The 72,089-nt window shown below is 45.7% G+C and overlaps 1 protein-coding gene and 1 long non-coding RNA gene across 5 annotated transcripts; both read left to right on the forward strand.

The window, feature by feature from the left end:
- The first annotated feature begins 51,945 nt into the window (after nt 1-51,945).
- On the forward strand, nt 51,946-54,252 carry LOC109779612 (uncharacterized). Of its 4 annotated transcripts, XR_005759164.3 has the most exons (5): nt 51,946-51,995; nt 52,148-53,056; nt 53,165-53,324; nt 53,544-53,614; nt 53,984-54,252. It is a non-coding gene; the product is annotated as an uncharacterized lncRNA (long non-coding RNA). The 4 variants fall into 4 exon arrangements; XR_012187050.1 differs by having other exon boundaries at nt 53,544-54,252; XR_012187051.1 differs by lacking the exons at nt 51,946-51,995; nt 52,148-53,056 and having other exon boundaries at nt 53,063-53,324.
- A 16,194-nt stretch (nt 54,253-70,446) lies between these two features.
- LOC120967319 (uncharacterized) lies at nt 70,447-71,193 on the forward strand. The gene is made up of 2 exons (XM_040393909.3): nt 70,447-70,838; nt 70,977-71,193. Exons 1-2 carry the CDS (start codon nt 70,559-70,561, stop codon nt 71,000-71,002), a joined length of 306 nt encoding a protein of 101 aa, XP_040249843.1. The 5' UTR covers nt 70,447-70,558; the 3' UTR covers nt 71,003-71,193.
- Nucleotides 71,194-72,089: the final 896 nt, after the last annotated feature.

Below are 72,089 nucleotides of genomic sequence, written 5' to 3' on the forward strand. Positions count from 1 at the left end.
GTCCACTTTGTGGGACTTGGAGTATTGGAAAGATTTGGATCTGCGGCATAATCTTGATGCGATGCACATTGAGAAAAATATATGTGACAGCATTATCGGCACACTTCTTAATATTGAAGGCAAGACGAAAGGTACCTTAAAATCTAGGACTGATTTGACACACCTGGGTATCAGAAAGGATTTGCAAGTGCAAGATGAAGGTAAACCACGGGATATGGCACCAGCTGTGTACATCTTGGACAAGGTAAAAAGAAAAGAATTCTGCAAGGTCCTGTCACGTGTGAGATTCCCACATGGATTTGCTTCCAACCCTGAAAGGAGAGTCAGTGCAGATGGAGACAAGGTACAAGGGTTGAAAACTCATGACTGCCACGTCCTACTTCAAAGGGTTTTACCTGTTATCCTTAGAGGATTGGGCCGCCCTGACTTATACAGAGCAGTTGCAGAGTTGGGACAATTCTTCAGGGAACTCTACAGTAGAAATATCAGGATAGATGCTTTGGAGCGTCTTAGAGACAAGGTACCAACTGTCCTATGCGACCTTGAGAAGATATATCCTCCAGCCTTCTTTGATGTGATGGTGCATTTGGCTGTTCATCTACCTGATGTGGCACTACTTAGAGGTCCAGTACAGTATGGTTGGATGTACCCTATTGAAAGGCGGCTAGGCACTTTCAAGGGCTATGTTAGGAACAGAGCTAGACCCGAGGGTTCCGTTGCAGAGGCCTACATTGCTATAGAAGCATTGACATTCTGCTCAAAATACATTGAAACAGCTGATCAGCTTAGCAAAGACGTGGATGAAGACAATCCTGGGCTCAATGTTTTCGATTATTCTGTTCGATTTACAAGGAAGAGTCGACAAGAGGACAAACCTAAAGATTTGGACAAAATGGTTTGGTATGTGTTGAATAACTATCCTGAGATACTACCTTATATCAAGTAAGTGCTAAGTATTGCAGCTTATACACCGTAATCTACTAAACTTGCAGCACATTCTTATATATTTAGATGTTTGACGCGATCACTATGTTGTGCAGCATCTACAAAAAGGAGTTACTGCCAGAAAATCCAAGAAACATTGACGAACTGGTTATGGCAGGATTTGCGAAATGGTTCAAGAGCCATGTAAGCTTTTGAATTGCACTGTCAGTTTTTTTAATATATTGAGTACATAAGAAGATCAGCTTGTCTGTTTTCTAACCATAGGTTAATAAGATGCGGGAGGATGGGCAGGCAGTTGATGATGCCCTTTACTCAATAGCAATGGGTCTTGATACTCGGGTAAGACATTATGAATCTTGTGTTGTTGGAGATGTGCGCTACAACACCCTTGCACGAGACGAAGGCAGGAAGACACAAAACAGTGCCATCATGAGCACGGATATGTATGACAAAGAGACAACTGAAATGTATGCTAACATAACAGACATTGTTCAGTTGCAGTATATCTCCAGTTTCGAGGATCATTGGTGTGTGGTTCTGTTGTGCTGTCGTTGGTATAACCTGTTTTCCAGGATCGCAAAACCCAGAGTTGATGATTATTTCAAATCCATCAATGTCAAGGCGGCGTACCAGACCAACGAGCCTTTTATTTGGCAAATCAAGCAACACAGATATTTTTCTTGGAAACACATTTGCACGTAGCGATGACTGGAGAGTACTGCAAAGGTTTGAGCAGAGGAATTCGTTTAATGAAGTTGCACAACAAGATGATGCTTACACTCCTCCTGATGTACAAGATAGCACAGATGTTCCTAATATCTTTGAGAACCATCACGTTAATGACGCCGGCGAAAAGATTGCCTGTCGTGCTGTGGACATACAAGAGTTGATCAAGAAGAAGCCAACGTTCAAGGACGTTGAGGACGAAGAAGAAGATGACACCACGGGGAATTACGATTCAGACTGATACACATGGCGAAGATGTTGACGCTGCTGCTGCGGATGATGATTACATTGCTTTTGTCGTATTTGCCTGTCAGAAGACGTTTTTTATCTACTATGTGAAATTGTGTTTGCTATGACAACTGAAACCTGATGAACATGTTGTTTAGTATTTTCCTGTGAGAACATCACTTGTTATGTATGCTGATTTGTGTTTGGTGATTGTATGATGACTAAAACATGATGACATTGTTGTTTAGTTGTACTCATATTTGGCTGTGAAACTTGAATTTGATGACATAGTTTGCTGTTGGACTGCAATTTGCTCGACGTCTTCGACTAAGAACAAATCTGGCCCGACAGGTCCTCTGCTAATTTATTTATTTATTACCAAAAGGGCCTCTGCTATTTATTTATTTATGAGCAAAAGGGGATACCCCCTGATTTCCGTTAGTAGAAATCATTAGATGTTCACAACACTACGCCCAACCTGCTACACATGTTTCATTCATTACTAGTTTCAGCAAAGTGCTCATGTCATAGCCACTGAATACATCACGAGTGCTACATACACTGCAAATAAAGAGACAATCATCCTACAGAGCACATTGATTTATCCCATTATCTTCACAAGCTCTTTCATCTACTCATTGCTGTCAAGGCCGTTCAGCAGCTGTTGCTTGGCCATGATCAGAGGAACTGCATCTTTAACCTTCTGTTCTGCATCTTCCTCTTCTGCCATTCCTTCAGTTACTTGTCCAACACCCCAACCTGCTGGTATTGGGATTCCTCGGCTAACCAAATAATTAGCATAGTTGCACTCCCCCACATCAGCAACTTCCCAGAAATACAAATCACATGAATCTTCCCTTTTTTTCCACGAATCAAATTGGAAGATCATCAACCAAACTATTAAAAAAATCAGCAACTGAAAGCAGCAGAACAACACTTAAACATATTATTACCCCATGATTCGGGCATTTGTAGAAGACTTGGCCAGGGTTGAGGATTGTGGTTGAGACGCGACGGATGACTCTGCGTGATTTGCAGCAGTGGCACCACACCAACGATAGCGGGTTGTGATGAGCAACCGGCTGTGGTGCGCGCGCCGGCGGGGGTGTGATGAGACCCACAGGCGATGGTACGGTTGGCGACTTGGCGCATATTTGGTTGTTGCCTGCTGAAGAGCAGGTGGACGAGCAGCCAGCGGACATGGTTGCTGCGGCCAGAGCTTCTGATGCTAGACAGAGTAAGTAGAGAAGAGGAGAAGCGAACGTTGGATATGTCAGTTTCATTACTTGCAGAGTAGCATAGCACCATATATAGTCATAGTCCAGGTTTGGATTCGAACCAGCTACAGGAGCATGTCTCTCTTTTTTCTAAAACTCAGCAACGTCTCTTTACTGGTACACTAGCTTGTTCTGTACGCCTTCTCAAGTCTTTGATTCCTCCACCTGACATCTGGGACCCACCGGAAGGGTCTCTGTATTTCACAAAAAAAACATGCCCCCCGCTGACAGGTTGGACCCACCAGCTATCTTCGCACGCAAGGAAGTGTCTCCTTATTACGCACAAAAAATGAATACTCACCCTGCTAGCTGGAACCCAGCATCGTGGGAGGCTGACTTGTGGGCCTACCATGTTGACGGGGATGGAGGGCTTTGTCAACTTAGTCAATATGAATGATTCTAGCTCCAGTTACCGTACGATGTTCATCCAATGGCAGTAGTGTTTCTTCAACCTCTGGTCTTCTTGCTCTAGCCGCCCAAACCAGCGCCGGTCGTGCCGCGTGCTCCTGCCTCTCATGGCCAGCTGTGATGCCACTGAGGCCTCACCGCCCCCTACTACTCCCACCGCTCGCCAGGCCATCCCTCTACTCACCCACACCCCCTGTTATTCTGCGGCGACGGCAGCCTCACACCGCAGCCGAACCAGTGAACCATCGTACTCCTCTCCGCTTGGGCATCCACTGTCGCGTCTTCCCCGGCTCCGCGTCATCCCCTTCCTAGGCCTCGCCGTCGTCCACCGCCTTGGTGCTCTCGGCGTGGCGTGGTCAATGTGGTCAACGACCGACTTCTATCGGAAGAGTACTGTGCGTGGAGAGGCTGACAGCTGGGTCCACGGCCACAGCCCAGTCTTTTTGTGATTTTCCAAATAAGTCGCTTTGTCACGCCTGTTGGGCTGCAAATATTTCAAGACGAGGAGAGCTTCATTCGGCTGGCCGAGAAAATGGCCTATCAGTAATGAGAAATGGGCTGTACATTTTTAAAACACATCAAACTGGCAATTAGTTTCAAATTTCTTTTTTCATTTTGAGATTTTAAATTGCATTAATTTTTATGCATGGACAATTTGTTGGATTTTATATTGATATACATTTATTTTTAAAATCAGTTTGAAAGTGACTCGAAATTTCGGGATTAAAAACAGTTCGGACCGCACCGAAATATGCAAAATTTCGTATAATTTTTTAACCGTGGCCACAATATGGGCTGTAATGCTAACAAAAAGAATATGGGCTCCAAATAAAACCTTAAGAATTAGCAAATGGGCTATAAATTATTAGAAATAATGGCAGATGGGATGTATGCTATTTTCCACAGATTTGAGGCATTCCTAAAAAAGGTTGATGCACAAGCAGTGACTGTTGGATGTCCATCCAACGGCCGTCGTGCTTCCTCAATCTCTGCTCTTCCTGCTCCAGCCGCTCAAAAAAGCGGCGGCAGGACTGCCTGCTCCCTCCTCCCCGCGGCCGGCTATGCTGCTGCACAGGCCTCACCGCCCCACCATACTCCCATCACTGGCCTAGCCATCCCTCTACTCACCCACACCTGCTGTTATTCTCCGGCGACGGTAGACGAACCAGTAAACCCTCGTAGAGCCGTACTCCCCTCCCCGTAAACTGCCGAGTCTTCCTTGCCTCCGTGTCGTTCCCTTCCAAGGCCTCGCCGTCGTCCACCGCCCTGGTGCTCTCGGCGCGGCGTGGTCAACGTGGTTAAGGAACGACTTCCATCGGAAGAGTACTGTACGTGGAGAGGCTGACAGCTGGGTCCACGGCAGCCGCAAGGAAGTGCCTCCTTACTACGCGGAAAATAATTATTCCTCCACCTAACAGCAGGGACCCACCGGACAGGCCACCGTATTTGGCGAAAAAACGTTTCCCCCCTGACTGCTGGGACCCACCGGACGGGCCAACGTATTTCGCGAAAAAAACGTTCCCCCCACTGTCAGCTCGGACCCACCGGAGGTGCCTCCTTATTACGCACAAAAAAATGAATACTCCCCCTGCTAGTAGGGACCCAGTATAGTGGCAGGCTGACTTGTGGGCCTACTAAGTTGACGGGGACGGAGGGCTTTGTCAACTTAGTCAATATGCACGATTCTAGCTCCAGTGACCGTACGATGTCCATCCAACGGCCGTAGTGCTTCTTCAACATCTGGTCTTGTTGCTCCAGCCGCCCAAAGCAGCGCCGGTCGTGTCGCATGCTCCTGCATCCCGTGGCCGGCTGTGCTGCCGCGGAGGCCTCACCGCCCCCTACTATTCCCACCCCTGGCCAGGCCCTGCGGCGACGGCAGCCTCACACCGCAGCCGAACCAGTGAACCCTCGTACTCCTCTCCGCGCGGGCTTCCACTGCCGCGTCTTCCCCGGCTCCGCGTCGTCCCCTTCCTAGGCCTCGCCGTCGTCCACCGCTCTGGTGCTCTCGGCGCGGCGTGGTCAAGGAACGGCTTCCATCGGACGTGGACTGTACGTGGAGAGGCTGACAGCTGGGTCCAGAGCCGCAGTAAGGAAGTGCCTCCTTATTACGCGCAAAATAATTATTCCTCCACCTGACAGCGGGGACCCACCGGACGGGCCACCGTATTTCGTGAAAAAACGTTTCCCCCTGACTGCTGGGACCCACCAGCTACATCTTCGCACGCAAGGAAGTGCGTCCAGGCAAAAAAAATGATTCGCCCCCTGACTGCTGGGACCCACCAGCTACATCTTCGCAGGCAAGGAAGTGCCTGACAGTCGGGACCCACCTGGTCGAAGCGTACGTAGCGTTGTCATTCTGGTCGCAAACGTGTACGTACATACCGGTCGATGTAGAGGCGCGCACGTGTCGTAGTAGAGGCGTGCATGTAGCATGTACACGTACGTACACCGGCGAGGGTGCAAGAGAGTAAATACGGCCACGTACGTACATACGGGCAGGGTCTCGAACGCCTACTCGCGCATACGTACGGCCAGGGCTCATGTACATGGCTGGGTCGGAACGGAGAAATAGTGTCGTCGTCGTGTTCATGGGGAGCCAACCGGCTGGGTCGAAACGGAATGCGTCGTCGTGTTCATCGGGAGGGCTTGGACGGAACAGCCGATGGAAACGAGGCGTGGCGTACAGCAGAACGGAGGAAACGGCCTTGTGTTCGACCGGCCACGTTCAAAACGGGATCCTGTTCATCGGGAGGGGTCTGGCGTACCGCAAAACGGAGGAAACGGACCTCCTATGGTCGAAACGGGGGTCCTGTTGATCGGGAGGGGTGTGGCGTACGGCAAAACGGAGGAAACAGACTTGTGTTGGAGCGCTACGGTCGAAATGGGGGTCCTGTTCATCGGGAGGGGTGTGGCGTACCGCAAAACGGGACTCCACGGGATACTGTTCATCTCCACCATCGACCCCCTCCAGCCTCCACGGGCTACTGTTCATCCACCGTCGACCACCTCCAGCCTCCACCTGCGACTGTTCATCCACGGGCTCCTGTTCATCCAGCCTCCAGCTTGCACTACTCCACCAGCTACTGTTCGACCAGCCCTCTCCACGGTCTCCTATTCAACCACCCCTCCACGGGCTACTGTTCATCCAGCCCTCCACCGTCTACTGTTCATCCTGTCCTCCACAGGGTGGTCCTGTTCACCCTGCCCTTCACGGGGTCCTGTTCATCCTGCCCCAACCGGCTCGAACGATCGGGGTCCTGTTCATCCACCCCCACCGGGAACTGTTCATCCAAACCCCCCAGCAACGCTCACTGTTCATCCAGAGGCAACACCACGGGGTCCTGTTCATCCACCCCCACCGGGAACTGTTCATCCAAACCCCCCAGCAACGCTCACTATTCATCCAGAGGCAGCATCGATCGGCTTCAGTTAGCAGCAGTAGCAAAGGAATCGCTCGATCGGGTTCAGTTAACAGCCATCGATCGATTTCTCGGGTTCAGTAATGCGTAGCCTACAGTGCAATCGCTCGGGTTCAGTTAGAGTCCAACGCCTCGCTCGGGTTCAGTTAGAGCCCAACGCCTCGCACACACGCGCGTACGTACGAGAGAAACGTGCATCGCTCGGCCCCCCGACCACCCACCGTAACCGGGGACTCCCCGATATTTTCCGCGCCCTCGCTTCTACCACGGGTTTTCCGTCATGGACGGACCGAAGAATGTCATGCAGCTGCGTCTCCGGCCCGCCCAGGACGAAAAGCCCATTTTCTGTCATGATTTTTTGTCATAGAAGTAGGACCCCACCACATCTATGATGATATCGGGTTTTGTCACAATTATCATAATAGAAGTGTCATAAGTATGACAGAAAAGATTTTCGTTCGGCCCAAAATGTCACGGATGTGTCGTTTTTTTGTAGTGAGATCTCCAAGAATATCGAGGATAACTTTGTATTGAGAATCAAAGAGAGAGCAGAAGCCATCTAGCTAATAACTATGGACCCGAAGGTCTGTGGTAAACTACTCACGCTTCATCGGAGAGGCTATGGTGTTGATGTAGAAGCCCTCCGTGATCGATTCCCCCTCTGGCATATCGCCGGAAAAGGCCCCAAGATGGGATCTCACGGGTACAGAAGGTTGCGGCGGTGGAAAAGTGGTTTCGTGGCTCCCCCTGATGTTTTTAGGGTATAAGACTATATATAGGCGGAAGAAGTACGTCGGTGGAGCTACGAGGGGCCCACGAGGGTGGGGGGTGCGCCTACCCCCCTGGGCGCGCCCTCCTGCCTCGTGGCCGTCTCGTTGCATCTCCAACTTCATCTCCAAGTCTTCTGGTTTGTTTTCAGTCCAAGAAAGATCATCGCGAAGGTTTCATTCCGTTTGGATTCCATTTGATATTCCTTTTCTGCGAAACACTAAAATAGGCAAAAAAACAGAAACTGGCACTGGGCCTCCGGTTAATAGGTTAGTCCCAAAAGTAATATTAAATAGCATATTAAAGCCCATTAAACATCCAAAACAGATAATATAATAGCATGGAACAATCAAAAATTATAGATACGTTGGAGACGTATCACTTGTTGACGTTGAGCTTGGTCGCGAGTCGTTGTACTTGGCGCTCGATGGTGTGCCTTGTATCTTCATGCATCTTCTTGAGATAGTTCACTCATGCACTCGCGTCCATATTGGTGCGCTCTTGTAGTGGAACAGGAAGAATGTCCAATGGGGACAACATGTTGAAACCGTAGACGACCTCGCAAGGGGACTTGCCGGTAGTCGAATGTCTTGCATGATTGTAGGCGTACTCGGCGATGGGTAGGCACTCCTCCCACTCCTTGATATTCCTCTTGATCAACACGCGTAGTAGAGTGGAGAGCGTTCGGTTCGTCACCTCCGTTTGGCTGGCGGTTTGTGGATGGTATGCCGTGGAGGATAGTAGCTTGATTCCGAGCTTGGCGCATAAGGTCTTCCAAAACTAACTCAAGAACTTGACGTCGCGGTCCGAGACAATCGTCTTTGGAACTCCATGAAGTCGCAAGATTTCCCTACAAAAAAGATTGGCAACATGTGAAGCATCGTCTATCTTGTTGCAAGGAATGAAATGAGCCATTTTAGAGAATCGGTCCACAACAACAAACACGAAATCCTTTCCATTTCTAGTTCGAGGCAAACCAAGCACAAAATCCATGCTAATATCTTCCCATGGGTGATACGGAATAGGAAGAGACATATAAAGACCATGGGATTGAGCTTTAGCCTTAGCTTTGCGGCATGTAGAGCACCGGTTGGTGAGGCGTGAGACATCGCGGAACATCTTGGGCCAAAAATAGTTCTTGGAGAGCGTAGCAAATGTCTTGTCGCGTCCAAAGTGTCCCATTAGTCCTCCTCCATGAGATTCTTGCAAAAGTAACAAACGAAGAGAAGACTCGATGATGCAAAGTTTGTTAGCTCTCATAAGATAATCATCTTTGATGTAATAGCGTTCCCAAGATGTATGCGTCAAACACTTGGCAGAAGGAATTACAAAAGTAGGATCATGCGCATACAAGTCTTTATGTGCTCAAAGCCAATGACATTCAATTCAAGTTTAGTAACAAGCATGCATATACGGGAAAGGGCATCCACCACAACATTTTCCTTGCCTTTGATATACTTGATGACATAAGGAAAATATTCAATTAATTCACTCCACTTAGCATGATGCTTGTTCAACTTAGTTTGACCCTTAAGGTACTTAAGCGTTTCATGATCGGTATGAAGAATAAACTCATGAGGACGGAGATAATGTTCCCATTCACGCAAAACTTACAGTAAAGCATATAGCTCTTTGTCATAGATGGGGCAATTGAGTTGCGCTCCGGAAAGTTTCTCACTAAAGTATGCTATGGGGCGCTTCTCTTGCATTAACACGCGTCCTATGTCATAACCATTAGCATCGCAATGGATCTCAAAAGGTTTGTCGAAGTTTGGTAATGCAAGCACGGGAGCGTGAGTAAGAAAATTCTTAAGCTCATTGAAAGCGGTGTCTTGGGATGTTCCCCAAACAAACGGTGCATTTTTCTTACTCAAAGCATGCAAAGGTGAAGCAATGGTGCTAAAGTCCTTCACAAATCTATGGTAGAAACCGGCTAAACCAAGAAAACTACGCACTTTTTGCAAGTTGGTTGGTTGGGGCCAAGTTTTAATAGCATTGATCTTAGATTCATCTACATGAACACCCTTAGAAGATACTAGAAAACCCAAGAAAACAAGCTTATCAACACCAAAAAAGCATTTGTCCTCATTAGCATAAAGACGCTCTTTTCTAAGAGTTTGCAACACGGTTCTAAGATGGGTGACATGATCTTTGAGAGATTTGCTAAAAACAAGGATGTCGTCAAAATAGACCACAACAAATACACCAATATAGGGTCGAAGAACAAAGTGCATGAGTCGCATGAAGGTACCAGGTGCTTTGGATAAACCCATTGGCATAACTAGCCATTCATATAAGCCAAACTTGGTCTTAAATGCGGTTTTCCATTCGTCACCTTCTTGGATGCGTATTTGATAGTAGCCACTTTTAACATCTATCTTAGAGAAAATTGTGGCTCCGCTAAGCTCATCTAGCATATCATCTAGGCGTGGAATAGGGTAACGATAACGCATGGTAATAGCATTGATAGGAAGATAATCGGAACACATGCGAAATGTACCTTCTTTCTTGGGAACAAGGATTACCGGGACGGCACAAGGGCTCAAGCTTTCACGTACATGGCCGTTGTCGATGAGTTGTTGTACTTGCCGTTGGATCTCCTTGGTTTCCTCGGGGTTGACGCAGTAAGGAGCCTTGTTTGGAAGTGGTGCTCCGGGGATGAGGTCGATGCAGTGCTCGACGCCTCGTAGTGGAAGTAGACCCAGAGGTAGCTCGTCGGGGAAAACATCGTGGAATTCCTGCAATAGAGAAGATAACACCAAAGGTAGATTGTGAGAGGTGTTAGTTTTTGGTGCCTCATCCCTGCACAAAACGACATAGTGCATGACACTTTATGGGTTCTTACACACTTCTCTCATCTCATGTTTGGTGGCAAAGAGGACTAAGTTCTTGTCTCTCATTGTGGAGACACTCAATTTGAGCTTGTGGCGCTGACTCTCTTTTGGGTGGTTCGCTCTCTCACTATTCTCTACATGATGGGTGGCTTGTTTGTTGGCGAGCAATTGGCTTAGAGACATAGGTCGTAGCACATACTCCTTCCCTTTCATCTTGAAGCTATAGTGGTTTGTATGCCCGTTGTGGATGACGCCTCGGTTAAATTGCCATGGCCGTCCAAGAAGGATGTGGCAAACGGACATAGGAATAACATCACACTCCAAAGTGTCTTCGTAAGCTCCGATCTTGAAGGAAACTTGTACCCTATGCTAGACTTGGATGGTGCCATTGTAGCTTAGCCATCGAACTTTGTAGGGGTGCGGGTGCTTCATCTTGACCAATTGGAGCTTGGAGAAAAGTTCTTCACTTGCCAAGTTATGGCAACTCCCTCCATCGATGATGACCTTGACGAACCGTTCATTGATGCCGGCCTTGGTGTGGAAGATATGGCATGTTTGGTCTTCGTCTTGTTGTTGTTGAAGAGTCAAGACCTTGGAGACAACGAGAGTGGGGCTCAAATCTTCGTCACAAAAGACTTGATCATCTTCATCTTCGTTCACGTGCCAGTGCATGGCCACTTGCTCAAGGGCTTCCATTTCTCCTTCACTCATGGAGTCGGATGTACCATCGTCGTTAAAGATCATGGTGCACTTGTTTGTACACTCGAAGGACTTGTGGCCTCGTCCGCCACATGTGAAGCATTTGAAGAAACTTGTCTTGATGGTCTCATCGGTAGGAGTAGATGATGATGAAGCTCTCGGCTTGAAGTTGCTTGTAGTAGGAGGATGACTTGAGGTTGTCAAAGTTTTCTTGTAACTTGACTTATCGCCTTTGCTTGTAGATGGCTTGGTTGAGGTAGAAGGTGTTGGAGTCGTTGAAGCTTGGGTGTTGGAGAAGCCGTAGCTCTTGGAAGAGTACTTGGCATACTTGAAGTCATCTTGCACTTGGCGTTCCGCTTTGGTAGCTTGATGCACTAGCTCGATGAGGTTCGAGTATGGTTGGAAGTCGGCTATCTTCTTGATAGGGTGATTGAGTCCATTCAAGAAATGTGCCATAGTTTGCTCTTCATCTTCCGTGGCATTGGCTCCTATCATGCCAAGCTCCATTTCCTTGTAGTATTCTTCAACGCTCTTGTTTCCTTGCTTGAGGAGTTGGAGTTTCTTCAAGAGGTCGCGGTTTTAGTAGGTTGGGACAAAACGTGTTGTCATGACATCCTTCATTTGCGCCCAAGTAGTGATGGGTGGTTCACCTCTTGCCTCACGGCGCTCAATGACTTGTTCCCACCAAATGAGGACATGAAGGAAATATGCCCTAGAGGAAATAATAAAGTTGTTATTTATATTTCCTTATATCATGATAACTGTTATTATTCACGCTAGAAATGTATTAAGCGGAAATTTAGTACATGTGTGAATACATAGACAAAACAGAGTGTCCCTAGTATGCCTCTACTTGACTAGATCATTAATCAAAGATGGTTATCTTTCCTGACCATAGACATGTGTTGTCATTTGATGAAAGGGATCACATCATTCGAGAATGATGTGATGGACAAGACCCATCCGCTAGCTTAGCATTATGATCGTTGAGTTTTATTGCTATTGCGTTCTTCATGACTTATACATGTTCCTTTGACTATGAGATTATGCAACTCCCGAATACCGGAGGAACACCTTGTGTGCTATTAAACATCACAATGTAACTGGGTGATTATAAATATGCTCTACAGGTGTCTCCGAAGGTGTTTGTTGGGTTGGCATAGATCGAGAATATGATTTGTCACTCCGAGTATCGGAGAGGTATCTCTGGGCCCTCTTGGTAATGCACATCACTATAAGCCTTGCAAGCAATGTGACTAATGAGTTAGTTGCGGGATGATGCATTACAGAATGAGTAAAGAGACTTGCCGGTAACGAGATTGAACTAGGTATGATGATACCAACGATCGAATCTCGGGCAAGTAACATACCGATGACAAAGGGAACAACGTATGTTGTTATGCGGTTTGACCGATAAAAGATCTTCGTAGAATATGTAGGAGCCAATATGAGCATCCAGGTTCCGCTATTGGTTATGACCGGAGATGTGTCCAGTAGGGTCCGCGCGCTTAACGTTTGATGACGATCGGTATTATGAGTTTATGTGTTTTGATGTACCGAAGGTAGTTCGGAGTCCCGGATGAGATCACGGAGATGATAAGGAGTCTCGAAATGGTCATGACATGAAGATTGATATATTGGAAGGTTATATTCGGACACCAGAATAGTTCCGAGGTGTATCGGGTATTTTCCGGAGTACCGGGGGATTACCGGAACCCCCCGGGGGGTTATTGGGCCTCATGTGCCTAGTAGTGGAAGAGAGGAGGAAGGCCAAGAGGTGGCGCGCGCCCCCCTAGCCCAAACCGAATTGGACTAGGGGGGCTGGCCCCCCTTTCCTTCTCTCCTCGCTCTCCTTCCTCCTTCTCCTAGTTGGAATAGGAAAGGGGGGCTGAATCCTACTTGGAGTAGGATTGCCCCCCTTGTCGCGCCTCCTCCCTTTGGCCGGCCTCCTCCTCTCTCACCCCCTTTATATACGTGGGAGGGGGCACCCCAAAGACACACCAAAGTTTCTCTTAGCCATGTGCGGTGCCCCCCTCCACAGAAACACACCTCGGTCATATCGTTGCAGTGCTTAGGCGAAGCCCTGCGCCGGTAACTTCATCATCACCGTCACCATGCCGTCGTGCTGACGGAACTCTCCCTCGGCCTCAGCTAGATCAAGAGTTCGTGGTACGTCACCGAGCTGTACGTGTGCAGATCGCGGAGGTGCCGTGAATTCGGTACTTGATCGGTTGGATCGCGAAGACGTTCGACTACATCAACCGCGTTACTAAACGCTTCTGCTTTCGGTCTACGAGGGTACATGGACACACTCTCCCCGCTCGTTGCTATGCTTCTCCTAGATAGATCTTGTGTGATTGTAGGCAAATTTTTTGAAACACTACGTTCCCCAATAGTGGTATCAGAGCCAGGTCTATGCGTAGATGTTATATGCACGAGTAGAACACAAAGAGTTGTGGGCGATAATAGTCATACTGCTTACCAGCATGTCATACTTCGCTTTGGTGGTATTGTTGGATGAAGCAGCCCAGACCGACATTACATGACCGCGTTCATGAGACTGGTTCCACCGCCGTGCTTCGCACACAGGTGGCTAGTGGGTGTCTGTTTCTCCAACTTCAGTTGAATCGAGTGTGACTACGCCCGGTCCTTGTTGAAGGTTAAAACAACACACTTGACGAAAAATCGTTGTGGTTTTGATGCGTAGGTAAGAACGGTTCTTGCTAGAAGCCCGTAGCAGCCACGTAAAACTTGCAACAACAAAGTAGAGGACGTCTAACTTGTTTTTGCAGGGCTTGCTGTGATGTGATATGGTCAAGACGTGATGATATATAATTTGTTGTATGAGATGATCATGTTTTGTAACAGTTATCGGCAACTGGCAGGAGCCATATGGTTGTCACTTTATTGTATGAAATGCAATCGCCATGTAATTGCTTTACTTTATCACTAAGCGGTAGCGATAGTCGTAGAAGCAATAGTTGGCAAGACAACAACGATGCTTGGATGGAGATCAAGGTGTCAAGCCTGTGAGGATGGTGATCATGACAGTGCTTTCGAGATGGAGATCAAAGGCACAAGATGATGATGGCCATATCATATCACTTATTTGATTGCATGTGATGTTTATCTTTTATGTATCTTATTTTTCTTAGTACGATGGTAGCATTATAAGATGATCTCTCACTAAATTTCAAGGTACAAGTGTTCTCCCGGAGTATGCACCGTTGCTACAGTTCGTCGTGATGAGACACCACGTGATGATCGGGTGTGATAAGCTCTACGTTCACATACAACGGGTGCAAGCCTGTTTTGCACACGCGGAATACTCGGGTTAAACTTGACGAGCCTAGCATATGCAGATATGGCCTCGGAACACTGAGACCGAAAGGTCGAGCGTGAATCATATAGTAGATATGATCAACATAGTGATGTTCACCATTGAAAACTACTCCATCTCACGTGATGATCAGACATGTTAGTTGATATGGATCACGTGATCACTTAGATGATTAGAGGGATGTCTATCTAAGTGGGAGTTCCTAAGTAATATGATTAATTGAACTTTAATTTATCATGAACTTAGTACCTGATAGTATTTGGCATGTCTATGTTGTAGATCAATAGCTCGCGTATAGCTCCGCTGTTTTATTCTCGATATGTTCCTAGAGAAAATAAGTTGAAAGATGTTAGTAGCAATGATGCGGACTAGCTCCGTGATCTGAGGATTATCCTCATTGCTGCACAGAAGAATTCTGTCGTTGATGCACCCCTAGGTGACAGACCTATTGCAGGAGCAGATGCAGACATTATGAACGTTTGGTAAAGCTCGGTATGATGACTACTTGATAGTTTAGTGCACCACACTTTACGGCTTAGAACCGGGACTTCAAAAACGTTTTGAACGCCACAGAACATATAAGATGTTCCAAGAGTTGAAATTTTTATTTCAGACTCATGCCTGAGTCAAGAGGTATGAGACCTCTGACAAGTATTTTGCCTACAAGATGGAGGAGAATAGCTCAACCAGCGAGCATGTGCTCAGAATGTCTGAGTACTACAATCGCTTGAATCGAGTGGGAGTTAATCTTCCAGATAAGATAGTGATTGACAGAGTTCTCTAGTCACTATCACCAAGTTACTAGAACTTCGTGATGAACTATAATATGTAAGGGATGACGAAAACGATTCCCGAGCTCTTCGCGATGCTAAAATTAGCGAAGGTAGAAATCAAGAAAAGCATCAAGTGTTGATGATTGACAAGACCACTAGTTTCAAGTAAAAGGGCAAGGGAAAGAAAGGGACTTCAAGAAGAATGGCAAGCAAGTTGCCACTCCCATGAAGAAGCCCAAAGCTAGACCCAAGCCTGAAACTGAGTGCTTCTACTGCAAAGGAAATGGTCACTGGAAGTGGAACTGCCCTAGATACTTGGCGGATAAGAAGGATGGCAAAGTGAACAAAGGTATATTTGATATACATGTTATTTATGTGTACTTTACTAGTGTTTATAGCAACCCCTCAGTATTTGATACTGGTTCAGTTGCTAAGAGTAGTAACTCGAAAAGGGAGTTGCAAAATAAACAGAGACTAGTTAAGGACGAGGTGATGATGTGAGTTGGAAGTGATTCCAAAGTTGATAAGGTCACCATCGCACACTCCCTTTACCTTCGGGATCAGTGTTGAACCTAAAGTAAAAGTTATTTGGTGTTTGCGTTGAGCATGAATATGATTGGATCATGTTTATTGCAATACGGTTATTCATTTAAGTCAAAGAATAATTGTTTTTCTATTTACATGAATAAAACCTTCTATGGTCATACACTCAATATAAATGGTTTATTGAATCTCGATCATAATGATACACATATTCATAATATTGAAGCCAAAAGATGCAAAGTTAATAATGATAGTGCAACTTATATGTGGCACTGTCGTTTAGGTCATATTGGTGTAAAGCCCATGAAGAAACTCCATGCTAATGGAATTTTGGAATCACTTGATGCTTGCGAACCATGCCTCATGGGCAAGATGACTGTGGAGCGAGCAACTGACTTATTGGAAATAATACATACTGATGTATGCGGTCCGATGAGTGTTGAGGCTCGTGGCGGGTACCGTTATTTTCTGACCTTCACAGATGATTTGAGCAGATATGGGTATATCTACTTGATGAAACATAAGTCTGAAACATTTGAAAAGTTCAAAGAATTTCAGAGTGAAGTGGAAAATTATCGTAACAAGAAAATAAAGTTTCTACGATCTGATCGCAGAGACGAATATTTGAGTTACGAGTTTGGTCTTCATTTGAAACAATGTGGAATAGTTCTGCAACTCACGCCACCTGGAATGGCACAGCGTAATGGTGTGTCTGAATGTCATAACCGTACTTTATTAGATATGGTGCGATTTATGATTTCTCTTATCGATTTACCACTATCGTTTTGGGGTTATGCATTAGAGACAGCTGCATTCATGTTAAATAGGGCACCATCTAAATCCGTTGAGACGACACCATATGAACTGTGGTTTGGCAAGAAACCTAAGCTGTCGTTTCTTAAAGTTTGGGGCGGCGATACTTATGTTAAAAAGTTTCAACCTGATAAGCTCGAACCCAAATCGGAGAAATGTGTCTTCATAGAATACCCAAAGGAAACTTTTTGGTACACCTTCTATCACAGATCGGAAGGCAAGATCTTTGTTGCTAAAAGTGGATCCTTTCTAGAGAAGGAGTTTCTCTCGAAAGAAGTGAGTGGGAGGAAAGTAGAACTTGATGAGGTAATTGTACCTTCTCTCGAATTGGAAAGTAGCTCATTACTGAAATCAGTTCCAGTGATGCCTACACCAATCAGTGAGGAAGTTAATGATGATGAAACTTCAGATCAAGTTACTACCGAACATCGTAGGTCAACAAGAGTACGTTCCACAACAGAGTGGTACGGTAATCCTGTTCTGGAAGTCATGTTCTAGAACAAGACGAACCTGCGAACTATGAGGAGGTGATGATGAGCCCAGATTCTGCGAAATGGCTTGAGGCCATGAAATCTGAGATGGGATCCATGTATGAGAACAAAGTATGGACTTTGATTGACTTGCCCGATGATCGACGAGCCATTGAGATTAAATGGATCTTCAAGAGGAAGACGGACGTTGATAGTAGTGTTACTATCTACAAAGCTCGAATTGTCGCAAAAAAGGTTTTCGACAAGTTCAAGGTGTTGACTACGATTTTCTCACTCGTAGCGATGCTTAAAGTCTGTCCGAATCATGTTAGCAATTGGCACATTTTATGAAATCTGGCAAATGGATGTCAAAACTACATTCCTGAACGGATATCTTAAAGAAGAGTTGTATATGATACAACAATAAGGTTTTGTCAATCCTAAAGGTGCTAACAAAGTGTGCAAGCTCCAGCAATCCATCTATGGACTGGTGCAAGCATCTCGGAGTTGGAATATACGCTTTGATGAGTTGATCAAAGCATATAGTTTTATACAGACTTGCGGTGAAGCCTGTATTTACAAGAAAGTGAGTGGGAGCACTACAGCCTTTCTGATAAGTATATGTGAATGACATATTGTTGATCGGAAATGATGTATAATTCTCTGGAAAGCATAAAGGAGTGTTTGAAAGGACTTTTTTCAAAGAAAGACCTCGGTGAAGCTGCTTACATATTGGGCATCAAGATCTATAAAGATAGATCAAGACGCTTGATAAGATTTTTCAATGAGTACAAACCTTGAAAAGATTTTTTGAAGTAGTTCAAAATGGAATAGTCAAAGAAAGAGTTCTTGCTTGTATTGCAAGGTGTAAAGTTGAGTAAGACTCAAAACAAGACCACGACAGAAAATAGAAAGAGAATGAAAATCATTCCCTGTGCCTCAGCCATAGGTTCTATAAAGTATGCTATGCTGTGTACCAAACCTATTATGTAACTTGCCATGAGTTTGGCAAGGGGGTACGATATTGATCCAGGAGTGGACCACTTGACGGCGGTCAAAATTATCCTTAGAAGACTAAGGAGATATTTCTCGGTTATGGAAGTGATAAAGAGTTCGTCGTAAAGAGTTACGCCGATGCAAGCGTTTACACCGATCCAAATGACTCTGAGTCTCAATCTGGATACATATTGAAAGTGGGAGAAATTAGCTAGCGTAGCTCCATGCAAAGCATTGTAGACATAGAATATTTGCAAAATACATACGGCTCTGAATGTGACAGACCCATTGACTAAGCTTCTCTCACAAGCAAAACATGATCACACCTTAAAACCCTTTGGGTATTAGTCACATGGCGATGTGATCTAATCACATGATGATGTGAACTATTGGTGTTAAATCATATGGGGATGTGAACTAGATTATTGACTCTAGTGCAAGTGGGAGACTGAAGGAAATATGCCCTAGAGGCGATAATAAAGTTGTTATTTATATTTCCTTATATCATGATAAATGTTATTATTCATGCTAGAAATGTATTAACCGAAAACTTAGTACATGTGTGAATACATAGACAAATCAGAGTGTCCCTAGTATGCCTCTACTTGACTAGCTCTATAGCGACCCGACCTCAGACGGTAAAGTCTCTGTGCATAAGTGTCATCCCTGGATCGGTAATGCTGACACACACAGTACTCAAAGGATTTATAACAGAGTAGCAATCACACACTTATTACATTGATAGTCTCCAAAGAGAACTTATTACAATAAATATGGCTTAAAGCCATCTAAATAAGATAACAGCGGAATACTTGGAAGATAAAGTGAGTCCATCAACTCCAACGGCATAGCTGAGTGAAAGACAACGACCTAGCGCACCTTACTCTTCGTCTGAAAAGTCTGCAACATGATATGTTGCAACCCAAAAACGGGTCAGCACATGGAATATGCTGGCAAGATAACACAGTAGAGCAATGAACAAGATAAATGCTATCACTACATGCATATCAGGCTGGTGGAGGCTCTACTGTTATAATGTTTTGCGAAAAGCCATTTTTCCCTACAACAAAGGAAGATGTTTTATTTAACTATCATGGTAGTTGAAGAACATTGAGAAGGTTCCTCCAACTCAATCCCCAATTAAAATTAATTATCAACCCAACAAATTAATTTAGAGTGATGAGATCCATATGATAATCCAAGAACCAGATACTTAAGATGTCCATAACCGGGGACACGGCTACCCATTGTTAGTTTGTACACTCTGCAGAGGTTTGCACACATTTCCCCACAAGACTCGATCTCCTCTGTTGGATTTCTCGCACTGCATGGTGTTTGAGAAACGGATGACCGAGACACAGTCTTTCAGAAACATTAACTCTTTACTCTCGGTGGACAGTTACACCTACTTTCCCCTTCATCTGCTAGCCCACCACTGAAAGAGGCCATGCAACATACTCAACGATGCTAGAGCCCATAATAGCTTGTGGCTGCACACGGAAGTTTCTAGCATGAATAATCTTATGATCCCTTTGAGCCTGGGTGGCGAACCATAGGATGATCACACGGGTACTCCGGGATATCCTAGGACAACACTGGATTCTCTAGGTGCCCAAACCAACAATCCACCCAGATGTGTATTAAATTAGCCACCTTAAGTTAACCATTAATTAAACACTCACATATGTCATGGATCTCTCAAACCAAACCACGTCTACGAGCATAGCATAGCAACATAAGCATAACGTAGAAGTAACACCCAGGGTTTGATAATAAACAGGGCAATAGGTTCTACCTCATCATCTACTTCCCAATACCCACATGTTAATCCAATCCTAATCATGCAATGTTTGAGGATTGAAACTAATGCATAAAAACTGGGTATGAAAAGAGTATGATCAATGTGTTACTTGCCTTGCTGACGATCCGCAAAACCTAGTGACTCGTAGTAGCACGCTTCGCACTCCGGGAATTCTATCGCAAACAAAAAATAAAATACATAAGCACTCAAGCATGGTTGCATGGGTAAAACTCAAATAAGAAGATTGAATCTGAAAACTCAACTGAAGAGATTCGATCTGCAAAAAGAATCAATCGAATCGGAGCTACGGAACTGAAACTACAGTCAAAAGAACTTTGAATACAAATCTGCTTGAAACCAAATTTTTAAAATGTCAAAACCATGTTCAAGTTGGTTAATCAGAAAGAGGAGCTCGAGACGAAGATTTTGGCGTTGGTTTCACTGGATTTGGACAAACGGTTAAGAAACGACGAGGATTTGGAGATCAGGGGCTAATCTGCGATAAAAATAATAATCGTGGATAGGTCCCTGGCCGAAAAAGAAAATAAAAAGAAAAGACTAACGAACGAACGCTCGCTATCTGAACCTAAACGGTGAACAATGTTCGTTAAAACGAACGAATGGACGAATGTCCGCTAAAATAAATAAACCGACGAAAAACCGAACCGATCTAACTAAAAAAACAAACCGATCTAGGGTATTTAAGAAAACCAGGGTTTTTACCTAAGAACCAAAAAAACAGGCGGCGGCTCGAGGTCAATGGCGGCGGCGGGGCAGCGAGATCTGGCGGGCGGGGCGGCGTGCGGCGGCGTGCGTGCGGCGGCGGGGCGAGGCAAGGCGAGGCGTGGCGGCGTGTGGCGCGCGGGCGGCGGCGGGAGGCGCGACGCAGGCGGCGGCGGATGGCGGGCGCTGCTGCTACTTCTGTTGGCGGCAGCGGCGATGGTGAGAGGCGGCGGGCGGCGGCGTGGCTTGGGGATGGGGCCGGCCCGAGTTGGAGTCCGGCTCGGACTCTGCCTCGGTATCCGTGCCGGCGACGGCACGACGCGAGGAAGGCGGCGCGAGGAAACGGGCCGGCTGGGCTGCGGCCCAGTGCGGTCCGGGATTTTTTTTAAAACAGATTCCGCCGAGAAAAATCCTAATAAATATTAAAAAGAATTCTAAAAATACCAAAACAATTTTTCACCGTCTAAATAGAATATTTAGAACTTAGTGAACATTTCCTTGGCCTAAAATGCAATTTCGGAAAAATGCCTATTTTTTCTAATTCAAATAAAATAGCAATAAAATCCAAATAAAAATTATTTATTTGATTTTAACATTTTTCCTATAATATTTCATTTATTTTGGAGAAGTCATATTATCTCCTCTCATATATTTAAATATGAAATATTTTTGGAGGGAAAAATAATTAAAACCAAAATGATCCTTGTTTTGATATTTGAGAAAATTCAAATATGAAAATGGTGAAATCCCCAACTCTCTCCGTGGATCCTTGAGTTTCTTAGAATTTCCGAGGATCGCAAAGCAAAAATGCAATAAAATATGATATGCATGAATGACCTATGTATAACATTCCAAATTGAAAATTTGGGATGTTACAAACCTACCCCCCCTTAAAATGAATCTCGTCCTCGAGATTCGGGTTGGCTAGAAAATAGGTGTGGGTGGTCTTTCTGTAGATCTTCCTCTTGTTCCCAGGTGGCTTCATCCTCGGTATGGTGGCTCCACTGAACTTTGCAAAACTTGATAACCTTGCTGCGTGTAACTCGGCTAGCGAACTCGAGAAGGTTTCTCCTCATAGGTCAGATCACTATCCAACTGAATTGCTTCCAGGGGCACTGTATCTCTCAGAGGGATATCAGCCATCTCTGCATGGCATTTCTTCAACTGGGAAACGTGAAACACATCATGAACTCCTGACAGTCCTTCGGGTAACTCCAACTTGTAGGCTACTTCTCCCATACGTTCCAAAACTCGGTATGGTCCTACAAATCTCGGGGCTAACTTTCCCTTGACTCCAAAACATTTAAATCCTCGTAGAGGTGACACACAAAGATATGCTCTGTCTCCGACTTCATAGACTACCTCCTTGCGTTTCGAGTCTGCATAACTCTTCTGCCTGGACTGAGCTACCTTCAGTCTATCTCGAATCAGCTTAACCTTCTCTTATAACTCTTTGATCAAATCCGGTCCAAACAACTGACGGTCTCCAACTTCATCCCACATCAACGGTGTCCTGCACCTTTGTCCATACAAAGCCTCGAATGGTGCCATCTTGAAACTGGCCTGGTAGCTATTGTTGTATGAGAACTCCGCGTAAGGCAAATTGTCATCCCAACTAGATCCATAATCTAGCGCACAAGCTCTCAACATGTCCTCCAGAATCTGATTGACTCTCTTGGTCTGTCCATCTGTCTGTGGATGAAAGGTTGTACTAAACTCTAGCCTGGTCCCCAAAGTCTGGTGCAGCTGATGCCAAAATTTTGAAGTGAACTGTGTTCCTCTATCTGATACGATGGTCCTCGGAACTCCATGCAGACATATGATTCTAGTCATATATATCTTGGCCAACTTCACACTCGTATAAGGGGTTTTCACTGGGATAAAGTGAGCCACTTTGGTCAAGCGATCAACTACTACCCAGATAGAGTCATATCCCGATCGGGTCCTGGGTAATCCGGTGAGAAAATCCATGCCAAGCTTATCCCACATCCATTCGGGTATCGGCATAGGCTATAGTAATCCTACTGGCTTCTGATGTTCTACCTTCACTCTCTGACATACATCACATACGGCTACGTACTCGGCAATATCCTTCTTCATACTAGTCCACCAGAAACACTCCTTTAAATCCAAATACATCTTAGTGTTTCCGGGGTGAATCGAGTATGGCGAGTCATGAGCCTCATGAAGTATTAACTTCCTGATCTCTGCATTATTGGGCACATATACACGGTCCTCAAACCACAAGGTATCATGCTCATCCTCACAAAAACCTTTGGCTTTTCCTTTGCTCATTCTCTCTTTTATCTCGACAATTTCCTTGCCATCCTTCTGAGCTTCCCGTATCTTTCCGAATAATGTAGATTGAACTTCCATCGCTGCAACATAACCTCTAGGGACTATCTCCAAACGAAGTTCCCTGAGATCCTCGGCTAACTCCTTTGGTAACCCTCCTGTTAAGAGAGTATTAACATAACTCTTCCGGCTCAAAGCGTCTGCTACGACATTAGCCTTTCCTGGATGATAATGCAGCTTCATATCATAGTCCTTTATGAGCTCCAACCATCTCCTCTACCTGAGATTCAGCTCCTTCTGAGTAAAAATGTACTTCAAACTCTTATGATCCGTGTACACATCACAACGGTTTCCAATAAGAAAATGTCTCCAGGTCTTGAGTGCATGCACTACGGCTGCTAACTCTAAATCATGCGTGGCATAATTCAACTCATGCGGTCGAAGCTGACGTGAGGCATACGAAACAACTCTTCCATCTTGCATAAGTACACCTCCAAGTCCTAAGCGAGATGCGTCTCAATACACTTGGAAATCCTTGCGTATATCCGGCAGAATCAGCACTGTGGCTGTAGTCAAATGTTTCTTCAACTCCTGAAAACTGGCCTCACATTCCTCTGTCCATTTGAACTTAGTGTCCTTCTTCAACAACTCCGTCACGGGCTTCGCAATCTTAGAGAAATTCTCGATAAATATCCGATAATATCCTGCGAGTCCAAGAAAACTGCGGATTTCTCCAACTGTGGTGGGTGATAGCCAATCTGTGACTGACTTATCCTTGGTGGGGTCTACTGCTATACCTTCTCCTGAGATAACATGTCCAAGGAATCCAACTTCCTTCAACCAAAACTCACATTTACTGAACTTGGCATACAACTGATGTTCCCTGAGCTTCTTGAGAACTAAACGCAAATGCTCCTTGTGTTCCTCTTCATTCTTCGAGTATACCAAAATATCATTGATGAACACCATAACAAACTTATCCAAGAACTCCACGAACACCTTATTCATCATACTCATGAAATAGGCAGGGGCATTAGTCAATCCAAATGACATAACCGTATACTCGTAAAGCCCGTACCTTATGGTGAAAGCTGTCTTAGGTATATCCTTTTCTCCAATCTTCAGCTCGTGGTATCCTGATCGCAGATCGATCTTCGAAAAAACTTTAGCTCCTTGCAGCTGGTCAAACAAATCATTGATCATCTGCAGTGGGTATTTTTTCTTGATCGTCACTTCATTCAGCACACGATAATCAACAACCATTCTTAATGATCCATCCTTCTTCTCAACAAAGAGCACTGGGGCTCCCCATGGTGATGAACTTCGTCGAATGTAACCTTTCTCCAGTAACTCCTTAATCTGTTTCTTGATCTCCTCCAGATCATTCGCGGGCATCCGGTATGGTCTTTTCGATATCGGTCCGGTGCCTGGCAACAACTCTATCAAAAACTCAATGTCTCGATCTGGCGGCATGCCTGGTAGTTCCTCTGGAAACACATCCGGGTAATCCTTCACAATAGGCACTTCCTCCTGAACAACTCATGAGAGGGAATTTACTTGGGTTCTCCTTGGCGCATGCCTGGATACATACTTGATCCTTTTTCCCTCCGGGGTGGTGATCAAAATTGACTTACTAGCGCAATCGATGTTTCCTCCATACATCGACAGCTAATCCATGCCTAGAATCACATCGAATCCTTGGGACTCTAGAATTATAAAGTCTGAGGGGAAGGTATGGCTACCTATGGTTAATGGCACCTGAAAACATCCACTGCTTTCCATATACTCAGCTCCGGGTGAGCTTACTAACAGAGGTGTCCTAAGAACTTTGGTGGGCAACTTATACTTATCCACAAATCCCCTTGAAATGTATGAATGCGATGCACCAGTATCAAAAAGAACGAGAGCGGTAAATGACTTAACCAAAAACTTACCGATAACTGTGTCTGGCTGCTCTTCAACCTCCTCCATGTTAATGTGGTTCACTTGCCCCCTGTTGAAAGGGTTGGGCTTCTTCCTAGAGCTTCCATTTCCATTTCTGTTCTTCGCTTCGGGGCACTCAGTGGCGTAGTGTCCAGTCTTCCCGCACTTGAAACAAGTAATGTGACTTAGGTCCTTCTTGGCGGGTGTTGCTGGATTGGAGCGGTTTTGATTGCTGTTTGCTCCATTCCAATTCCCATTCTTGGGGCCATTGTGGTGATGGGAACTTCCTCCATTGTGAGTGTGGCCTTCATGGTTATGGGTATATCCTCCCACGTTCGGGGTAAAACGAGGCTTCTACTGAGCTCCTGAATTGTACTTCCCTTGTCAATACTTCGTTTTGCGGCTCTCTATCTGCTGCTGCTTCCCTTCAATCATAAGAGCCTTGTCTACCAACTCCTGGTAGTTGTTAAATGTTGCCACCATCAACTGCATGCTCATCTCATCATTCAGCCCTTCCATAAACTTCTCCTGCTTCGCGGCATCTGTGGCCACATCATCAGGGGCATAGCGGGATAACTTACTAAACTCATCTACGTACTGGGCCACAGTACGGTTCCCCTTGCGTAAGTTCCGAAACACATGCTTCTTCATGCTCGTAGCTCCAGTTGAGACATGGGCTGTGCGGAAAGCTTGCTGAAACTGCTCCCATGTGACGTTGGCTATAGGAAAAGTGGCTGTGTAATTCTCCCACCATGAGGCTACGGGTCCATCCAATTAATGTGCGGCAAAACGCACCCTCTCAGCATCTGTGCAACCTGCGGTGGTCAACTCCCTTCCAATCCTGCGTAGCCAATCATCAGCAACTATCGGCTCGGTGCTACTGGAAAACACCGGCGGCTACAACCTCAGGAAACGGGCTAAGTTGTCAACTGGAGGTGGTGGCGGTGGGTTGTTGTTGTTGTTGTTGTTGTTGTTGCCTGAACTAACAACTGCATCAAGGCATTCTGCTGCTGGATCAACTGAGTGAGCTCCGGTGGGAAGGCAAATTCGGTGTCACGTCTCGGAGGCATCTGATGGGTTTAGAGGGAAGAGATTAGAATAGATTGAGGTCTAAGGGGAAAGGACTACCCATATGCACATGAGACAAACACATAATCATATCATATCACTCAATCAATCAATCAATCAAGCAAGGGCATACAATCAATCTAACCATCGTTACAGTGCTCGGACTATACTATTTACATGGGGGAATACTACTGACCATATGGTGGTCTACTAGAAATTTTGATCGGTGGAAGACTCCATGATATCTGCTCCAGCTTCGTCTTCATAATCATCATCACTTCTATCGGGGTCGGAGTTGGTGTCGTCGATGATGATGTAGTCTTTAGAACGAATGTCCTTGGATTGATCGTCATCTCCAACTGGCGCGGGGTCTCCCATGAATACTCCAAGCTTCCTCGTCAGGTCGTCATTCTTCTCCACTAGTATTGCGATTTCCTCCTCGTATCCCTCGCGTGTAGACTTGAGTTCCTCTTCTAGCTCCATGTTCCTGGTCATCACCTTCTTCAGATCTATCATGCTTGCACACATCTGGTTCTCCTGTCGTCGAATGTGTTGGTTTAACTCCTGGATGAAAGCTGCAATAAACATGTCCCTCCTGGTGCTGATCATCTCCCATTGCTCATCTCGGCGCCCACATATCTGGTAGATAGTGTCCTTCAGCTCCTGTTTGTAGACTTCTCCGATGCGTCCCATAGCAATGTGGGCTGCCATGATCTTGCCTAGACTCCAGGTTGGTGCATCAAAGCAAAACTCTATGGGTTCAGTGACTGGCATGAATGTCCTTCCTGGAACTTGAACTCGAATCATCCAACGCTCCTCTTCTGGTAAAGTGGCGGTGTGGGTCCCGGTGAAGCTTGGTATTCCTATGTTCAGGTACCTAGTGACTTCCTTCAAGTGTCTTCTAAAAGGGGTGTCTTCATCCGGTTGTGCAAACTTGTTCTCCTTGAGTCCGCCATCCTATAGAGTAGAAAATGGAGAGGAGTCAGAAATGAGTAGAGAAGAGTGACCTATGGCTTATCTTAGTGGTCGTGTCCAACATTCAGCGCGTGCTCTGATACCATCTTGTAGCGACTTGCCTTAGACAGTCAAGTCTCTGTGCATAAGTGTCATCCCTGGATCGGTAATGCTGAGACACACAGTACTCGAAGGATTTATAACAGAGTAGCAATCACACACTTATTGCACCGATAGTCTCCAAAGAGAACTTATTACAATAAATATGGCTTAAGTCCATCTAAATAAGATAACAGCAGAAGACTTGGAAGATAAAGTGAGTCCATCAACTCCAACGGCATAGCTGAGTGCACGACAACGACCTAGCGCACCTTACTCTTCGTCTGAAAAGTCTGCAACATGATATGTTGTAGCCTGAAAACGGGTCAGCACATGGAATATGCTGGCAAGATAACACAGTAGAGCAATGAACAAGATAAATGCTATCACTACATGCATATAAGGCTGGTGGAGGCTCTACTGTTATAATGTTTAGCGAAAAGCCAATTTTTCCCTACAACAAAGGAATATGTTTTATTTAACTATCATGGTAGTTGAAGAACATTGAGAAGGTTCCTCCAACTCAATCCCCAATTAAAAGTAATTATCAACCCAACAAATTAATTTAGAGTGATGAGATCCATATGATAATCCAAGAACCAGATACTCAAGATGTCCATAACCGAGGACACGGCTAACCATGATTAGTTTGTACACTCTGCAGAGGTTTGCGCACTTTTCCCCACAAGACTCGATCTCCTCCGTTGGATTTCTCGCACTGCATGGTGTTTGAGAAACGGATGACCGAGACACAGTCTTCTAGAAACATTAACTCTTTACTCTGGGTGGACAGTTACACCTACTATCCCCTACATCTGCTAGCCCACCACTGAAAGAGGTCATGCAACATACTCAACTATGCTAGAGCCCATAATAGCTTGTGGCTGCACACGGAAGTTTCTAGCATGAATAATCTTATGATCCCTTTGAGCCTGGGTGGCGAACCATAGGATGATCACACGGGTACTCCGGGATATCCTAGGACAACACAGGATTCTCCAGGTGCCCAAACCAACAATCCACCCAGATGTGTATCAAAATTAGCCACCTTAAGTTAACCATTAATTAAACACTCACATCTGTCATGGATCTCTCAAACCAAACCACGTCTACGAGCATAGGATAGCAACATAAGCATAACGTAGAAGTAACTCCCAGGGTTTGATAATAAACAGGGCGATAGGTTCTACCTCATCATCTACTTCACAATACCCACATGTTAATCACATCCTAATCATGTAATGTTTGAGGATTAAAACTAATGCATAAAAACTGGGTATGAAAAGAGTATGATCAATGTGTTACTTGCCTTGCTGACGCTCTGCAAAACCTAGTGACTCGTAGTAGAACGCTTCGCACTTCGAGAATTCTATCGCAAACAAACAATAACATACATAAGCACTCAAGCATGGTTGCACGGGTAAAACTCAAATAAGAAGATCGAATCTGAAAACTCAACTGAAGAGATTCGATCTGCAAAAAGAATAAATCGAATCGGAGCTACGGAACTGAAACTACGGTCAAAAGAACTTCGAATTCAAATATGCTTGAAGCCAAAATTGTAAATTGTCAAAACCATGTTCAAGTTGATTAAACAGAAAGAGGGGCTCGAGATGAAGACTTTGGCATTGGTTTCACTGGATTTGGACAAATGGTTAAGAAACAGCGAGGGTTTGAAGATCAGGGGCTAATCTGCGATAAAAAAATAATAATCACGGATAGGTCCCTCGCCGAAAAAGAAAATAAAAAGAAAAGACTAATGAACGAACGTTCACTGTCTGAACCTAACCGGTGAATAGCGTTCGTTAAAACAAATGAACGGACGAACGTCCGCTAAAATAAATAAACCGGCGAAAAACAGAACCGATCTAACTAAAAAAACAAACGATATAGGGTTTTTAAGAAAACGGCGGCGGGGCAGCGAGATCCGGTGGGCGAGGCGGCATCCGGCGGCGTGCGGGCGGCGGCGGGGCGAGGCAAGGCGAGGCGCGGCGGTGTGGGGCGCGAGGGCGACGGCGGGAGGCGCGGCGCAGGCGGCAGCGGCTGGCGCGCGCTGCTGCTGCTGCTGTTGGCGGCGGCGGCGATGGTGAGAGGCGGGGGGGCGGCGTGGCTTGGGGAGGGGGCCGGCCCGAGGTGGAGTGCGGCTCGGACTCTGCCTCGGGGTCCGTGCCGGTGACGGCGCGGCGCGAGGGAGGCGGCGCGGGGAAACGGGGCCGGGTGGGCTGCGGCCCAGTGCGGTCCGGGATTTAAAAAAAATAGATTCCGCTGAGAAAAATCCGAATAAATATTAAAAAGAATTCTAAAAATGCTGAAACAATTTTTCCCCGTCTAAATAGAATATTTAGAACTTAGTGAACATTTTCTTGGCCTAAAATGCAATTTTGGAAAAATGTACATTTTTTCTAATTCAAATAAAATAGCAATAAAATCCAAATAATTTTTTTATTGGATTTTAACAATTTTCCTCTAATATTTCATTTATTTTGGAGAAGTCATATTATCTCCTCTCATATATTTAAATATGAAATATTTTTGGAGGGAAAAATAAATTAAAACCAAAATGATCCTTGTTTCGATATTGAGGAAATTCAAATATGAAAACGGTGAAATCCCCAACTCTCTCCGTGGATCCTTGAGTTGCTTAGAATTTCTGAGGATCGCAAAGAAAAATTGCAATAAAATATGATATGCATGAATGACCTATGTATAACATTCCAAATTGAAAATTTGGGATGTTACAAGCTCGTTAATTAAAGATGGTTATGGTTCCTGACCATAGACATGTGCTGTCATTTGATGAACGGGATCACATCATTCGAGAATGATGTGATGGACAAGACCCATCCGTTAGCTTAGCATTATGATCGTTGAGTTTTATTGCTATTGCTTTCTTCATGACTTATACATGTTCCTTTGACTATGAGATTATGCAACTCCTGTATACCGGAGGAACACCTTGTGTGCTATCAAACGGCACAACATAACTGGGTGATTATAAAGATGCTCTATAGGTGTCTCCGAAGATGTTTGTTGGGTTGGCATAGATCGAGATTAGGATTTGTCACTCAGAGTATCGGAGAGGTATCTGTGGGCCCTCTCAGTAATGCACATCACTATAAGCCTTGCAAGCAATATGACTAATGAGTTAGTTGCGGGATGATGCATTACGGAATGAGTAAGGAGACTTGTCGGTAACGAGATTGAACTAGGTGTGATGATACCAACGATCGAATCTCGGGCAAGTAACATACCGATGACAAAGGGAACAACGTATGTTGTTATGTGGTTTGACAGATAAAAGATCTTCGTAGAATATGTAGGAGCCAATATGAGCATCCAAGTTCCGCTATTGGTTATTGACCAGAGATGTGTCTCGGTCATGTCTACATAGTTCTCGAACCCGTAGGGTCCACACTCTTAACGTTCGATGATAATCGATATTACGAGTTTATGTGTTTTGGTGTACCGAAGGTAGTTCGGAGTCCCGGATGAGATCACGAACATGACGAGGAGTCTCAAAATGCTCAAGACATGAAGATTGATATATTGGAACATTATATTCGGACACTGGAATAGTTCCGAGGTGTATCGGGTATTTTCCGGAGTACCGGGGGGTTACCGGAACCCCCCGGGGGGTTATTGGGCCTCATGGGCCTAGTAGTGGAAGAGAGGAGGAAGGCCAAGAGCTGGCGCGCGCCCCCCTAGCCCAAACCGAATTGGACTAGGGGGGCCGGCCCCCCTTTCCTTCTCTCCTCCCTCTCCTTCCCCCTTCTCCTAGTTGGAATAGGAAAGGGGGGCCGAATCCTACTTGGAGTATGATTTCCCCCCTTGGCGCGCCTCCTCCCTTTGGCTGGCCTCCTCCTCCCTCCCCCCTTTATATACGTGGGAGGGGGGCACCCCAAAGACACACCAAAGTTTCTCTTAGCCGTGTGCGGTGCCCCCCCTCCACAGAAACACACATATCGTTGCGGTGCTTAGGCGAAGCCCTGCGCCGGTAACTTCATCATCACCATCACCACACCGTCGTGCTGATGAAACTCTCCGTCGGCCTCAGCTGGATCAAGAGTTCATGGGACGTCACCGAGCTGTATGTGTGCAGATCGCGGAGGTGCCGTGCGTTCGGTACTCGATTGGTTGGATCGCGAAGACGTTTGACTACATCAACCGCGTTACTAAACGCTTCCACTTTCGGTCTACGAGGGTACATGGACACACTCTCCCTGCTCGTCGCTATGCTTCTCCTAGATAGATCTTGCGTGATCGTAGGCAATTTTTTTGAAATACTACGTTACCCAACAGGACGTAGTTTTGGAACTCAAGGGATGCCATCGCAATCTTCTTCTCTTCTTCATAGTTGTGCAAGCGTAAGATTTTGTCAACCTTCAATGCCCATGCATGGTACTCTTCGGGGTCATTGTTTCCGTTGAACTTGGGCATGGTGAACTTTAGCTTGCCATAGCGTTGCTCTTCATTGTGTTGCCATAGCTTGCCATTCCGTTGAACCTACTAAGAAAAAATGCAACGACTTCTATCCCAAGTATGCTATATGTATGGTGTTCCTATGATATGATCCAAGATGATCAAGTATGACAATCTTAATGTATGATGATGCTATGGTTCTTGCTCATAAGATCTTTGCTTATCTTTCCCTTTTGCTTAAAAGCTTGTTTGGCTCTTTCTCTTTTGAGCTCTTTTCTCATGCAAAACTTAACGAACCAAGATAGCAATTGTGTATGCGATGGCAACTATGTGACACAAGAGATGAGACCAAGATATGCACCACTATGAATGGTATGTATGATCACTAATGTGCACAAGTCATGTTGCCGGCAATACTCAAAGGCTAGTCTCGATGGGTAAGTTACGCAAAATGGGCTATGGTGGTTATCAATGTAATGGCAAAGAGTAGACAAAGATGTCATCGAAGTTACTGCCGAGGGGTACTCGTGTGTACGCAAGGATGGATGTCGGTGAAGTTGTCAATGTCGATGACGAACCTCGTGGCGAAGATGAGCAGTGGTGATGTTGATGTTGAACCGTACCTATATAGCCAAAACACAATAGGACACGGTGACCACAACTCAAATTCACAAAGCAAAATGTGTCAAAATGGTGTCGGAGTGCGAAGCGAGTAAGCAATGGAGGTTGCGGAAAGCGGGTTGTTGTTTTGGGGTGCGTATGCGGAAGTGGTATGGGTAGTGGGGTGCGTATGCGGAAGTGGGGGTGGAACGGTCGTGGTGGCTGAACTGGGAGTTTTGAATTGGGGAAGAAAACAACAAAATCAAGCTAGAAAACGAAGAGGGGAGGCTCCGAAACTGTGATCAACGTGGCTGATGATACTAAGATGATGTAGGGTAGAACCCTATACGGCCGATCTTTCACGAAAGGAGCGGATCCCATGATGAACACGAAGAACACAAGGGGAAATCACAAGGAACACTACAAAAAAAGACACATCCGTGACATTTTGGGCCGAACGGAAATCTTTTCTGCCATACTTATGACACTTCCATGACGATAATTGTGAGAAAACCCGGTATCATCATAGATGTGGTGGGGTCCTACTTCTATGCTAAAAAATCATGACAGAAAATGGGCTTTTCATCCTGGGCGGGCCGAAGACACAGCTGCATGACATTCTTTGGGCCGTCCATGACGGAAAAAACCGTGGTAGAAGCGAGGGCACGGAAAATTTCCGGGAGTCCCCGGTTACGGTGGGTGGTCGGGGGCCGAGCGATGCGCGTTTCTCTCGTACGTACGCGCGTGTGTGCGAGGCGTTGGGCCCTAACTGAACCCGAGCGAGGCGTTGGGCTCTAACTGAACCCGAGCGATTGCACTGTAGGCTACGCGTTACTGAACCCGAGCGATCGATCGATGGCTGTTAACTGAACCCGAGCGAGGCATTGGGCTCTAACTGAACCCGAGCGATTGCACTGCAGGCTACGCGTTACTGCACCCGAGCGATCGATCGATGGCTGTTAACTGAACCCGATCGAGCGATTCCTTCGCTACTGCTGCTAATTGAAGCCGATCGATGCTGCCTCAAGATGAACAGTGAGCATTGCGCGCGCGCCGGGGGGGGGGGGGGGTTGGATGAACAGTTCCCGGTGGGGGTGGATGAACAGGACCCCGATCGTTCGAGCCGGTTGGGGCTGGATGAACAGGACCCCGTGGAGGGCAGGATGAACACGACCAGCCCGTGGAGGGCAGGATGAACAGTAGACGGTGGACGGCAGGATGAATAGTAGCCCATGGAGGGGTGGTTGAACAGGAGCCCGTGGAGAGGGCTGGTTGAAAAGTAGCCGGTGGAGTAGCGCGCGGTGGAGGCTGGATGAACAGGAGACCGTGAATGAACAGTCGCAGGTGGAGGCTGGAGGAGGTAGACAGTGGATGAACAGTAGCCCGTGGAGTCTGGAGGGGGTCGACGGTGGAGATGAACAGTATCCCGTGGAGTCCCGTTTTGCGGTACGCCACACTCCTCCCGATGAACAGGACTCCCGTTTTGACCGTAGCGCTCCAACACAAGTCCGTTTCCTCCGTTTTGCGGTACGCCACACCCATCCCGATCAACAGGACCCCTGTTTCGACCGTAGAAGGTACTTTTCCTCCGTTTTGTGGTACGCTAGACCCCTCCCGATGAACAGGATCCCGTTTTGAACGTGGCCGGTCGAACACAAGGCCGTTTCCTCCGTTTTGCGGTACGCCAGGCCTCGTTTCCATCGGCTGTTCCGTCCAAGCCGGTTGGCTCCCACGCGTTCCGTTTCCTCCCGATGACCACGACGCATTCCGTTGGCTCCCCATGAACACGACGACGACGATGTTTCTCCGTTCCGACCCAGCCATGTACACGAGCCCTGGCCATACGTACGCGCGAGTAGGCGTTCGAGACCCCACCCATATGTACGTACGCGGCCGTATTTACTTTCTTGCACCCTGGTCGCTGTACGTACGTGTACATGCTATGTGCGCGCCTCTACTACGACACGTGCGTGCCTCTACATCCACCAGTATGTACGTACACATTCGTCACCAGAATGACAACGCTACGTATGCTTCGACCAGGTGGGTCCCGACTGTCAGGCACTTCCTTGCCTGCGAAGATGTAGCTGGTGGGTCCCAGCAGTCAGGGGCGAATCGTTTTTTTTTGCCCGGACGCACTTCCTTGCATGTGAAGATGTAGCAGGTGGGTCCCAGCAGTCAGGGGGAAACATTTTTTTCATGAAATACGGTGGCCCGTCCGGTGGGTCCCCGCTGTCAGGTGGAGGAATAATTATTTTGCGCGTAATAAGGAGGCACTTCCTTGCTGTGGTCATGGACCCAGCTGTCAGCCTCTCCACGACAGTACTCTTCCTATGGAAGTCATTCCTTGACCACGTTGACCACGCCGCGCCGAGAGCACCAGGGCGGTGGACGACGGCGAGGCCTAGGAAGGGGACGACGCGGATCCGGGGACGACGCGGCAGTGGAAGCCCGCGCGAAGAGGAGTACGAGGGTTCACTCGTTCGGCTGCGGTGTGAGGCTGCGCCGCAGGGCCTGGCCAGCGGTGGGAATAGTAGGGGCGGTGAGGCCTCCGAGGCTGCCAGACGGCCACGGGAGGCAGGAGCATGCGACACGACCGGCGCTGCTTTGGGCAGCTAGAGCAACAAGACCAGAGGTTGAAGAAGCACTACGGCCGTTGGATGGACATCGTACGGTCACTAGAGCTAGAATCGTTCATATTGACTAAGTTGACAAAGCACTCCATCCCCGTCAACTTAGTAGGCCCACAAGTCAGCCTCCCACCAAGGTGGGTCCCAACCAGCAGGGGGAGTATTCATTTTTTTGTGCGTAATAAGGAGGCACTTCCGGTTGGTCCGAGCTGGCAGCGGGGGGAATGTTTTTTTCGCGCAATACGGTGGCCCGTCCGGTGGGTCCCAGCTGTCAAGGGGCAAACGTTATTTTCGCGAAATACGGTGGCCTGTCCGGTGGGTCCCTGCTCTCGGGCGGAGGAATCATTATTTTCCGTGTAATAAGGAGGCACTTCCTTGCTGCCATCGTGGACCCAGCTGTCAGCATCTCCACGTATAGTCCACGTCCAATGGAAGCCGTTCCTTGACCACGTTGACCACGCCGCGCCGAGAGCACCAGGGAAGTGGATGACGGCGAGGCCTAGGAAAGGGACGACGTGGAGCCGGGGAAGACGCGGCAGTCAAAGCCCGCGCGCAGAGGAGTACGAGGGTTCATTGGTTCGGCTGCGATGTGAGGCTGCCGTCGCCGCGGAATAACAGGGGGTGTGGGTGAGTAGAGGGATGGCCTGGCCAGCGGTGGGAGTAGTAGGGGGCTGTGAGGCCTCCACGGCATCACAGCCGGCCACGGGAGGCAGGAGCACGCGGCACGACCGGCGCTCCTTTGGGCGGTTGGAGCAAGAAGACCAGAGGTTGAAGAAGCACTACTGCTGTTGGATGGACATCGTACGGTTACTGCAGCTAGAATCGTTCATATTGACGAAGTTGACAAAGCCCTTGGTACGCGTCAACTTAGTAGCCTACAGGTCAGCTTCCGAAACGGTGTGCCCCAGATGTCAGGGGGAGGAATCATTTTTTGGGCGGGTGAAGCTAGAATATCCGAGATTGAAGAAGCACGGCATCCGTTGGATGGACATCCAACGGCCACTGCTGTTAGAACCGTGTGTTGACTATAATAAGTTGACAAAGCCTTGCATATGCGTCAACTTCTTTTTTTAGGGGACGCGTCAACTTAGTAGGCCCACAAGTTTGTGGGAGAGAACTTATAGCCCATTTGTGATCTGTAAGAATGTTCAGCCCATTTTTGAATTCTAATGGAATTTACTACAGCCCATTTACATTTTGTTAAAAGTACAGCCCATTTTCTAGCTAGGACAACGAATAATAATTCAACCAACCATTCAAGACAGAATTCAATAAAAATTTCCCACATTTTCAAGGGATCCGAAATATTTTTATCCCGAAATTTCTAGTCAGATTAAATATAAGTTTGTATTACGTAAAAATCTAACGAAACATTGCGTGCGCAACAATTAAAAATTAAGATTTTCAAAATCCATAAATAATATTTTATAAACTAATTCCGTGCTTGGTGCATTTTTTATAGTTAGCGCCCAGTTTTTATAATTACATCCCATTTATTATTTTTGAAAGCCCATTTTCCTGTTAAGCCTAATGCATCCCTCCTAGGAAAGATTTGCAGCCCAGCGGGGCGGAGAATAACAAGTTAACCTTGCCTGGGTATTCCTCAAAAAACGTATAGCTGGGCTAGCCATTTTCATCTTGAAAAAAATTAATATTAGGGCTGGATATCTGTCGTGGGCTAGACGGGCCACAGCCCGTCCAGTTAATACCCTGCTCTCCTCTAAACAACAACGAAAACATCGCCAAGAAAAACTTTGCAGTGCTCATGCCTCAAAAACACAAATACTTCTCGAGTTGTTGGTCCCAGCTGTCGGCCGCACCTTGTGCAATTCTCTCATTTATTGACTACATAGGTTGACAATGGTGTGGGACCGTGATGTCAGGAAACCAGGAGGAAGCAAAAAAATATAGTTGTACATAATAAGGAGGCACTTGCTTACTTACGGCTATGGCCCTAGTGGGTCCCTATTGTCAACCAGTCAAAATAAAGTCATCTCCTGAATCCTCATGTTCATTGACCATGTTAAAAATGCTCGGCGCAACGGCGAGCGCAACAACTCGAAGGACGACGGAGAGGGCCTCGCGGGCCCTACGGATGGTCTGATACAGCGCCCACTGCTCATTCTAGAAGCCAGGATCATCGGACACCTATGAGCACCTTCGAGAGACTGAGACGGCATGAAACGTTAAGGCCGCGCTTGGAAGCTCTGGTTTATTTCACAATTGTATTAAGATACAACTGTAATTTACTCGTCATCGGAAACAACGCGTAAAATACAGGCGTAATGAAACCGAGGGCCCGAGGTCTGTAAGTAAAACCGGCGGGTTACGCGTGTAATTTGAGAGACCGGTGTATATTTTACTAGTCGAAATCGACCAACCAAGCGCTTCGCCCGAGACCATCTGCTTTTATTTACAAGCGTCAGTTTTACAAGCGGTTTTGGTTGGAAAATGATGATCCAATTACGACCTAAGATGATGAGTTGGTCGGAAGATCATATGGTTTCACGTCTAACCTACCCGACTTGTCGTATAGGCTATGAATGAAACATAAGACGATGAACTTCTTAAGCACGGAAACAATAGAAGAGGATGATCTTCCTAACAAGAAAATCACTGGCATTAGATCGACATGCAAAACAATACAGAGCATTATTCTCAGGAGGCACGGTGAACAGCTCGTGATGCCACATGCCACAACATTCCAAGCTCAACTTTGCAATCAAACACAAGGCCTGGCATTACATAGACAATATTCAGAACAAACTCTTAAAATATCTTACATAAGTCAACATTCATGTGACTATGCATCTTAGTAGAGTAAATATTTACTTCTGAACTAAAGACAGGAATAGGAAAAAACGATCGACGTTGCTCACAACAAAGGGCGTCCCACTCAAAAAATATCAAATGCATGTCTTCTGGCTAACATCAATCAGCAAAAATTGACAAGGTTTTCCAATTCCAATATATTAAACTAACGTCAACTTTGACAGGCTTTTCCCATTCAAAATATGTAATGCCTATGATTGTGGAACAGGCAGGGTTTGTCATCTGTTTCTCATCTGATAGTCCGGTGGTCAAGGTGATGACGAATGATTAGAGAACCATTCGGTGTATTGTGCATGATGAAGTATTATTATGGAGGACACAAACCATCTGAATATTTTGTGCAGTTCCACTAAAATCAAGCTGAGCATCCCTGTGGATTTCGTATTTATATGCTGCCAGAAAACAAAGACACATCAGCACACACATGAATATTGGCCCCAGTGTCAACCCACCAATCGGTGGACTAACAAACTGAAAGTACAGTAAATAGATTACCATACCCAGATGCCCTATCATTGTTGCTTAGAGTGACATTGACAGACTTGGAGTCCTGTCCTGGCTTCTTGGTACTTGTTTGGGCACTTGTTTCCCAGTGTTCCTCCGAACCACAAGTAAAGTAGCCATCTCTGCAGACTAGTCATGTCACCAGCGTCTACTAATACTCTGTAAAGCTTCTCAATCATTCCTTGTGTAATGTAGCGCAAACAGTGACTGCTTCTTTCTGCAAAGTGGTAAGACCAACTGGACCCACTAATGCAGCAGTTTGCCTTAGACACATTGGCTCATTTTGTGCAGTTCAACTAAAATCAAAGTCGGAATAAAACCGAGCTTTAATTTTGATATCCCTATAAGCAACAAAAGGTATAAGGGAAACAATTATTGAGAAATAACGGTTGATGACTTGTACTCCCAGAAGAAAAATATCTACTGATCTACCTTATCTTAATGGGAAACAAAGCAGGAGAGTAGCAATTCTCAATCAGTGTGATTCATTCATATTAACTGAGACATTATATTAACAATGCCTTGTTTCAACATGTATAAAGAACGACAAAGCAGAAAAGTATCATTCCTAAAACAATGCGACTGATTCATTTTAACAGAGACATTATCTTAACAATACCTTGGTTAAACATGTAGAAAGAACTACAAAGAAGGATAGTACCATTTGTAAAACACTGTAACTGATATATAATAACAGAGATATTATCTGAACAATACATTTCTTAAACATATACTCCGGCCGATCCCTAACAGAAATGGTACTCCCGCCGATCCCTAACAAGTGTTGTAGTTTTGAAGTAAGATTCAGTAGTTAATTATGAGGAAAGTCAGTACTGACCTTTCAAGATCAAGATTTGAAATAACTTGTGAGGAAGACCTCAGAGAGATCTCAACACATATATGGAAATCCGGTCTCATTTTGTGCAGTTCCACCAAAATTAAGCGAAGCAAAATGTCGCAATAGCAACAAGTTGAATAGATATCCCTGTTTTAACAGAGGCAAAAAAGGAATCAATTACTGTCCAATAAAGGAGGATGAAACATGCGGCCACAAAAATGGTAATCTCGCCAATCCCTAACAAGTGTTGCAGTTTTGAAATAAGATTCAGTAGTTAATTCTGAAAGCGGCATTGCTTAATTTTACCAGCGGCATTAGATTAACAAAAAGCATAAACAGTTCCAGGGGAGAGTGGGCGCAACAACAACATGTGCTTCCATCCACTTATAAATGGGGTGATGCAGAGTTTGTTGTAACAAAGCAACAAGCATAATGTCTGGGTTGGTCCCATTTTTGTTCACTACTTAATGGGAAAAGATGGCAATACAATAGCTTCAATTCAACATTTATTTAAAACAGTACCAATACAAGTAGCACAACATCTCAAAACACACTGCACGATCATGTGGATGAAGGCAAGTACCAACCTGTCATGATGCACACAAGATCACGTACGAATCTGCCTACGCGAATAGGAAATCCAATCTCGTTTTGTGCAATTACTCTGAAATCAAGTAAAGTTGCCGGTGAGACATTTAAGTTTGCTATAGCAACAAGTTGAATAGATATCCCTGATTTAACAGAGGCAAAAAGGAAACAATTACTGCCAATAAAGGAGGATGAAACATGCGGCCACAAAAAGAAGCATCTACCTTATCTTGATGGAAAACAAAGTATAGGACAGTAGCATTTCTAAAACGGTTGCATTGATTCATATTAACAGAGAAATTCTCTTAAAATAGTTCAGTAGTTAATTCTGAGAGTGGCATTTCTTAAAACACAATAGCTTCAATTCAACATTTATTTAAAACAGTACCAATACAAGTAGCACAACATCTCAAAACACACTGCACGATCATGTGGATGGGACATGGGACATGCCAGCACCATGTGCGTCCACACATATAAATGGGTGATGCAGAGTATGTAGCCAAGCAGCATATCTGCGTTGGTCCCATATTTGTTCTCTTTGAAACTTTTTCCGATGTGAGGGCAACAAATCTAGTCCTGCACAAACTACCCGACCCCCCAGTTTCTTTCCCTTTTCAACAAAGAGTTAGGTTCCTTATAGATGTGTGTACTGGGATACCCCCTTTTTCCCTTTTCGACCAACAAAGCGGCTGGATAGCTAGTCTATACTACTTTCCCTCCCTCCTTTCCTCATTGAACCACGTCCTAGATTCATGCTCCACCCCACCGCACCCTTCTTTCCTCTTTGAACCAAGAACTAGATTTGACTACAGAATCGAAAAATATCAGCATGCAGCTAGACCAATGACGGTTTCAAAGAAACTTATACCTTAGGGTCGTCGGGATGTGGCAGGCGTGCGGAGGGAGGTCGGATCTGCTCACACTACGTACGACAGCGAGGAAGAAGGGGTCGGTGGCCCTCCCGCACAGGCGCTGGGTGAAAGAGAAAAGCGTAGCCTGCAGTGGATTGCCTCACTCGCCGAAGGCGATAGAGTGAACGCTGCACCTCCTCCCCTTCCCGGTGCATCGGGATCCGGACGCCTCCTTCGCCAGCTGTCTGTGAGGGGGATGAGAGAGACAGAGGCCACAACGCAGTATTGTTTAGATCTGGTGAAGAGGGTGAGAGACAGTGAATATAGCAAACCCTAGCAAAGGAACGTTGAGCCTCCAGCGTGTATGTATATATGTAGTGCAGCGAGAGTGTGGAGAGTGCAAACCCTAGCGAACAAGCGCTGAGGCTCCAGCTTATATATATACTGTAGTACGTACTGAGCTCCGATGCCTTAACTGCACCTGCTTTTGGCTGTATGACAGGTGGGCCAGCCACATTTTGGGCCCACCTGTCATAAACCCAAAGGCAGGTGCACTAAAGTCAATGAAGTTGCGTCCATATAGTACTCGTGTATACGACTAATATATAGTGGAGTGGTTTTCTTATTCTCTCCATAACAATCGTTTTAAATTGTGTAAGTACGAAACGGAACTCTTTATTTAACGTACCAGTGAAGAAAACTACTACTCCCTCTGTTCCTAAATATTTGTCTTTCTAGAGATTTCAAGAAATGACTACATACGGAGCAAAATGAGTGAATCTACAATGTATAAAATGTCTATATACATTCGTATATGGTAGTCCATTGCAAACCACTTGAAAGACAAATATTTAGGAACAGAGGGAGTACTTCCGATGAACTAACGATCCACGCGTCCTGGTCGCACTTCCTGTCCTTCACGTGCGGTACACTACCCTCCCTTAAGTGAACAACCACACATGCGCCAAATTATCGATAATGTGTGAGAGTGTGTACAAATAAAGAATTTTAATTTCAATTATCGGAAAGGTTTGAGAGTATGTACAGTTTGCCCTCTCTAATAATTATGGTTTGTTGTGTTCGGCCTAAACTTGGTCAAACTTTACAAAGTTTGACTTCAGTCAAATCTAATATACGGAGTAAATAAAAATGGAGGGCTACTACGTCCATCCGGGTTTTCAGTCCACACCATTTTTTAATCAAAGTTAATAGCTCGACTAAGAAAATTACAGGGGACCTGGAGACAAAGTTGTGAGGAGGCTTAGAAATCAATACAAAACTTATGCTCTTAGTAACAACGCCGATCCTTCTTCGAGGAAACATTTGGTTCATAGCCAATTGTGTGATAAAATTGCACCAACGTGAAAGACGACTGCGTCTCCAACGCAACCAAGGTGAACTGACGAAGGATATCATCTTTGTGGGTAACAAGCAAAGAGCACTGATGGAAGACAACTTCTTTTTCATTGAAAATCCATTAGCTTCACCAGCCGACGCAACCATGAGGCGCAACCATGAGCATCGATAGGTCATCGTGGTGATGCATCATCCATTTGGCATCAAGTTTGGGTGAGGCACCTATGAAGTTTGACAAATCCTCACTGTGGTCTGTTTCTTCTCAGTAGTCAAGCTCAAGGAAGGAAGAACCACGTGGCAGAGGACAGTGAGGCGGAACAACAATGGCCATCCAATTTTGTGCAGTTCCACTAAAAGTGAGGAAGACATGCCCGGGTATGGAGATACGCATCGCTGTTTCCAAAAATATAAAAAGGGATATAGTGTTTCCAGGTGGGCGAGATGTCGCTTAGGTGGGCGGGTGGGATCTGCCCACATGACGGCAACGAACAAGGGCGCGGAGGACCTTCGTCCGTGCCAGCGCCGACTCCGAGAGGATGGTGCGCATCGGTTTCCTCCATCGCAGACGGCGACAACATCAACGCTGCACCTCCTCACCTCCCGCAGCGGACGGGATTCGGCCGAATCTGTGACCACCGGTGAGGAGAGAGATAGTGTGGACACTGTCATCTTGTTTTGATATGGAGAGGGTGAGAGAGCGAGACGCGAGAAACTCTATCAAACAAGAGGCTATAATGAAGTAAAACAATCTCTCCATAGCAGTGGTTTTAAATAGAATACGCGCGTTCCCGGAAAAAAGAAACGAAAACTGGCGGACAATTTTATAACGTACCAAGAAAGAAAACTCGATCAAAAACACGCCCCCGCTTCCAGGTTTACGTAAAATTCCATTTCCATCTCCATCTCCAATCATATTTGTCCAACTAGCACATTATTTACGTTGTTAATTATATACGCGGCAATATTAACGTACATCATCTCTTGTTTGCGGGCGTCCGGACCGCTGCCACGGCCGCTCCTGACCAACCCGAACCCTCTTCATCACCCGCGCGTGCTTCCCGCCCGAAACGGTCAGTGCCGCATTCATGCCCGGCCAGAGCGGACGCGACCTCTCACTGGCGCCGGCATTGAAGCGGCGCGCCGGCCGAGAGAGCGTCATCTGCGCCGCTTCCTGGTGCACGCGACTGCTCCGCGTTCAAAGGTCGCAATAGCCAGCCACAACATGCATGTAAAAAGTTCTTGGAAGTACGTGCTACAGCTAGCTGTCCTCCAAGTCGTCAATCTCTTCCAGTAGTACTAGTACTCCATGGCGCGATCCAGTAGTACTAGTAATAGCCAGCCACAACATGCATGTAAAAAGTTCTTGGGAGTTCTTGGGAAGTTATCGTATACTGGGTTTGCAGTGAGTGGCATGCCGAGCGACCGTGTGGGGTCGAGCCGTGGAGGAGGGTGAGACACGAACGCGACAGACGTGATTTAAACGTTGGTTTTTCTCGATGGCGCGATCCAACGAAACGAAACATTGGTTTCTCTCCGTTTCCTTTTTTTCTCCGGAAAAACGGAATCTTTCCACTCCATTTTCATTCCTACTCCAAGGTTGCCCCGTTACAACATTCCATCAAATACAAAGGAAAACTAACACGCATGCTGATGCATCTCAATGATTCACAGATCATAGCCAATATTTACTTCACAACTAAAGACAAAAGTTGTGAGAGCGTGTATGAAAGAAAAACTACTGATGGGGTCACTATGACTCAAACCCTAAACCCTAAACAGGATTTAATTTCCTGGCCAGGTAGAACCCGTCGAAGGAAAGACGGCTGGCACCCTCGGATCATACGATGCTTTTGTGCAGTTCCACTAAAATCGAGCTGAGCATCCCTGATGGCAAAGATATTGAAGAAGTGACATAAACTCATCACAAGTAGAAGCCAGTAGAAGTAGAGAAAGATTGACATGGAGATGGAGCTACGTGGGAAGCTGCGGCAGTGGAGCAAGCCGGCTCCAAAAGGAAGATGGACTACCTGGGACGTCGGGCTGTAGCTAGAAGGGCGGTTGGGACGCGGCATCGGCCCATACTGCGGTGACCTCCGATTGGGACGCACCGACTGTGGATTTTCTCCCTCGCCGATGTGGACCGCGTCTACGCAGAACATTGTTCCCTTCCCCCAGCTGCGGGATCAGGCCGGATATGTGACCAGCGGTGTGGCCACCGTCGTTCGATGCTTGTGAAGAGAGCAACCCAAGCAAGCAGGCTTGTAGCTTAGGCTCCTGCTAGTGTATATATAGTGGTTTTATTTTTCTCTCCATATCAACCATTTTATATTGCGTACGTGTCATTGAAGAGTGAAATGATGGTTGCTTCTTCCGACTAACTTACTGTGTGATTTGACTGCTCCTTTAGTGGCCCCTAGACGTACTCCCCCTACGTGTATGCAACAGTCACATGTACACATGGACGCAAAAACGCGCGCGACGCCCTAATGCATGCATGTCCGAGCACACGACGGAACACATACGGTCACGCTCAAGTGCTCAACCTACACTTGCATGCACACACATACTCAGCCAGGGTGAGCTAGTGACCGTATAAACACCGGAAAATGTATATATTGAGCGCAATCAGCTTATTATGAAGTCCACTGACCATATTTTTACAAATATACAGTGACAGACAGTGTATTTATCTCGTTTGAAATTAAGCCATATTAACCGGAGAGGAGGCAGTATGGACTAGCATTACTTTGATGTGTCCCGTCAACTTGTCGAACGAGGAGAAGCTTGTAGGACGGGAGAAGCTTGCGCGCCATGGCTCGCAGGACAAGGAGAAACTTTTGACTAATGCAAGCTGTCCTTCGCTCAGGCGGTGGACGTGCAATAGTTAATTCGGTGTCAGATTGCCAGAAGCATACACTATACTAGTACTAATATTGTTGCACTTCCCGAAGAGGCGAACAGCCAAGCGCAAAGTTTACTAGTACTACTACTATAGTCTATAGAGGTACTATACTAGAACTAGGAACCGGATGGAGGAGCGTCTGCACTCTTATTATATTTTTAAAATGTGATAAAGCAATCTTCAACACATTTGGTTCTCTTCGAGGGTTCTCGCATGTGATAATGGAAGTTGATTGCATGGAACACTCGCCACAATTCTCGCTTAATTCTGGCTCATATCCTGTTACAATTAGGAGCGCTCGGTAATATTTCCTCTCTTTTTTGTTATTCAGCATGTAAACAGGCCAGCAAACCTTGCGGCGCATCTTTGTGCGAACCGTGCTTGCTGCACTTTGAATGTGGCCGAGAGCTGGCTTGATGAAACACCTCGCTTCCTACTTCTTTTTTTGCGGGGTACCTCGCTTCCTAGTGACCAGTGTCTTGGCTGGTCGTCCTAAGAATGCTTATATATGAATAAAGCTCTCTCATTTACCCGCAAAAAAGATTAAGCCATATTAACCGAAAAGGAGGTACTATGGACTAGCACTACTTGTTGGTGTGTCCCATCAACTCGCAGAACGAGGAGAAGCTTGCAGGACAAGGTGAAGCTCGCTTACACCTTTTGACTAATGCAACGTACCTCGCCCAGGCGGTGGGCATGCATCAGTTCATTTGGTGTCAGATTGCCAGAGGCATACACTGTTGTACCGAACATGCGGAGTACCATCATTGTTCGACTTCACGAAGAGGCGAAGAGCCAAGTGCAAGGTTTAGTAGTACGAGTAGCACTACTACTAGAACCGCATGGTGGAGCCTCTGTACTCTTATTTTTTTAATCTTTGATAAAGTACACATTTATTCCGGAGAAGGGGGGAAACCGGCAGCCCAACATGTAATGATGATATCGATCAACCATGCTCGAATATATCTTGGCCTCCGTGCGAGCCCGTCTGTGTGTTCTCGCTCCTCGTCTCTCTTAAGGAACGGCGGATTGGCCATTTTGTCGTCAATTGAGATCGGTTTGCTCACACTCCGATCCCACATGTCAGTGATATGCCAAGACGAGGTGCGTTGACCGACTGGCCATACGCGTACTTGGTTTTGCACCTTCATACTACTCCTCCCTCCCTCACAGTTTACAGGGCGTGCTTCATTATGATGCATTTCTCTCAATGCATTTCCACCACCAGAGAGACTTTACACGCGTTTGGTTTAATGCTCAATTAATTAGGGCGTGGTAACCGTAATTTTCTCTCGATGTAGTACTACGGAGTGGAGTACGTGCATGCATGTGTCTACCCGGGGTGGAAGCACTGCATGCATGTGTGTACGCATTATTTCCTCTAGTAATAGACGCCGTACTATAACTACCAATGCTATTTTTCAGGCCGACCGCTAGTCGCCTTGGTCCCAGAGATTTTCTCTTTTTCTGAAGCGCGCTCTATAAACAGTGACGGATGGAGTAGTATGAGCGGATTCAAAGAAGAGCGTATTGATGGTTGCTTCTTCCAAGCAACTTACAGTGGGAAAGGTGGGGCTTATGATTTGACTGCTCATTACTCACTATTAATGCGGCGCAACGACCGGTCTGAGTCTCCCATGCGGCTGTGCACTACCCCCTCGGTTCTTAAATATACTCCGGAGTATTTGTCTTTCTAGAGATTTCAACGAGTGACTACTCAAATATTTGTCTTTTTAGAGATTCAAATGGACTACTACATACGGATGTATATAGACATACTTTAGAGTGTAGATTCACTCATTTTGCTCCGTATGTAGTCACTTGTTGAAATCTCTAGAAAGGCAAATATTTAGGAACGGAGGGAGTACACATACGAAGCAAAATGAGTGAATCTACACTCTAAAATATGCCCATTTGAAATTTGTAAAAAGAAAAATATTTAGGAACGAAGGAGTATAATTTCTTGCATGGGACATGGACCCGGATGCCGAAGAGGCTTCTGGCAATGCTATCAAGCTTCCAGCATTTGTTTACATAATTGACGTACTATGCAAGTAATTTTCCAGCGACATGAAATTGTACAATGGTGTGAGCTTTCAGCTTTTGTTTCATGTGTCTTGCCATGGATGCTCTTTCGGAAGCAATAAAATACTAACTGCCTTGCGAATCAGAACTAATATTTACATCACAACTGAAGACAAAGTTGTGAGAAGGTGTTAAATTAAAATTGATCCATGCTTTCATTGGCAGCAACGTCCCCCCCCCCCCAGCTCTGTCTAAATCAACAAGGCATTTTGGGAAAAAATAGCTATCTGGAGCATGCAACATTCCAATCATTTTGTGCAGTTCCACTAAAATAGAGCTGAGCGTCCCTGTTCCAAAGATATTAAGTGCGATTACGATAATAGAGGACTGCTGATGAAACAATAAACACACAAATAGAAGCCGGTCACCTTTGAAGTCTCTCTTAAGACTAACTAGTTGGAGAAGATTAGTCTCGGAGTTGGATGAGGAGGATAGAGCAAAACCAATCTCCCTTTGTGCAGTCGCAATGAAATGTAGAGACGTTGCCCGTGTGACATTTTGGCAGAACTGCACAAAACACTCTTAAGAAAAAAGTGATTTGTGCAGTTAACCAAAAGGTCGCAATAGCAACGAGGTGAAATGGATAGCCCTGTTTGCAAAAAAGAGGTAGAAAGGAAACAATTACTGGCCAATAACAGTTGATGACACATGTGGCGACAAAAAAGAAGCATATTCCTTGTCCTAAGGGAAGATAACAATACGGTTGTGTTTGTCTAAAACGGTGTGAGGACGAGATTGCAATATGGAAAGTACGCCGGACGAGCTACGTTTTGGGCAAAGAACTATGGAAGATCCACATGCAGCGACGTGGGAAGACGGGCAGTGGAGCAAGGCCGGAGGGGATACCTGGAGGTCATCGGGATGTAACTAGGTGAGCGGCGGCGAGCGGAATCTGCCCATACTGCGGCAGCGAGCAGGTGGCGTAGGCCCTACCACGCCGGAGCTAGGTCAGAGAGAATGGCGTGTGCCGCAGATCAGGACGTGCTGCCTCGGCGTCGTCGAACGGAGAAGCGATGCACGTCCTCCCTTTCCGCCGGCGGACGAGATGCGGCCGGATCAGTGACCAATGGAGAGAGAGAGAGAGAGAGAGGCTACCGCAGCCTTGTGTGAAATACTCTGAAGAGAGACAAACCAGGCAGGCAGGCTCCATTGCATATAGTGGAGCGGACTACCTTTTTCTCCATAAAAATCGTTTTATATTCTGTGTACATGCCATTGAGCGATATAACTTTATTTAAAAATAACGCGCCAACGCATCAAGTCGAACTTTGTTTCGTGCACGCGTGGTACACGACCTCCGTAGGTAAACAACCGCTACACGCGTTCAAATTAGCACGTGGGCTACCATTTCGTACAGAAATGAGCTCCACCCTGTACCCGCGCGGGTGTGGCTGGGAACGAAGCGTGAGTACGTGCACGGTGCACCTATTCTCTTCTTGTATACGTACACCACCTACGTGGGGTTGTGTGAGAGAGATACAAACGTAGAGAGATATAGTGTGTGGGTTCGTGAGAGTTTTTTTTGGGGGGGGGAGGGGAGGGTGGGGTCAATGAAAAAATATAACATATGCAATGTGTGTGAAATAGAGTCCTGGATATATCATATATATAGAGGGGGCGATCCACGAGAAGAGAGTGGAGGTATCATCGGCTTGAGGTGTCCATAGAATCGAAGAGAGGGATGATGTGTGTGTGTGTGCGCGCACGTGATCGATAAAGAGTGCCATCGAATTTGTGTGTGCCCACGTCAAAGATATAGAGTGGCTGGCCTACTGGAACGTGAGGGGACATGTGCAGTTTGTCTCTGTGGCATGGATACCTACCTACAGCGCTCGACTATCGGTGTGTGGTGGGGGAAGGGAGGCCTAATTAACTATAGAGGTACAATGGCTGGTATATGTGTGGAGGAGGAGAGAGGCCTACCTCATGTATTAAGGGAGATCGATCTACCTCATGTATTAAGGGAGATCGATCGTCATCCATGCATATGTGTAGGAGAGGAATAAGGTTGGGAGAGAGACAGAGCTAGAGTGTTGGAGGGGGTGGTAGTGGAGTTGCTTCTAACAAATGGTGGGATAGGCTTGCTAGACAACCGGAGGGCACGCCTGCAATATCAATAAGAGCGGGAATGGCTGCATGTCTGTGCACGAGTGTGAGAGAGACGGGTCGGGAGGAATGCACGAATGATGGGGGGCGATATGGATGTGGTAAGCAGACATAACTACATAGGAAGATCAATCGTCCTTTGTCAGAGAAAGGAGAGACATAACTTGTGAGGTACGTGGATCGATGGGGGGATAGTTAAAGTCGACATAGGTATATGTTGGGAGATCGATCGATACATGCATGTGTGTGTTAGAAGCAAATGAGGCACGGGGAGAAGGATAGAGAGAAAGGGATGCATCTAGGAGGTGGTGTGAGAGTCATACTATATCGAGGGGGGAGAAGTGTGCGAGTACGAGATCGATGAAAAGAGTGGTGGGAGTGAGGCATGGACGGTGATAAGAGAAGAGGGGAAGCTTGTGTTTTTTGCTAGGCACACCTGGCTAGAGAGGCATATCGATCGATGTGTGCCGTAAAGAAGGAGCTGGGGGCCTACACACACCATGGGTGAACGACCTAAAGTGAAAAGACGAATTTGCGCGATGGAGCTAGAGAATGCTGAGGGAGGGTTAGAGGGATGCGGGCGTCTGCATGCACGAGAGAAAGTTAGTGCTAGCTAGCTACAAAGATAAGAGGAATGTGTGGGTGTAAAAGACGAATAGAGATCATACTTCATTATAAAAAGCGAATTCGGATATTTGAAGAATTTGTCATAGTGTTTTAAACCGACGCATGTGTGAATATATATAACGGTGGTACACATGGTGTGGTTATGAACATGTTATACTACATATAATATATTTTATCTCTACTCTTATAAAAAAACGGAGTTGTTGATGATGGTGCCATCCTGCAATATAGGCCGTCCGATTTATATCTGACGGATAGGAAGGAAACTATGGCAATTTTGAAAAAAGATACCCACACCCCTCTCCATATTTGCAAATTAGGCCTCCCCTTGATCATGTTGATGTTCTGTGGAACGCATGGGCATCTTGCTAGTACTACGTATAACATATAGAACATTGATCATAATTTGGGCTAATGTGTGGCTTTTGCAGCTCAGGTCTAAATACTTGTCATAATGTAGGGGGCGGGGCACTATACTATGTGTGATAAAGACGGTGTACACGTACGGTACATGGTTTAGATTATGAATATCTCTACTCGTAATGGAGCAGTTGGTAGTCTCCGCCGGTCAATTTTCGTCCCACCAGAGACGGTTAATTTTCGTCCTCCATCCCACCTCCCGCTACCCAGCGATCCCTCCCTTCCTCCCTCGAGACCGACCAAAAAAAGGGCAGGCTACCACGAGGCCCGTTGTGAAACACTACGGTTCAGCGACAGAAAATCGTCCTAAAAAAATCTACGGCGGTTAACCTATGAAAATTAGCCAGGCCCTCATGCCCTCGCATCCCCTCGCACGCATGAAAAAAAAACAGCGAAAATAATCCCCGAGAGAAAGTCCAATCGCGTCCCGCAATTCCTAGCCGCTGCTGGCCTCCCCTACCCGTGTCGCAGATGCACACTATCCTCTTCTCCTCCCTCCCGTCAGCAACCTGCCTCCACTCCGCGAGGCAGATCGATCGAGAACCATGGCCGGGGTCGCCACCGTGCCTCGCCGCGCAGCGCATCGGGTATCCACCTCCCCTCCCCCATCTTCCTCCTTCAAATTTTGGCAGCAACGACCGTGAGTGTGGCTGCTCCTCGTCTGTGCTCCGGCAGACGTCCCCTACCCACCCCCCTCCGCTGACAGTGGCCAGAACGAGGTGGGTTCAACCGGCAGAGCCCCGGGCGAGATCGCGTGCGAGTGGACGGAGCAGGCGCTCATGGTCGTGGTGAACCATGGGCGCAGTCGGAGCAGAGAGTCGGGGCGTCGGAGATGAGGAGAACGGCGTAGGTACAGGTGGATGTCAGCAACCTGCCCCCTACGACGGCGGACAAGGAGGAGGTCGGGGGTTACAGGTACAGGTGGATGTCAGCAACCTGCCCCCTACGACGTCGATGGTGAGCACCCAATATGTGAGCGCCACGCGCAGATGTTCCTCTTAGCTTGCTACCTTTCACTGCTGCCCTAGTTTCCCCCTACAACTCAGTCAGGCCTCAAGCTACTCCCTAATTTTTGTAATTTGCATTATGGTATATTCTGAATTCTTGTTTGATTATAATGAAAGAAGTGGCATAGGATCTGCAATTGTGTAGGGGTAAAGTTTAGTGATATTGGTGTTTCTTTTCAAGATTTTCTTTTTTTTGGCAGTACAAACTTCTCAAGCAAAGACGTGTGATCCATTTATTTGAGTTGTAGGTTGTAATCTATCTATTTGATCTATTTAGTGATATTTCACGTCGACTGATTGTAGGTACTTTGATGTTAGAAGGGATACTTGCCCCTTTGGCGGATGATGTTTTTACAAGGTATACATGATCTCGTTTCAGATTCAAATCTATCATCACATATACTTCTTATATAATGTGTGAATTCTCAACTGAAACTTGACCGGTGCCTAGAGTGATATTTTGCCTGCTGTTACCTTCTCATACTTAATGTGCAGCAGTAGTTCTCAATGAAGCCTAATTAAAATACTAAAGGCAGTAAAAACATAACTGCTGATGATAAGCCATGCAAATAATTCGCCATAGTTTGAACTAGCACCTCTAAATAATATTGTAAGTTTTCTGCAATCAGTGCTAGCTTAGGTGATGTGGAACGTTAAGAGTAGCTGATTGGTATGTTCATCAAAGCCATGCTTTGTAAAATAGGGACTATCAGATGGCCTTGGAATATAACCATTGTAATTTGACTCATGTAATGAACTGTGCAAAATAACATATATGGTGGTTATCTTCTCCTTTCTTTCAGTATTCATTTGTCTATTTTCCTACGCTCTTTGCTTCTTTGGTTTGACTCGTGCAGTACTGTATGTTCTCCAGCATGCCTACACCGATGGGCATTTGGAGGAGCCGGCAACGGTGGCAGTGCTTCATTTTCATGCCGACAATGGAAGTATGGACCAGCAAGAAATATCGAGTTGGTACTCTCTATTAGTCTCCTCTATATAATGTATAACCTCTGCTTGCTTCTCATAGAACATTCTGATGTATAAACCTCTGCTTGCTCTCTGATAGAAAATTCCGTTCGAACATGCAGATTGGCATACTTGGTGAGAAGGTTACAACTGTAGGTAAGGCATCAAACTATATGTCTCAAATTAAGGTTTGTTTTTGGTTAGATGCAATTCTTTCAATAACATTCTTCTATATATAAACTGAGGTTGCAATTATCTGACCATGTATTTTTGAATTTTGTTTTCCATTGAACATTCAAAACATCCAGAAGGAAGCAGTTGAGTAGAAAAGCACTTAGGGAATGATGTCGATCTTGCACATTCAGCTTTATGTATGTAGTCTCACTCTCATCTTATTTAATTTATTTATATCAGTTGAATAAAGAAATATAGCCTCTTAGGATCTAAATCAGCAATTGTAAAATTGATCGATACTTGTGCTCGCTCACAGCAGATGTTAATTTTTTTATTTTACAGTACATTTGGATGTCGGAGTTCATTGCAATACCACATAAGCATCATTTGAAAGCTTGATTTTGTCATTGAATTTAATGTATTTGTCCTTATAATATTTTCACCGACACTGGCCTTTTACCTACTCCTATTAATATATAGTAGCAAACAAGTCCTTGACTCCTTCAGGAGTATTCAGTAAGACTAAAAAGCTGAAAAAGATATTAATGCCTTCAGGTAATTGTTTCTTCGTGTACCATATATGGTAGTTTGGTAAAAAAGAAAAAGAAAACAATGGAGCAAGTTAAAATATAATATGTTTATCAAAAAGGCAGAAGGTAATCGATGAGCAAACATATTACATTCTAATATTTTTCTTTTCTTTTCTTGATATGTTATTTCCTTTGCTGATCCTTCCCTTCTTCATATGAACAGGCCCCCAGCTAGATTGACGAGAAAGTTCATTTTGCACATGGTCTTTTCTGGTTTTATCCTTGTAGCAAGAAGTACATTTTTATAACAATATCAGCTTTGCTTTGGTGTGTGCAATGATTTCATTCAGATACAAGACCTTTTGGAAATTGTGGTTTTCTTTTGTATTTTTGTCCTAATATGTTCTGTTGCTGGATTGAATTACTCTCTCAGCATTTTTATTTTGACATATTATAATGCTCAGTTTGTTTACAGGCTGCTGAATACTGTCGGAGGAAGGAATCAGTGCTAAGGTAACTTCTTTTCTAAAATATATTCTCAGTGTAACTATCGATATGATTTTACTCTACATGGTACATGCCATGAATACTAACTTATTTTCTACTGATATGTTTTAACAGGTGATCAACCTTCGATCAGTTAGGCCACTGGATAGAGCTGCGATAAAAGCATATGTTACGAAAATAAATAGGTTGGTGATTCTTGAAGAAGGCTCCCCCCAACATCGTGTTGGTGCTGAGATATGGTTTTCTCTCTCTCTCCACACACACATCATGTCAGGTTTGAGCAGGCCAACCCTCTTCCAATTATTCATTCGAATTATTGTACAGAATCTACAATTATAAGAAAGAAGAATTTGATAAATTAGAGAGAGATATGCTTTCATAAATTGCTCACCCTTGAAGGTTACAAATTCATGTGTTGGGTTCGAAGGATGAAGTAAATCCCAAGTCACATGTTAATATATCTTGATGCACATTTGTATTTACTTTGCTTCAGGTTCGCATGCAGTGACGGAGATTTCATCGGCTCGCCTCCATTTTCTTGGTGAACCCACATTTCCCTCTAAGGTTTGTGTTTTCCCCTTTTGATAGTATTTTTTATTTTCTTGCTCGAGCCACAGATTCTACTTCTGCATATTGTTTACTTTATCCTCGCTGCATCGGCCTTGCATATGGCCATTGGGTACTGATCGCCTCCATGTCTTTGGTGAGCCCCCATAGCTCTAGGTCTTTTGATTTTGTTTAGTTTGTTAGATTTATGAAGAGCTCTTCTATTCCAAATTGAGAAACCTATGCTTCTTTCCTATGTTGGTCCAAGAGGCCATTTGTTTGATACCAGTTTGATATCAGCAAAGTTTTTAGCCAAAACTGCTTTTGATTCGGTTCAGTTTGTGTTGTAGATATTTGATCGGTAATTTTGTATCTTTACGTGCCCAGGTACATTCTGAAGGAGAAGATTGCTGGTCGAGAAGGCCATTTATCTGATATTAGTTTATTGAAGAAATTGCCATGATGTATTTTCGGTACATTAGGATTTTTTGTAGTCGCATTGTTCTGATAGGAAGATACCATTGCTACCAGGTCAACAATCTCCCCTTCAATAATATTTGATTTACATTTTGTATGCCATTCATCGAGTCAATGTGGATTACAATGACCACTTGTATGTTTTGATTGCAGTACTTCTCTATGCTATTTCACTATTTTGGGCTCATGTTCTTTTCATTGTGATGTAGTAATAAGTGAAATAAATTGAGTCTAATTCTTTGTGCGGACATAGGCATTTCAAAGAAATATATGGCTTGTTTTATTTTTGGCCCTTTCTTCCCAGCCACTGGATATGCACTTAAGTTCCCCAACCAGAAGCATCTCCCTATCCATGTAACCAATAATATTTTGGAAGTAGAATGTACTCAGGATCATCATGGAAAATTTTGTTTTTCTGAAAACCATGTCCCACTGTACATGGCACGAGAGTTTGAGCAGAAACCTGGGGTTAGCTCCTTGCCTATTCCAGGAATTGTGCACTCGAACTATTTGAGCAGGGTTTTTTCTGTATTTTGGATAGCATCTTGCAGCCAACATTTCTGAATTCCAGCATTGGTATCATTAAGCATTTTAGTTCTACCCCATATGGATATTAGTTAACTTTATGTTCTTATGACGTAAGTACATGCGAATTGTTCCCTTCCTTCTGGAATCAAATCTTTTCGGATGTCCGAAAGCACTTATGGTGGATCAGAAAATTGTGTTTTTTCTCAGCATCTTAGTTTTTCTCTATGGAAGTATTTAAAACAATTATCATTCTTTCAAGAATGTTACCAATACAGCACTGTTTTTGTGTTCCGAATTATGCGTAAATGCCCAAGGGCAGTGGACCAAAGTCAACAACATAAGTTGTTTGGCAAATGTGTCTTAGTTCCCTTTCAGTCTCTTCTGTAACATCATCTCTTTTAAAAAAGATTTTTTCTATATCAGTGCACTGTAAATATATATTAGAAATGTTGGTTTAATCGAGTGTGTGATTATCGGTTACCATGAAGGAAATCACTGTAAGATTTGAGAGATGCAAGGCTAACGTAAAAGCAGTAAGAGTCTTTGAGATGCCAAAACTTCTCTCATATATTTTTGTGTACATGTAAATCTTGATCTTCCAGCAACATTGACAGCACGATAATTCTATTTCTTTTAATTGACCACAACATGTGATCAGGGCCCATTTGGAATGCAACTAATGTCGAGTGCACCATCATCTTAAGAATTATTTACACATGCTGTCACTGATTGCATATACAATACCATCAGAAGCATCCATTAAAAATGTGTCCTTAGAAGCATCCATTCAAAAAAGTGTTGAAGAACTATAGAAGGCTGGGTGTTCGCTGATGTTGTTTCGGTTACTATTCCTTGTGATTCTAAGTTATTTGCAACGTACCGACGATTTCCTACTTTAGAGGGTTGAGAGTGAGCGGGACGAGGGTTGGGTTGGTCTGCAGTTATGGTTGTCTGAGCAAAATAATTTTCCTACTTTAGAAAATGAGGCAAATTGGATTTCATTAGAGATGGCTTTGCAACAAAATGCATGATCTGGTTTTTTATCAAGTTATCTAATTTTTGGTTAGCATAAAAGGGTAGATGCCTTGGTTGGTTGCTTCAAGAGTTAATAACAAACACAGTGGCATATCAGTTGCATGCCCAATAATGAACATCATATTTTTGTTTTGTGTTATCGCACGACATATAATTGTATGTTACAACGTAACAATGGCTCGAGACATTGGGTCTACCTACTTGGCTCGGGTGCGTCATGGGTGGCGCATGGCTTCTTCTCCTTAGATCAACATGAACGGGGGGAGAGGTGTTATCTGGGCGAGGAGCGGGGCGGTTGGGTGGGGGACTCCTCGTCGGTACGTGGGGAGTACGGTGTGGTGAGTGTGAGGTCGGCATCTGTCCAGTTTCAAAGGAGGGGGCTCCAATTGGAAATGTCCTGCTACGACGGGAAACCGAGCAGGAAGGGGAGGGCTCGACGGAAAAAGAGAAGGATGCGTGTGGGGTGGGTTTTTTGTCTTGGAACCACGTGTTGACATAACATGACGGATAGTTGGAACAACCACATTTCTCGTCAATGGCTAGATTTTGGAAGACCAGGCCAGCGAGACTATTGAATTTTAGGGAGCTCGCTCGGATCCGTTTGATGTGCGAACACGCCCGAAGTATGAGGTAAAAATAAGCTTAGTCCTTGAAGACGAGTTTAATCATTTGTCTGATTCTTATATGTATTATAGCCCGTAGCAACGCACGGGCGTTCTACTACTATAGTTAGTACATTAAATGTACTATTATTTGGAATCAACATCAAGTGTATTCAAAAAATAGAATTAGAGTTCATGTAGTACACATAGTTCATATCTATCTCTATAGTAATCATGTGGTGTGTTATTAAGGTAATGCATGAATGATGGTTGAAGTTGGCAACAATCATGATTGTAGATTTGTTATTGAAATAGAGAAACGAATTCAAATTCAGTTCGAATTGCAGCGGTAGTATAGACATTTGGAATGCACTAAAATGTTGGTATGAGTAGGTTACATGCATTATACAGCAAGCGAAAAAATTTAATTGGACATAACATGGATTCATACTACCGAATAGCATTTAATTGCACTAAATTGTTGGTATGAGTAGCTTTAAATAGCATTTTTATAGTAAAACGGGGCAAGACTCTCTCTTTGTGTAGTGTGAATAGTTTTATTTTTTCGTTTTCTTTTGGGTTGAGGGAAGTGCGAATTGATTTGGTATGTACAAGTACAATATTACACGTTAGGCTTGTCCCTAAAGTTCAACCCGCGCCTTCTTATATGCCGAAAATTCAGATATCGTGCTCCCAAAGCTGGCGCCTTCACAACCCGCGCCTTGCTATCCCGAAATTACAACACGCGCGAAAACTCCCTCCAGCTGCCAAATTTCGACACGCGAAATCCCCCTTCTAACCCTGAGCCGAAAGGGCCGCTAGTTCAAATCGGTGCGGGGTACTTTTGTAACACACCCTACATTTTGGACAAGCGCGTCCCTAAGTCATGGTTCACCCCCTCCCATCGCCTCCTGTTTGCCATTCGAAATCCCAGGACGCCATAACCTCTCCGCTCCAGCCGCGAAACCCCACCCTCCTCCGTCCGCCACCTCAGCGCTGCCCAGCCGGAGCCTCTTCCCCGACGACGTCGTCCACCGCAACAGCTCGACGTCCCTCGTCCACCTCCCCGGATGAGGATCCGTCGTCCATCTCGTCGTCCCGCCGGTTCAGCCACCCCGTCCTCCACCTCCAAGGAGCTGCTCCGACGATCGCCTCGTCTATCGCGGCTGCTCCATCCCCACAGCGCCGCCTTAACCTGCTCCACCGGAACCGCAACATCCTCACCGACTCCTCGGACGAAGCCGAGGCCTACTCGGCGCCACCAAAGAGGTTGTACACTCATCGCATCGCACCTTCTCCTTAGCTCGACCTCCCGGCGCCGACGGTGCTCCATCCCGCACCCCCATGGAGCGGCTACCTTGAAGCTGGCGCCGTGGGCGACATCTCCACGGCGGCTCTCCCCCAGTGCGAGCCCCTTCGGCGGCGGCGTCCATACCAGCTGGATCTGTTGCTGCTGCTCCGACTCTCGCTCGATCGCTCGCTCGCCCAGCTGCTGCTGCTCCGGCTCTCACTCAATCGCTCGCTCGCCCAGCTGCTGCTGCTCCGGCTCTCGCTCGCTCGCTCGCGCTGCTGCTGCTGTTGCTGCTCCGGCTCTCGCTCGATCGCTCGCTCGCCCAGCTGCTGCTGCTCCCGCTCTCGCTCGCTCGCGCTGCTGCTGCTGCTCTCCCCCTCGCTCGTGCTGCTGCTCTGCTCTGATTTAGCTACACTTCAGTCGACTGAATCGACTTTTGGGTCAGTCGATTTTCAGGGGGTGGGGGGCTCGCTGGAGATAAGGAAGAACCACCCGCAGCGGGGAGGGGGGCTCGCCGGAGAGGTTCCCCACACTACTAGAAAAAGGCTTACTAGTGGCACACCAGTTTTGCCTACTAATGGCGCACTACTGGTGCGCCACTAGCATCACGCCACTAGTAATTTTTACTAATGGCGCACCGCTGGTGCGCCATTAGTATCTGGTACTCTAATGGCGCACCAGGCAGTGCGCCATTAGTATAGGCCCCGGTGCGCCATTAGTATGCCTCCCAGTGGGCATGTGCTTTGCCATACTAATGGCGCACTGGTGGGTGATGCGCCATTAGTGTCCTTTGGCATACTAATGGCGCACGTCTGGGTGATGCGCCATTAGTATGTATATTAGCGATTTTTTTTCTGATATTTGCACAGATTACAAAATATATTATTGGACAGAATATAAACAGCACCACACAGCAACAGCAGATTCATCGAATACAATAGAAGATTAGTCTCCGAATACAATTCATCATATTAGTCTCCGAAATCAAAAGACCGAACAAAGATAGAACATTACAAGTCTCGAGACCGCGAGTAGCAAGTTTGTCGAAATTAATACTAATCCTAACAAGTCCTACTAATCATCATCATACAACTTCTACTAGTTATTAATAACAAGTCATACGATCATCATCCTGATAGTCATCGAACCAACCCTACTTAATTGTTCTTAGCACATGATCATCAGTATTAGGCAGGACCTAAAATACCCTATTTAAGGTAAAATAGCATAAAAAAATATAGACCCTGACTCTCCATTATGGAGAATGGAGATCATCCTGTCTCCAATTCTTGCGCGGCGCTTCCTGTTGCTTCCAAGAACCTCCTTACGACTGTCCATACATTTTTTCCATTCTCTGATTAGCATGTCTCCACTTCTTCTAGAAATCCGGTATGGACAGTTGAGATTTGTAGGATGACCTGGATATAAGTTCAAAACTTGAAGGCTGCCATTCTGATACATCAAATGAGGCACACAATCCTCTGGGATTCTCTGTTGAAAAACATAGTAATAACTTCATAGTTAGCAATGATGTACTAGTTTTAGAAGTATGCAAAAGATGCACGGATGTCGTAATAGTACAAAATCTTACCAGGGTATCTCCATGGTAGTTACCGTAGTTCAACACGTGCACTAGTGGCACGTATTGACCATAATTTTGAGGAGTTTGATTGTAGATATTGTAATTCTCAAGATCAGTACAAAATCCGACCAGATGATTTTTCTCCTGATAAGTTAACTCGGAGCCATCGGTGTAGTGGGTTTTGTCTACCATTTTCCGCACATTTTTTGAACAATCAAAATAAGCTGTCAATGGAAATAAGTTGTCAACTATTTTGAAATAAACAATATAGATTAGTTAATAATTAACTATGTTTGAGAAACTCACATAGCGGTAGAACTGGAGGCGTATCAACAAGGACCCAAATGTCCATATTGTCTTGGTCGATGCCAGGATCACCAAGATCCATGGTGACAAGCATACCCTCATCAAAACCATACATCTTGCAAAATGCTTCCCAATTTTTGCAACCAAAATGGGTTACGCTCTCAGCATTATACAGATTTACTTCAAAATCCACATCATGATGTGTCCTTAGGTGAATTTTCTCGTTTCAAAATTTTCATGATCTTCAAAATCCATCCTCTCCAAGACATAGCGTCTTGCATGGCATGGGATAAACTATACTCGAATTGTAAAAGATGAAATTACACGTTGGGATAGTTGAAGTCATGCTTAATTATGAAAAAAACACTTGTCGTCGTTGCGTACCGTTTCAACTTCGAAGGTCTCCTCGAGCTTAATGCTGAAGCGCCGATCATCGTCCAGGTGAGGCCTGTCGCACAGACCTCGACCGTCGTGGCACCAGTCGCACTCCCCCGAGAGACTTTCGTCGTCCGATGACGACATTTCCTATGTTCATAATTCAAAACTACATCATCTCTGTTGGGTCCAATAAGATAATCCACAGTGTGGTGAAAACACGCCCATCCAAATAGAATATGTGGTATGGGCTTTTTTAGTAGGTCATCCTACCAGATTAGGGTTTATCGATGACGAGCAACTGACATTAGTAATAACTATGAGTAGATATCACACTTCTATATGAATAACACAAGAGGAAGTTGATCCTACTTAATTAAGTACTAAGATACCCCGGCCCATGCATTAGTCGGAAGTGCCCCATATGTCCTATTTTTAGCAAAGTCATGCTAAAATTCACGGAAAATTTCAGCATGACCTTTGCTGAAAATAGGACATATGGAGTACCCGAATTTGCCGGAATGGAAGTTAATCGACATTCCGGCAAACTCAAGGGCCTCTCGGGGTACCTGCAAAATCATCACGACACGATGGTCGGAGACAAAACCCAGCAAACTAGCACCACAATGTGCCTCTACTTTCATATGGACTGTGAGCAAACTACCTATTGAAGCAAAGGAAAATATCTCTCAAGTCTGAACTAAAGCACGGTTTCCTTGCTAATGATCCACAGTCCCACACTACTGAATGGGTTTTTGCAGAAACAAAACAGACATCACAGGAGAGAAGTCCCAGTGGACAAGTTAGAATGGCATAAAAACATGACTGCATACATTAGGGCAGATGTGATTTTGGTACAGCTACACTACTGCAGGTTGCATACATTCAGTCATTCTAAAATTTATTTTAGTCTACTACTAAAATTCAGCACTAGCATATCTTCAACACTCCAATTTCTTTCAGTTTTGGTAGTTTATTTCCAGCTTCGAAATTTATGTGCCTCTGTATGTATGTGTGTGCTGTCTAGATGCCAGCCACAGATCACAGAAAAAATCTGGAGTCACCAAGCTGGCTAACAAACTCCCAAATTCCACTAGCAGATCCAAGATCTAATTCTATTACACACAACATAGCAATTTAAGAGAATTAGAATAAGGATAGTAGGAAATGAAAAAGAATTATGCTCAAAGAACAATGGTAACAGCAAAATATTGAAACCTTTGGTAAGCATTATATTACAAAAAAACAAGATATGCAGTACTATACAATATCCATAACCAGAAAACAAGACATGCATATGCAGTACTAGTGCATGAGCAAGTGGAGCAAATTGCTCAGAGGTGCTGCTGGAGATGCTGTCGGGGCGGCTGGCCGCTGGACAAGGAGGAAGGAGGAGAGGTACCTGGGCGGGCGCGGCCGGTCGCCGGAGGGGTCGGGGTCGGGGTTGGGGTCGGGGTCGGCGGCGGCGGCGTCGAAGGGATGGCTGCGCGGGGGAGGGTGCGGGGGTGGCGGCGCGGGGGAGCTGCAGTGGTGGGGGGCACGGGGGCGCGGGGGCGACGGGGTTGGAGTCCGGCGGGGGTCGGGGCGGCGGCGTCGTGGGTCAGGTGAGCGCGCGGGTGGACTAGCGAGGGAGAGGGGAGGAATTAGCTAAGGGGGGAAACTTACTAATGGTGCACCCCGAAGCGGTGCGCCATTAGAATGTTTTTTTTACATAGCAATGGCGCACCCACGACGGGTGCGCCATTAGTAAAATTTTTTGATGTAGCAATGGCACACCAGCCATAGGTGCGCCATAAGTAATTTTTTTTATTATTTTTTGTTGCATCTAATAAATTTTTTAGAAAATGAATATGAATATGAAACAGTAACAATTTTTTACAAAAACAGTAATAATTTGTGACGGTGGAGTGGGCCGGGGAGGGTGCGGGGGGTCGGCGGCGGCGGTGGAGCGGGCCGGGGAGGGTGCGGGGGGTCGGCGGCGGCGGTGGAGCGGGCCGGGGAGGGTGCGGTGGGTCGTCGGCGGCGGTGGAGCGGGGGAGGGTGCGGGGGGTCGGCGGCGGCGGTGGAGCGGGCCGGGGAGGATGCGGTGGGTCGTCGGCGGCGGTGGAGCAGGGGAGCTAGGGTGCGGTGGGTCGTCGGCGGCGGTGGAGCGGGGGAGGGTGTGGGGGGTCGGCGGCGGCGCCCGATGGAGCGGGGTAGAGGGTGCAAGGGGTGCTCGGCGGCGAGGGGGACCGGATCTGGCGAGGTGGGATAGCGATCGAGATGGAGGGGGATCGAGATCTCAAGTGTCCATGAAATATACACTAATGGCGCACGGGGAGCAGTGCGCCATTACTAGCGTAAACTAGTAATGGCGCACTGCACCAGGTGCGCCATTAGTAGTTTTGCAAAAAAGTAAAAAATAAAAAATATTTTAGTGGCGCACTATGTTGCTGGTGCGCCATTACTAGTTACAACTAGTAATGGCGCACTATGTCCTGGTGCGCCATTAGTATGTCTGGCAAAATAAAAAAAATTGTTACTAATGGCGCACCGTTTGTCTGGTGCGCCATTAGTGTCTTTCACACTAATGGCGCACCAGCACATGGTGCGCCATTGCTATATAGCAATGGCGCACCACATGTCTGGTGCGCCATTAGTGGCCATTCCATCTATAGCCCTTTTCCTAGTAGTGCCACTCTCTATCTTAGGGTTCAGGGTGGGGCCGGAGGGCCTATAGGGTTGGCCGGGGCGGCGGCGGTCCGGCGGTGGGGAGTTGTTTCGGGGCGGCAAGGCGGCGTTGGGGCCGGCGGTTCGATCGGTGGTGGCTGGCGGCTCAGGGGGGTGCAGGTTGAAGATGAACTGCAGGCCCTCCCTAAACTACATGTCAAGTGCCTCTCTGCTACCATTGCGTTCAGTTTCGACAGTAACATTCAGATTTCACAGTAAATTTCAGTTTCGACAGTTAAGTTCAGAGTCAACAGTTTTTACCTCATCTGTTGTAGTTAGGTGGTTTTTGGTGATGTAAATTTTACATCTATTTTAAATCATCGATTGGAGATGCTATTAGAATCCCACTTGAGATTGACGATGTCTGTCTTGTGCTGCTTCAGCCTTGACGTCTTACGGCTCACCGGGGCTGCTCCAACGATAGAATGATCCATCACAATAGAGCAGTGCCCTGGACGCTGTCTACAGATTCCTCAGATCTTCCTCCACACCTCCGACAGCCACCTCTGCCTCAACTGCTTCAGCGACCAACCCAATGATGCTGAGGTCGACACGGCCACGGCAAAGAGGTTGTACACTTGTTGCATCACTTATTACTATACATTCATGTCGATCCATTAGGGCTATTTTGGTTCAACGGAAAAACATAGCAATAGGGAGTTTTCCAATGGCACTCTACTATTCAATTATTCATGCATTTTGTTGAAAGGAATCAAGCAAAACATCCACCTGGACCTACTTTTAAAAATCCTATGCATGAAAACAAGACCAAGTGCATTAGTGGCAGAATAACATTCTAACTGTACACGCTTTCATATGGTCTCACTTTATTTTGGCCATGTTTCTTTGCATTCCTCTGCTCTTCCAATTCCTGTAAACCAAACACTCAAGTTGACAGAAATCCTGTGTTTACAAATGCTCTGTTTACCATGTGCATTCCTATCCTATTCCGGTGTTTTTCCTATCCCTGCGTTTTTAGAATCATGCAAGCCAAATGAGCCCTTACAGAATTACTTCAGTTACAGGTAGGTGTCGAAGGGAACTTTGTGTGGTTTGTCCTGCTCCTGCCGCGACGTCGTCCACCTCAACTGAGCTGCTCCATCGACAGAAACATCCACCAAACCAGACATCACGACTTCCCTGCCGCCGGCACCCACCGCAACGGCATCACCATCATCGACTCAGCAGATGAACCTGAGGAGTACACGGGTCTAGAAGAGAGGTCGCACTCTTTTGTTTCTGCTTATGTTATGCATTGCTTAAAATTACCTGCTTCTTTATCGTCCTGTTCACCTCTTGGACTCCAAGTCAGGTCCAAATTAATGTTCAAACTTGAGTTCTAAATTAATTGTGGGGCACATATCGAGGAAGCAATGAATAGTATCCCTGTCTAATATCTGGTTCACCTAGGGTATGCCTATGTTGTTCATCTTGGGTGGGAAACAAATAGTAAAGCAATCATCATCTGTCTTTTTATTAAATTAAAGAAATCATTAGCCTGCTATCATTATTTTTGGATCCATTCACTGGTTGTTACCATCATTCTAAATTTCAGCATGCTCTCCTTACATAATCTCACCATATGTTTTTGTATGCATGTCAGATATTGTACACAGTCATGCTGAACATATAGAGAAAAAGAGAAGAGTTTTGCGCGGCAATAGAATGTCATGCAGACATCGCTCCATGGTGGGTTCAATGGCAAACCCTCCCCACCCTCTCCAGATTGTAATCCAGAGGAAGATATCTGTTCTGAGGCGGATTCAGACACCGCTGACCACTCCTATTTACCCCCCAAGGTGTTTGCTCTACCTTGGCATGATGATGTTAGTCATATCATGCATATGTTGCCTTACAGTGCCTACTTTTGACATCATATATGTCATCTTCTTAGTTTAGACATGTTCTGTAATGCCACCTATTTAGTTTCTATATCATATATGGGAATTGTGCAGTCTCATGTCTTTTAGCTAGCCATAATATACGTGAAATGTGCAACGCCATCCTGTTTAACCAGGCATCATATATTTGAATGATATCTTGCCCATCCTTTTCTTCATTACATTTTGATTTGTCGACAATGTTTGTACATTAAACTACTCTTCCTGTGAATCAGCCATTTGGGTGGGAGATTGAAAAATCTGGAGTGAAAACAAGGCCTTCAGCGCAGACAGTGCTACATGTCGAAGCAGATCTCTTATTGGGTCTCGATAGCTCCTCGGAGATGGATTCAGAGACAGATGACCAGTCCTATTCCCCCACCGAGGTGTATGCTCTAACTTGGCACGGTTATACTGCTCATATCATGCATATGGTGTCTTGCATTGCATAGATTAGACATCATATACACAATATTCAACACCATGTTCTTAGTTCACACATCATATCTAATGCCCTTTGTTTAGCATATAAATCACATATGTGAATTAAATAATGCGATCCTGATTACTTAGATAACATGTAGGTGAATTATGTCATGCGATCATGTTTAGTTATTCATCATATCTTTGAATTATGTTATGCTATGCTATCCAGTTTAGATAAACATCATATATGTGAAATTATGTCATGCTATCCGTTTTAGTTAAACAATATACATGTCAACTATTTCATGCCCTCTTTTTTCCACACTATCTATTGCATCTGTCTCTCATACAATGTCTATACATTCAACTATGTTTCCTGTTTATCAGCCATTTGAATTGGAGGGGGTGATGCCAGCATCTAGCGGACTAAAAACACGGTCTTCAAATAAAACAGTGCTACCTCTTGATGGAGATAGCACCCCGGTTGTACATGCACGAGAACCAGCCCTACCACACATAACCCAAACTCTCGCAGATTGTACCCCTACTGCGATGGACAGAGAACCAGCTTCACCCAATCTAACCCCAACCCTAGCAGATAGTAACCCAGTTCCTGTTGACTCAGCACCATCTCCACCATAGAGCTCCCAAACAAGAGCAGTTACTAAGGCAGCTCCAGTGCCCAAAGGGCCAGTACTACCACGGCGAATCCCAACTCCACCAGTTAGTACGCTTATTCCTGTGGAGGAAGCACAACCAGCTAGTCGTAGTTTAGCATCTATCGCATTTGATGTTGTTAAATCGTATGTGCGTATCTTCCCATCTTGGAAATATTATACTGAAGATGAAGGAAAATGCCAGTTGCAGGTGTTTGTCCAGGAGTTATGTGTAAGTAATGTTATTCATGGCAATTACTTTGCTTTGTCTCATACATCCTACCTCCATGATGGTTATAATACAGCAAATTTTCCCATTTTTCTCTATAGAGAAGGACCGATTTGGAAACTCAGGATGAGGTAACCTGTGCTAATACCTCTGCTATCTTCAAGAATGCTTGGTGGCAGTATCGGAATTACCTGAAGAAAACGAACTTCACCGGCAAACAAACTCATCAAATTCCCTTACGTTCTCCTGAGACACATTTACTGGACGATGACTGGGAACGCCTTATTCTGTACTGGTCCCATACCAAGAATGTGGTAAGGTCTATGAGCTCATTTTCTATTTTAAGTACTATATTCTTGCGTCTTACTGTACTCTGTTCATGTAGAACAAGTGCCTAAACCTGAAGAACAACTGTTCTAATTTAAGATCCCATTGCGATCATAGTTCAAAAAAGCGCTAGCCGTTAATTGTGCGTTTTGCCACCGCCTTGCGCTTTACTAACCAAAGCGCATGCTTATGCGTAGTTATGCATAGATTAAGCGTAGTTATGCGCAATGCATTTCGCCAACGCCTAGAGCCTAGGCGCGCTTAAGTGCTCACTTAGGCGCGCCTTTTTTAACGATGATTGCTATCGTGCATACTGCTTTGCTCTTGTATCACTGTATTTACTCATACAAACTTATTTTTAAATTGAAGGATCCAATCAAAACTTCAATGGCACAGCAGGTATGTTCACGCATGTTTCTTTAACAGGCTTGCTCTTATCAATAACTCTGTTGATTTCAATTTCAATTGTGTATACAGTTGACTTCTCATATCATGCACATTACTAGCATCACAACAGAGCCAATAGTGTTGTTGTACATGTAGACCCGTGGTACCCATCTGAAATCTTGTTGTGCCGTGTAGTTTCCCACGCTTTGTATTCTTTCACTGCTGCTTTGTCTTGAACTGATATGATTTGAACCGTGTCTCTATTTTGATTTGGCAAGACAATGCAGTGACCATAGGACATAGACATATGTTTGTTTGATGCTTTTATTATGTACTAGTACTTGGCAATAGAAGACTTGGTAGTTTAATCCTGTCCACCTTACTAATGAACTGGTTCACTGAAATGAGTTTCATATACTAGTACATGCTAAACTGTTATGTGTCTGCTTGTTTCTTCTTTTAGAATGCTGACAGAATATTGGGGAAGAGTGCCTAATTAAGCAATCGTAAAGGAAGTAATGCAGATAAGGTTCAGGATAATGACACATCCTTGTTGGTCTCCAACAAAGCTGATAAAACAGCTAAGGAAGACTATCTCGAAGACAGTGAGACAACCCCAAAGTCCTGTCTTGGTTTAGTGTTGGAGTTACTGGCCACTACCGCTTGCACAAGCTATTCAAACTCACTGTCTGAATTAGTTCGTTTTTTGAGTATCAACTACAAGCTGAAAGACATCGATCAGCTGTGCTGCGACAAGAAGCGGAAGGACTGCGGAAGTCCCTGGAGCATTCAGATGCATACTTTCTGGTGCAACAGCAAGCGTTTGAGGATTTTAGCGCCAAACAGGACAAAGCTAATAAGCTTGCTAAGCTTATTGCCAGCATGGTGGATACCACGTTTCTTGAGCTCTTATGAAGTTGTTTCAGTTATGCTCTTGTTTTGCTGCCGCGTTTATTTGCACTGGTGGCCAATTTTGATGGCCAGTGTATCTAATATGCTGCTTTATTCCCTATATTTGCACTGGTGGCGAACTTTGATGCCCAGTGGATGTAATATGTGTAATAGCGGTAATAGGCTAGCGTTAATTGCTTGCTTATTTATTTCCTTATTGTCTTGTTTAGTTGTTTGCTTGTAGTCACTGCAGTTCTTTTTTTGTGTTTTTCTAGTGAGCACAATAACCAATTTTTGGAAACTAGGCCAAAATAGTCATGGCAACATACGGACTGTTGTAACCATGGGCCTCCTGCGGGCCGTATGATCCATGGGCCTTCTATGGGCCGTAGGATCCATTGGCCTTCTATACGGGCCATAGGATCCATGGGCCTTCTACGGGCCGTACGATCCATGGGCCTTTTACGGGCCGTAGGATCCATGGGCCTTCTACGGGGCGTATCATCATTTCGCCAATCATGGGTCGTACTATTCATGGACAATAACGGGCCGTTTATTGGCCGTATTTGATAACTCTATGAAAACAGCCCAATGGGTTTTTCAACATGAAAACGACCCAACGTATTAACGGGCCGCAAACGGGCCAACTGTAACCACAGGCTGAATTTGGCCCACAAGCAGAAAATGACAGTAACGGGCCGTAAGTAACCGAATGCTGGAAATGAGCCCAAGAATAAATGGGCCCTGAGAAGGCCGAAAGATATCATGGGCTGGAAACGGCCCAACGGAATAATGGGCCGTTAATGGGTATAAAGTGATGCACTGTTCATTACGGGCCAGTTTTACCACGGGCCGTTAAGGGGCTGAGGGTTACTAAGGGCCTCATATGGGCCGAAAGACGTCATGGGCCATACATGGGCCAGAAGTTAAAATGGGCTGGAATTATATTGGACGGCCCAGATGACGCTACTGGGCCTAATTCGGATAGGCCGTAAACGGCCCTTGGGATAGCGGGCTGTAAATGGGCTATATGCGAACAGGTCGTTAACAGGCTTGCCGTGGGCCGGCCCGCCACCTTTTGACCAAGTCAAACGGGCCGGCCTTTTCACACGAATGGGCCTCTGTTGGGCCGTGCCACGTGTCGGCGTATCGTAAGCGCTTTGGGTCCAATGAGTGGATGGCATCTGTCCCAACGGTGAGCCGACACGTGTTTCCTCCAGCCAATGATGATTTTACACATGGAAAATCCCCATTGGTCGGGGCTGTTAACGGGTTATCAGATCCAAAACCGGACCCGATAGCTTATCGGCGTTCCGTTACGGTGGATGCCACGTGTCGGTCACCCTTGACGAAAGCACTTCTGTGACGCGCGATTTATCGTCATAGAAGTGGACACTTCCGTGATGATAATTTTGGTAATGTCATGGAACACTTCTACGACAGCACAGGTATGTCTATCTTGATTCTGTCATAAATTTGTCATGGATGTACATGCATGACAGAAAAGATGACCTACTGTGACAAACACGTATCATCACGGAAGTGTATTTTTTTGTAGTGGAAAACGCGAGAGAAAACATGCAAACCAACAAGATTAGGTCACACATATGCTAGATCCGAGTACACATAGAGATCACACGGTCCAAAGTCAACAAGGGACGATACAAAGGGTAACCGGTTCTTCTCCGTGAGGAGGTCTTGATGTCTTCCCGTTAGGGGTCTTGAATCCAAGTGGATCTTCTCCGAAGAGGTGTCGGTCCCTCGCAATGGAGTAGATCCGGATGGATGATCGAGGGTCTATCTCACATATGAGCTATCACAACGCTAACCCTATTTAGGAGGAGGTGGAGGAGTATATATAGTCTAGGTCCACGAAAGGGGTAAGTGAGAAAGGGATACATGGGCCTCGGGCCCGTAACTGTGCGCAGATAGGTACCGAACGTCCACTGGGGACCGGTCGTTCGGTGGCTCTTGGACTTCCGGACGTCCGGTGGTCGCTGGACTTCCGCTACTTCTGTTCTGTTGAGGGGCCGCCAGTCGTCCGGTCACCTCGGACTTCCGCTAATTTTGGCTCGCGTGTGATGGCGCTGGATGTCCGGTCCTAGCCAGGCGTCCGCTCGCTGGGAGATGCCGGACGTCCGCTCGCTGTATTCTGAGTTGACTGGGGCTTGGCGTCGGCTGGGTCTTCAGGCGTCGGACGTCCGGTCCCGACCGGTCGTCCAGTGGCTGGAGCTTCTTTGATGGCCCTTCTTCTTGTCCCTCATACTCGGTGTCCTGGCCGTCTTGCCCGTATGATGTAGCTGCTCCTTGGCCTTCCTCCAAGTGCCTGATCACACATAGTGTTTCCGCTTGAGGTAGTAGCCATGTCTCATGTATCGAAAGTGGTAGTTCGGAGAGGAGCGAGTTCATCTTATCTTCGATAGCCTTCGCTCGGGCTCTTGTCATTGGTCCAATGGGTATCGTAGGAGATGTGTATACGTCCATGGGGCTAACCTTGGGATGTTCCGCATCACCCTGCCTATCATATATTCGCCGAAAACACGCCGCACGACCCGGTGGTGATGCCATGAAAAAAAATCCTGCATTTTTCATTTACCAGACAAATAGTGAAATTTGATGCCTGAAAATGCATTACGGGTTACCCGGGCTAAATATCTGTTTTGCCCTTGTAAATGCAGTGATGTATAGGACATCCACACTCTTGACTCACTAACACAGTCGCCAGTCACCACAAGTCCACAACAGTTCTGTTCTCTTCTCCCTTGATCCGGAAGAAGAAGTCATAGCATGCACGAGGAAGGAGATGGAGGCGAAGAGGCCGAGGGCGGCCGCCATGGCGGCGCTGTGTGTGCCTACCTAATTAATTACTTGCCTGCCAAATTGGAATAAAATTCTACTTTCAATTATCTACAGGGCTAATTAAATGTACTACGTCTAATGAATTAATTGCATTAATTGCTCGGTTTTAAAATTGATTCCATGTGAAAAATCTTTATTTAAATGAACAAAATTACTTCCACCCATAATTAACAATCAAGTAACTAATTAAATGGTTTGATTTGTTAATTGATTCGGCACTCGGTTTCCAAAATATTTTCACATCAATGACTATGTGCGAACCAACCAAACGACATACGGTCTCCTCTATTAGGTGTAAAGATCACACAACCTGACTCACCAAGTCACCAACAGTCACCAGCCAGCACAACAGTTCTCTCCTCCGTTGATCCTGAAGAAGCCATAGGTTGCACGAGGAAGGAGATGGAGGCGAAGCGGTCGAGGGCGGCCGCCATGGCCGCGCTGTGCGTGCTCCTCTTCCTGCTGCTGCTGCCCCGGCAGGCGGCCGCCAAGTCCCGGTCCGAGTACTGCGAGTGCTTCGACGGGTGCTACCTCAGCTGCAGGAACGACCACCACAACCCGCGCTGGGACTGCATCCCGTCCTGCCAAGACTCGTGCACCATCTTCACCAGCCAGGCCGGCGGCGGCGCCGCCCCGTGCTACTGCGAGACACGTGCCTGCGAATCGTCAGCGGCGCCGGCCGGTAAGGGACAACAGACCACCTTTTATCACATTCTTCTTCTTCTTGAATCTCGATGAGTTGAATCTGTGTGTTGTTTTACTTTTGGAAAGGATTATTTCTTGTGATGATGATTTCTGTTCTTACATTGCGATTTTGCAGATGCACCTGACGCCGCGGTTCGATAACTAGCTTCCAAGCTGCTCCGTTTTAGGAGAAGAGAGGAAGATCTGAAGAGCTAGCTTGTCGATCATGCATGGGATCGTATACAAACGATGTTGAACGGCTGTGATTGTAGCGGCAACCAATAAAATGAGTTTCCTTCCATGTTATGTTGATACACAAGGCGTATAATAATGTTTCTATGGCTGGATCACAATTCACAACAACCAAATTTATTTGTCTTTTTTGTGAGGAAAAAGTGAAAGCAAGTCTTCTTAAGCTAACTTGTAGAATGGTAAATGACACTCTCCACTTGACCATGACCGCACTGGCTAAATGACCATCTCCACTTGGCCATCAACCATTTCACCGAAACTCGCTGCATAACCCGGAGGCGGTACTATTGCAAATCGTGGCCATTTCAATTTCCCGAAAATAGCGAAATACGGATCTCCATGCTCGAAAAACACATTACGCGCCATCCAGCGGGTTAAATGTCGGTTACAGCCTTGGAGGTCCGGTGCCCATATAAGAAGAGCCCCTCCCCACGCCGCCACACACTCACCACAGCATTCGTCTCCACTCTGTTGAACGTAATATTACTATATTAGTGGGCAATGTACTTGGCGCATATCTTTGTATTAGAAGGATATTGTTTAGGAGATTTCTTCTGATTGTAACCTTCCTTGTATTCTCTACAATATCCCACTCTCTCTGATTTCCCTTGATCCTCAAGGATTGTAACCAAATATGTATGCGCTGATGGGATAAGCCCCATATAATCAATACTATAAACCAACGCGGGCTCTCTACAGAGAGTTGAGACGCTTCGATCATCTTGCACATGGTATACAGAGCCCCTTCTCCCCATAGTATCTAGCCCCTTATCCATGGTGTGCTCCTCCACCACCCCTGCCTTCAACCTTGCCTCTCAAGTCTCGGAGAAACTCTCCCGCACCAGCTATATCCTATGGCATGCCCAAGTGCTCTAGCAGATCAGCGCTGCGGGCATCTATCTATATCTATATCTATACCTACTAATAAATCTATATCTATATCTATATCTCTATCTCTATCTCTTCTTCTTCTTCTCTACTAATAAAGCAAAGTGCG

This window comes from Aegilops tauschii, chromosome 6, assembly GCF_002575655.3.
Source record: "Aegilops tauschii subsp. strangulata cultivar AL8/78 chromosome 6, Aet v6.0, whole genome shotgun sequence".
NCBI lineage: Eukaryota > Viridiplantae > Streptophyta > Magnoliopsida > Poales > Poaceae > Aegilops > Aegilops tauschii.

Coding starts and splice junctions, on each gene's coding strand:
- LOC120967319 (XM_040393909.3), top strand. CDS start 70,559: ATGGAGGCGAAGCGGTCGAGGGCGGCCGCCATGGCCGCGCTGTGCGTG. Junction 70,839..70,976: donor ATCGTCAGCGGCGCCGGCCG/GTAAGGGACAAC, acceptor GCGATTTTGCAG/ATGCACCTGACGCCGCGGTT.